We start from the raw sequence: 70,832 nt of genomic DNA, 5'->3' as shown, positions 1-70,832 counted from the left end.
TCGTTCTATGTTTGTGGGGGTGAATTATATGAAGATATTGTGAAGATATTACAGAATGCTTATTGCTGAATAATTGCGGTATATGTCATTTAAACTGTTACTATTATTTAAGTAAGAACCACAATAACTGCAATATGATCTACTCTACAGTTTGGTTTTAGATCGACCTACATCAGAATTTTATAAAAGTGACACTTAATTAACCACTTTAAATGTGACGTCCCTATTTGTAGAGGGACATTTTCAAACATTTTCAGAATATTCAAAAATGGCCAAAATGTTTGAAAATATTTAGATGAACAAGCTTCGGGATTTGAAACGTGAAGATTGGCTATTTTTGCCATACACTGAAGTATATACAGGGCTTAAGTGGTTAAAGGGAGAATGAAACCTAACATGTGTTTTTCTTGTGATGTCTGCAGGTTAAGTGGGGCGTAAAAGGACAGCAACAACCACTAGACTTTGAAGCAGGCGACAGAGGAGTGTTTCGCTATCGGAGAGCCCTGCACCGCCCTCCCTCTGAAGGAAGCACCGATGTCGCAGGAACAAGAAAACATGTCCTCCTCACCGGACCCCACCAAAGTCCCAGTCAAATATGGGGAGCTCTTTGTCCTGGGGTATGAAACATTCATTTGTTGATATTCATTGAATAGGCTCTTTGCACAGCAGCCATATTGGAAAGGAATTGGGCCTCCTCCTTACTTCCATTCCAAGTACAAATACCTCAAAATTGTACTTAAGTACAGTACTTAAGTAAATGTACTTAGTTACTTTCCACCACTGGCATAGAGCTATTGACCATGTTTCCACTGCGGTCATGCCACTCATCATTAGGTCACCTTCACTTGTGACGTATACAATAAGAGCTAAATGGCCAATGTGTGAATGTGCTCAGTGGTTTTGCTGAAACACAGATGGCTCTTTTACAGCATCGTGAAAAACTTGTAAATCGGCTATTTTCTAAAGATTTTTCATACATTTTGAACTTTTGAAACGGAACATTATGCACAATGAGTACTTTTACTTTTGTACTTAAAGTATATTTTGATACCAATACTTTTGTACTTTTACTCAAGTAAATGTTGAATTCCGGACATCCACTTGTAACAGAGTATTTCTACATTGTGGTATTGATAATGTTACTTAAGTAAAACATGTGAGTACTTTTTCCACCAGTGGTGCCCACGCATACTTGCTTGTTCCAAAGATCTGAACCGAAACTAAACGTGTCAAAAGCTTGCTTTATTAACCACAGCGCTCCCACCACGGTTTCATCTTCTCTTCACAGGTACAATGGCCTCCTGCCCAACGGGGACGACAACAAGACGAAAAGCCACTTTGCATTGTACCAGAGACCCGAGGCCAACGGTGTGGCGCCAAGCACTGTACACATGGACTGCGTTCCAGAGGTAGTTAACGTATAATCAGTGGTGGAAGAAGTACTCAGATTTGGGATTTTAGTAAAAGTAACAAAACCACAGTGTAAAAAAATACTTTCTAACTTGAGTCAAAGTTCAAAAGTATTGGCATCAAAACCATACTTATTTAGTATCAAGATGCGAAATGGCCACTTCAGAATCATACACCATGTTATATAGGACAATATTATTGGTCATTAAACACTTAAGCCCTATTTTATACTTAAGATATTCAAAAAGCTCACAACCTCATTTAAGCTAGTAGATCTTACATAATTAACACTGCCCCAGGCCTTCAATATGCTGACGAGTCTTAAGTCTTAAAGGAGTAGTTCACCCAAAAAGTTACTTATTTTCTATCAATTACACACCCCATGAAACATTGAATTCATGGAGATTTGTTCATTTTTGTCACATTCCTAAGCTAATAATTTGATGACCGGTGGTCTCTCTGGTAGGAGACTCAAAGTGTCAACTTTGAGTCTCCTACCGGATACGTTAGCATCTTTCCGCCGGTCATCAAAATATTGGCTTAGGAATGTGACAAAAACAAAAAGATCTCCATGAATGCAATGCTTCATGGTGTATGTAATTGATAGATATTAAGAAATGTTTTGGGTGAACTACTCCTTTAAGTGTTTGAGTTCAGCGCGACTGCGCGATTGCGCATAAGATGGTGGTGTTATTACTTGATTTCCACCTAAAACCTGGAAATAAGATGCACACAATATGGCCCTCAGAGTCATAAGGGTTCATTTGAAGGACTCCTGGGAAAGTGCTAAAGTCCCACGTGAGTGACATTTAAAAATACCATGTGGTTTCTCCAATGGGAGCAGTACCGAAGTACATTGACAAGAGTAGTACTGTACTTAAAGGGCAAGACCACTTTGGTAGAGGTTTGGGTTGTGTTACCTTGCCATGGTGTAACTCTAAAGGTGGACAAGAAATCAAAAAGAATTGTTCCATTGTTTAGAAATTGATAATTCAAAATATGCTCCTCATTGACTTACATTATTTATACGGTCAAACAGCTCTCAAAGTCACTCTTTTAGCATGTAAGCGAACACAAACAAAGTTGATTCAGACAATATAGAGCATCACCAAACCCAGTACTGTTTTTTTTTTTAATAACAATGTTAACTTCCTGTTGATTTTGCTATTTTTATTAAGAAGAAAACCCGGACTGGATCCACGGATCCGGATCCGAATCTTCAAATAGTAAAATCAACAGGAAGTTGACATTAAAAAAACAGTACAAATTTGACAGAACAACTTAGCCTGCCTGCGGTTGAGTAATATTTGAGGAGAATCTATGCTCTGTTTGTTTGTTCAGTAAGAACCCTGTCTCTCTAACTCTTTAGTAAATACAACATATATTTTCAACAAAACATTAGCAGACATAATTGGAACTGGAACATTTGAAGCTGATGAATGCTCTTCACTCCTGATTGGAGGATATACAGTGGGTGACCATAGACCCCTTAACAGACGACGTCATACTGGCTGCGTGCAGCCAGTATGCGCGCAACGAAACCCATTATATCAGGTCTCGTTAGGACGCGTCTCACTAGCCAACACACACAAGAGGGGGTTGGGGTGTGCTGAAACCAGTGCACCCCGAAACAGGTTGGGAATTGATTGCGTGAAACAATCACCTGTGCGTCCAGGCTCAATGTTAGTAAACAAATAATTGGTCTATAGACTTTGTCGTTTTTTTTTCATTCTTCTCATGCGTTTCATGCAGGGCATGTATGATTTCCACTCTGTGCCACTAGGGGCAGCAGCGGTCTACTGCCTACAGCTGCCTACAGCCCACAGCAGACAGCAAGAATATATTTGTTACTAGTTACTGTATATCCTCTCCAAACTGTACATACATTACTTTACACTTTTGTATTATGTTTTGACACTTGCTTTGGAAAATGTAAACGTATGTTTTATCATGCCAATAGCTCATTTGAATAGCAAAATTGTTTGTTTTGGGGTTTTTAGGCACTGTTTTTCCTAGAAAGACAGAGAAAGATCCTGTCTGTTGCTTACAGTACAAGATGTGACATTTATATTAAGCAAAATATTAAGCAAATAAAGTTATATAGCATGATGCTGCGCTTAACATTAGTTTAATTTTAACGTCTTAATTGATAAAACGAGACAGGAAAATAAACGTATTTTTTTCTCTTGCCAATAGCTCATTTGAATTGACAAATTGTATTTCTGTGGTGGTGGTTCAGTGGCACTATATATATATATATATATATATATATATATATATATATATATATATATATATATATATATAATATATACTGGGGTATACGTTCTGTGCTTTCTGTGTGTGCACTTATGCCGTGTGTCTCTTTCTTTGAGCGGGGGGGGGTCTATCAAGGCAGGCTATTTGTTCAGATGCAATTTCAGCGTGGCTATTAAATAGGCAAAAAAAAAGCTGATCTACAAGCTCACAAAGAGTCGCGATGCAACTCTATTTTCTAACATTTTAGTCTATTTTTGGCGGAGAGAGAGAGGGAGAGAGAGAGAGAGAGAGAGAGAGAGAATATAATATATACTGGGGTATACGTTCTGTGCTTTCTGTGTGTGCACTTATGCCGTGTGTCTCTTTCTTTGAGCGGGGGGGGGTCTATCAAGGCAGGCTATTTGTTCAGATGCAATTTCAGCGTGGCTATTAAATAGGCAAAAAAAAGCTGATCTACAAGCTCACAAAGAGTCGCGATGCAACTCTATTTTCTAACATTTTAGTCTATTTTTGAGAGAGAGAGAGAGAGAGAGAGAGAGAGAGAGAGAGAGAGAGAGAGAGAGAGAGATAATATAGGCCTTATATACTTTAGGTACTCGTAACAGAGTAGGCTACTTCTACATTGCAGTATTGATATTTTTACTTAAGTAAACTGCAAACCAAAAAACTCTTCAACGACATGTGCTCCTTGTCCAGTCTATTCATCGCTAAACCGGTTATGTTAATTATCCCTCTCTCTCTCTATACAAAGACAAAGTCTCTTTTTTTATCCAGATGCGCTCTCTCTCTCTCTGTACAAAGACAAGGTCTCTCAGAGAGAGAGAGAGAGATGCATCAAAGTAGGGGTTCTCAATCTTTTTCAGGCCATGACCCCCCAAAATAACCATATTGGGGACCCCCATTTTGCGTGTGCGGCTTTCATCATCAATTTAAAAATAAAGATGATCGGATCATCTGTGAAGCATTTTATGAACATTGAACCTCATAATAACATCACTCCGTTCGCGACTGCATACAGAACGTGTGTCGGCTCTGATGTTTATTAGACAGCATGGACCTCCGCTCATGGACCTCCGCTCAGGTCCTGGAATCCAGAGCATTATGTCAAGACTTGGCTGCGAGCACATCGCACGGCAGAAAGCACAAAAACCAAAGTGGCACAGCCTGTCATGTCAGATAACCCCGACCCATTTTGGCAGTTTTATAAGACAGGGGTTATTGGCGTCTTTTTGGTTTGTTTTATTTTATTTCCTCGTTTACACTTATTTCCTCCTCAATATTGTTTAAGAATTAATGTGCTATCCATGACATGCTGTCACCAACCAGTTCACTGTCTGTTATTTAATGATGGCTAAATGTTTACAATTTCTTCTGTCCAAACAATGAAAAGCACTAAGAAAAGGCAAGTGAGTCTCTCTTTAATTAAGCATGATGAGCCATGTGTTTTCCACAAAACAATTGAATATCATTGAATATAATTGCACCCTTGTCATACTACTATGTTATTATAGCTTTCAGTTGGCCACCACAGGCACAGACAGTGCGTTTATAGCGCAGCGCGGCCTGGCGCAGCGCAGCGGAGTGGTTGCGTGCGGGGGGTCGGGGGGCTTTCGTGGGAGGGGGGGACGGGTGGATCAGAGCTTAACCCTAAAACCGAAATAAAGTAACAACAAAAAAAACTCCAATCCGCTCAAGAACCGCGCTCCCCCACTTCCAAAATTAGCACTAGCCTACAACACTGGCCCAGTCTCTTGCCAAACCGGTTATGTTAATGCTATTCAGCCTATTCCAAATAAGCCAAGTGAGGAACTCTGCTATCAGGTTCCCCCTCCCCCCTACAGTACCCGGCTCTGTAGGCCTATCTCTTCTATCAAAGTATTTGTTCAGATACAAATTCAGAGCGGCCAATTTTGATATTTTTAATGCGCCTACATGACGTTAGAGGGATGGGCAGAAATGGTGGCCAGTGGTTTTCAACCTTATTCCCATCAGGACCCCCAAATTGACACATATTAGCCCAGGGACCCCCATTTGAAAAGATATGCCAGGGACTCAACCATTTAGATTTCTTGGGCGTCCCAATCTACACTGTATCATCATCAGTGTTCATTTAACTCTGAGAGTGTACAAATGGAACCAAATGGACCCTGACGGGTCCATTTGGTTCCATTTGTACATTAAGAGTTACAGACACATAAGGGTCAATTTGGTTGCTAACTATTAATTTGGCTGGGGACCCCCTGGAACCCCCTCAAGGACCACTGGTGGTCCCCGGACCACTGGTTGAAAACCTCTGGTGTAGGCAATTTTCAACTGTTAATGGGTTTTTCTTTATTCACAAATGAATTCTACTTTGTTGTAACAGTGTCCCATAGCCGATCTACAAGCTTACAAAGTGTTGCATCATGATTTGAATTCCGACTGAAAACGCCACCCTTGCGTCTCCGTGTGTACAACCAAATACGCATCTTTCCTGCACCGATGACGCTTGGGGCTTTTACAGCGCTGCTCCTACACTACCACCGTCAGCAACAAGTGGACATGGAGTAAATGTACTTAGTTACTTTCCGCTTAGTTACTTTCACGTGCATATAAATGAGCCACGCGGTCTTATAAGAATGAAAACAAACGCCTCGCTGTTGGCCATGGATCACATGATGGTCGTCTGTTACGGTCATGGATGAACTCAAAATGTTACTTGAGTTCAATCAAAGTAAAAGTACAAACGTATTGGCAAATATACTTAAAGTACTGAAATGTTTGAAAATAGCTGATCTACAAGCTCACAATGCGTCGCAATGCGTTGTGAGCTTGTAGATCGGCCATTTTCAAATAGACTATGTGAAATAGGGCAAATAATGTATGTTTTATAATGTAATGATTTATATCTGCAAAGTAACTAGTAACTAAAGCGTTCAAATAATGGTAGTGGAGTAAAAGTACAATATTTTCCTCTGAGATGTAGTGGAGTAGAAGTAAAGTAAAAATAACAGGTCAGCATGCTCATAGCGTGGGATTCGAACCCGGGTCGTAAAATCACCGGATAATAGTTTTAACCGCTACACTAACTGGACTATTTCATTTACAGAGGAAAGAGGTAGAATCCTACTATACAGAAATTGATGCGAGAAAAAAAAAACATATAAGACGTCTGTCTGTCTGTCTCTCTCCATGGACTTTTGAGACAGACAGACAGACAGACAGACAGACAGACAGACAGACAGACAGACAGAAACCAATGTGTGTCTGAACATTTCTAAAATGACAGAGATGCGTTCCTGACTGCCCGACGCTGAACAGAAAACCCAATTTAAACGCTCTAAGCACACGTAATTATTGCTAGTTATTATTATTATTATTATTAATAATAATATAAGACATCTATCTGTCTGTCTGTCTGTCTGTCTGTCTGTCTGTCTGTCTGTCTGTATGTCTGTCTGTCTGTCTGTCTCTGTCTGTCTCTCTGTCACAAAAAAAAGTGACTCCAAAGCGGCACCTTGTGGTAGTATTTGGAACTTAAATTTACTGCAAAGCGGGTGAGGCAAATGAGTGAAGTGATTCTCTTATGAAAAGCGACAAAGTCAATGGTCACCCACTGTAAGGGGGCTTAAGTGTCTTGTTAGGAATCGAACCTGGGACCTTTGTTTCCCAGGTGGCCTCTCTACCCATTCAGCTATTGCCATACTCCAATAATGATTAAAGGGATAGTTCACCATCAAAATGACTTTTTTTCCATCGATTAGTCACCCCATGGAGTCTTGAATTCATGGATATTATGTTTTGGTCGCATTCCTAAGCCAATAATTTGATGACCGGCGGCGGTTCCGGTAGGAGACACAAAGAGTCTCCTTTGTATTTCCTACCGGAACGGCCGCCTACCGGTCCGCTGGTCATCACATTATTGGCTTAGGAATGCGACCAAAACATAAAAACATCCATGAATTCAAGTCTCCATGGGGTGACTATTCGATAGAAACAAAAAAGTTATTTTTGGGTGAACTATCCCTTTAACTATAATGACATGCCCGAAATATGGACACTAGGGTGAAAGTGGTTAATGCTGAGTATGTAAAACAAGCAAATAATGTGCAAACCCTTGTATGTTTGTCTATAACAGATCGGGCGTTCCAAGGAAAGTTCCAGTGACTTTAGGGTGATGGAAACAGTGCCCGACAGCCAGTCGGTTCCGGACACCATCCGCGGCAGGCGAAGCTCGAGACCAACACGGGAACAACAAATTGCACGACCACTTTTGAGACAGCGCCGCTACATTAACTGGAGACGATATTAATTTAAATAAAAATATGTTTCCAAATGTATGGAGTGTCTTTGTCAACATATCTTCTTGTTTTCTTAATAGTTGATGTGTTTCACATTTAATTTGCCACTTTAACGAATTCCCCATAATGTTAACAAAGCAGAGGGTAGACGGCAGACAGACAAGCATTTCAATGACATCACTGTCTTTACGAGCGCCGAGCGCTACATTAATGCCATACTTCGCCATTCTATGTCACATAAAAGTAGCAAAAATAGCCGATCTACAAGCTCAAAACTTTGAGCTTGTAGATCTGCTATTTGTGCTATTTTTGAATTGGAATCCTTTTTGGACATTGGACATAAAAAAGACAATAGAATTTTAATACTAGTCAATTCAGATACTAATATAGACTGAAGTAATTAAAGCGGGTCATGTTTGCATGTTTGGAATTGTAACAGCTGATATCAATAATATATCAGTATTCCGATATTAACCTGCGGGCCACATTAAGTGAAGGTGGGGGCCGCATGTGGCCCCTGGGCCGCCAGCTGCCCATGTATGGCATAGGGTGACAGCATGACAGGGTGGCAATATGACAGGGTGACAGCATGACAGTGCTATTATTTGTGTAGCACATTTCAACAACTACAAAAATGTGCTCCTCGGAGCACAGGTCTCTGCCAGGCCAGGTAGTAGAAGTCAATCTTAGTCAATCAGGATAAAATATGAATTTCACACCGCTCGGTCCAACGGTGCCGGAGATTAGCTGTACACAGACGCACGGACACACACACACACACACACACACACACACACACACACACACACACACACACACACACACACACACACACACACACACTCAGACACGGACGGACGGACGGACGGACAGACAGACAGGGGGCAAAAGTTTCGGCCATGTGAGACAAGAATTATATGAATGTGAGGGTTAATAATGATTTGGTACTTAATATGTAGAAGTCTATAATATCAGCAAAATAAATTATTGGTATTATTAATATTTGCACAAACTCCTGAGTCAAACGTTCATACTCTCAGGCCCGCAACTATCCGAGTCACTGAACTGGTTTGAAGATGGGGACAAAAAAGTACACTGGGGTTTAAAAAAGATATTGACCTGAAGCGGCCTGGCACATACTTCTGCAGGCAATCCGACAAATAGGAAGGTGCTAGACAATTCAAGATTTTAAAAACAGGTCAAATCTACCTTACAATTGGAATCTACAGTCATGCGCGAGAACGGTTGTATGTGTGTAAGTTGCATCAGTGTTGCCAGATTGCGCGCGAGCACCAAGCAACCAGCTTCATGCAAAAGCACCGCGCTGCGCACTGCGCATGCGTGGACGCACTTTCCCTAACCAATTACACGCCACTTCACGCTTACAACTCCTGGACATGGCAACCCCGCCCCCCATCCAAATACTGTCTGTCTGACTCTTTGGGAGGGTTGAACGCAGCCCACGCCGTCTCGCTGGGCTGAGCGGGCTGCTTCATCAATCTGTGCCGCTGCTGCCGCACATTCTGGTCCTGCAAGAGCCTGTGTGAATACATAGATAGATGAACGGGTGAAATGTGTCCGTCTCTCAGTTTGCTTTCGTTTTCGGTTTGCGTCTCGAAACACTGTTGCTCTCGCTTTTGGTTTGCGTGTCGAAAACGAAAGCCTCGCGCCAGCGACTAGACGGAAGGGTCGCGTAGCGACCCGCACCTCTAGTAACTGTACAATCTATTCTGAACTTCACAGGGATCCAGCGCAAGGACGCAAGTACGAGGGTAATGTGGTCCCTTTTCCTGGTGTTGGTTAGGATTCTGGATGCTGCATTTTGAATAAGTTTCAGCCGGTCAGTAGTTTTCTTAGGAAAGCCTGTGTAAAGTGCATTACAGGTCAAATGCTCTGCCCAAAAACATCTTATCTATCCATAACAAAATGACTTTCAAAAAATATATCAAGACATATCTTGCCAAGCAACTTGTCAAGTATATAACTGTTATTTGAGTAGTTGTTTAATTTGACTGGACTGTTGGTTTTGATTTTATAATGTGAATTTGTTTTGTATTCATTTTTATTTTATTGTTTTGTTTTTCACTTTATTTTTTTGTTTTTAGTTACATGTCTCAGTGGTCTACATGTCTCTCTGCAACCTACACAGTGCAAAATGCAAACACTTAAACCCTATACAGTATATATTTAGATGACTGGTGTCCCCCAGGGCTCTCCCACTGCTATTTCCCTCTACACCAAATCACTTTTTCAAAAATAGCCGATCTACAAGCGTTGTGAGCTTGGAGATCTGCTATTTTAGCAGAATGTTCACCGCAGAATAGGGACGCTAGGGCTCATACGGTTGGAACACCATGAGTCATCAAGTGGTAAAAAAAAAGAACCATGCAGCCAAACACCAAGACGCTGCTCAAGGTGGCAAGATCAGAAGATAAGATAAAACTGCTTCACTTGGATACTGTTTTCAGCTGAAAACCACATGCAACACACAGCACAGAGATGACTGTTAACAAATCCAGCATGTGCTTTACAAGTTTATTAATACAAAATTATAATTTCTTTTACATTTTTTAACCACATGCAACACACAGCACAGATAACTGTAAAACATCATGTGGTTTATATGTTTTCTGGTAAACACTTTTTAAACTTTTAGACCAACACCAATACTTATATTATGTTATAGTGATACTAATATGACAGATAGATACTGTAGATGTTTATTGTCATGGCATTAAAAACAGGCTTTGATGTTTGCCAGCAGCAGTCCCTCAAAGCATTCCATGGTCAGCGGCGTGAAAGCAAGCGGTCGGTAATGATTCCTGTCGGTGATGGCTGAGGTTCTGGGGACGGGGATGATGCTGGTGACTTTCACACAGGTTGGTTGTTTGAGTGACAGTTTGAACATGTTGGTGCAGACTTAGTCTCGCGTGGCCGTGACTGTTGCCTCCCACAATTTTCAAATGTTTCCGGTCATACAGTCTGGGACTTTCGGTGGACTATACCCCTTATTTTACACTTTGGCTATTCAAAAATAGCAGATATACAAGCTCATAGCGTGGCACCGAGTGCCGCGCTATGAGCTTGTAGATCTGCTATTTTTGAAAAATCGTGAAAAACATTTGTAACTGTCAAATGTAAACACATTTTGTATTTTCAAAATGTTGCGTTTTTTTGGGTGGATTTTGTTAGTTTTTTTTCGTGTTTTGGTTACTTTATTTCGGTTTTAGGGTTAGGGTTAGGTTATTTAATTCTTATCTTTGCCTGATCTTACCGATTTATTATTATATACCTAATATAAATACAAATCATCTAAGTATATTTAGCTTGCTGCTTAGCAGAAATGGAAATGAAATAATAAAATGTAAAGATATTTTAAAATATATTTTCGTGAACGGAAGTGCCAGTTTCCTCTCTCGGATTTCGGGAGTTGTAGTTCCAGACTCTATATAGCATTCAGAGATTGTGGAATAGTTGTCTGGCGACGTGAGACTAGTGCAGACTGCAGCAAGCTGGGCAGCACAGTCCTTAGTGGCACTAAGGACTGCCTGGAACAGCATCACATCCAGCTGCCTTGTTGCTGTTTGGCCTGGTAAGGCTGGAGAATGAGTTGATACGTTCAACTGCTTGTTAACAATGTTATAGTAATACACATACATTATATGAGATCAATATAAAAATCATATTAACTTGGGGCTGCAAAAGAGGTATAGCCAGGTGCAGACACAGATGAGGAGACAGGAATAGAGCACAGAAGTGATAGTAACACTAGTAATAGTGTTGGTGTTGGTGTAATGTGTGTGTGTTTGGTCTCTTATCTCTCTCCATATCTTGACTGTGTAAAGGCTGCTTCACACTTCCTCTAGGTTCTATAGAACTGTGTGGCTGCAGCTGATCAGGTCACATCAACACAACAACAAAATAAAAACATTTGTATTCCTAAACTAATTTTGTATTCGTAAAAAAAAAATATTTGTATTCATAAAAAAAAAGCTCCACAGCTGAATCTGTCAGCAACTCCCATTAGCACCACCGGAAGAGGAGGGCTGAAGGAGAGTAAACGGACAGACAATCGGAATTCTTCTTTTGTCAATGGGTTCCCAGACAATTTCTCAGACTAAAGACACATTAAACATACACAAACAAGAACATAGACTTAGATATGGTCACAAGATCCAGATAATGATATAAGTATAATAAGTGTCCCCAGCAGCAAGGCAACAACCACCACCCTCCCAACTCCATAATCCTAGACAGTAGACCACCACCATATGCACCATAGGAAAGGAAAGGAAAACATGAGCTCATTATTACCATCCATGATCCTCCCAACATGGTGATGGGCCTGTCCCCTACAACTGAACAACAGCTACCTCCTCCTGCTCCCATCATTGATGGCATGAATGGATAGGTATACATGAGAATTTGTACCCATGTTGTTTCTAGTTGCAGGGGCCTTTAACCGTTGGCTGGAAGGCAAGAGCCTGGATTCAGGATTCAGGGGATGAGAGCGTCCGCTCTAGCCTCTAATACATGCTAATACATTTCTTAAGCACCTGCTTGTCATAATACTATATGACTCAGACAGCTGATTTGTTCCCCCACAATCTTGCTAGCCCCCCTACAACCCCGTAAGGTTATTTCTTTCTGTCTGACGACAACGTTTCCATACCAACAAATGACAGCAAATTGAATAACATACTCTATGAAAGCTCTGTAGAACAAAATCATCAATGACTTATCCACCTGAAATTTGTCTAGCTTCCTTAAACAGAAGAGGCACTTCTAACCTTTCTTACACACCATTTCAGTATTTTCAGTATATCTGTGGAGGAAGAGGCACACACACACACACACACACACACACACACACACACACACACACACACACACACACACACACACACACACACACACACACACACACACACACACACACACACACACACAAATAAGAATATTTCATCCCAAAGAAGAGCTGCTTTAGTCATTGGCAGAGAGAATATACACAGGACTTGAAATGAAAAGACTTTAGTGGAAGTGGCAGCGCGCTGCGCCCTCATCACATGATGCTGAGGTAAAGACAAGACTTTGTAACAATGTTGTGAAGAGCCGAAAAACACCTACTGTATGTCCTATTGATGACTTATGAGTTATGTTGGACTGCTTTCTGACACTGGTAAAACCATTGATGACTTATGAGTTATGTTAGACTGCTTTCTGACACTGGTTAACCATCCTATTGATGACATACAGTTATGTTGGAATGCTTTCTGACACTGGTAAAAACACTGAGATCCTATTGATGATGTATCACCTCACACCTAGCCTGGCTCCAGCCCGTGAATCGCTAGCCACGGCCATTAAAAAAATATGTTCAGGCGATTCTGGTCTGGTGACGCTCTCATAGGAGGTCTCAGCCTCGGTTGAAAATCGGGATCGGGATAATCCAGTATGAACCAATTGCCAAAGAGTCTTTGAAAAAAAAAACTTTGGCCACGCCCCCATCTCAGCAATCGGCTGCATTGAGAGGGCTTTCAGACTGAATAATGGAGTGAAACGAAATGAAAATTCAGGCTGAGTGTCAGGCTACCTCACACCCTCTATACTTAGTAAACTGGACATGAGTTGCCTCTGTACTTGGTCTGCTCTATTGTCCCTCTACACTAAATCTCACAATGCATCACAACACGAACCATTGTAAGCTTGTAACTCCCCCAGAATAGGGATGCTAGGGATCAAGTGGTTAAGAATTATATGGAGCAGCATTCTGTCACTTCTGCTAAAGTATGGTAAGGAATTGATGTCACATACTGAGCTTCTTTTAAGGATTACTATACACTGGCTCTTCATATTCACTCTTATGATGTATGCACCATTGGAACATTTACACACAGAACTCTCCCTTGGTTTTACAACTGCTGTTTTTCCCCTTTAAGACGACAGTTAACAATTCTGAAACAGTGCCTCTAGGATTGGATGTTTATGCTCAATGCTCCCCTTCAAGATCCCACCAACCAAAGTGATTCTTTTTTATTATATTTTCTTTTCTTTTTTAGCGGTGCCAGCCGCTCTACATTTGACCGTGTGTGTTTGCGTGTCCGTCCGTCCGTCTGAGCACGGCATAAGCAGCTGCAGCACAAACAGGACACAGTGTAACACATGCGCCACTTAAAGACATGCACACACACACACAGGCTGGTGCGCACGTGAACACACACACACACACACACACACACACACACACACACACACACACGCACACACACACACACACATACAAACACACACACACACGCACACGCACACGCACACACACACACACACACACACACACACACACACACACACACACATAATAAATAAATTACTCAAGTTAATTGTAGGACATTGTTATTTTTGCATACTGCTATCTGCTAGAGTGGACAGCAACGACAGCAACGAATATCTATAGATATATAATTTATATATATATATATATATATATATACACACACTCTGCAATGTGCCTTTGAGGCTGTTGATGGGAGGAGGGCGGGTGTGAATTCCACTTCTCACAATCTCACAGTCTCAATTCTTCTTTTTCTCCACGATAATTTGTGTTCCAGAGGAGGCCGGTTGGGCGAGCTCTGACTGGAGTTTGACATATATCCCTTTAAGTTCTGAATACATCTGACTTTTGAGTTTGAAAACTTCAAACTTTTGCACTTCATGTTTTTTGAGTATTACTAACTTATTCGGGTTTACAGTGTACCCGACATTATCATTAATAAAAAAAAGAAAATGGGACCATAATTTACTAAACACATCAAGATAATAAAAAAACAGACTTTAAACTAGCGATTGCAAACATTAAGTGTTTATGAAAATGTATATTAAGGCAGTGTTTTTCAACCGGTGTGCCGCGGCACAGTGGTGCCGTGTACACTGCTATCATCTCCAATATCTCAACATAAGACGGGAAAATGGACCGCTACTTTGGTTTTGACATGTTCTTTTGAGCCTAGTTGAGCACCGTTCTACACTCACTAGCACAATGGCTACCACGTACAAACAGATGTTTCCTGATAGCCTACATCACTAGCACAAACCGTTCTTAAAGAGAAAGGTACCTGTTCACCAGACGACAGCCATTTGCGGTAAAACATTAATAATAATACAACTTTTCAAAAATCACGCGACAAGCAATTCATTTTGACGGAAAGCCGTCTGAAATCCGTTTGTAAACTCATGGTTTAGTGGTATAGACGTTTTACTTTGGGAAGGTGAATCAGACTCTTCCATTCATTGAACTGACCCAGGATTATGTATTTGTAGGCCAAATATAAAAGGTAGTAAGAGAAAACACACGCACGCACGCACGCACGCACGCACGCACGCACGCACGCACGCACACACACACACACACACATAATGAATACATTACTCAAGTTAATTGTAGGAAATTGTTATTTCTGCATACTGCTATCGGTCTATATCAGTTTTACCAACAGCCAGGTTTAATCAACTGAAAACCCTTTGATCAGGCTGCATTGTCAAAGGACTGTTAATCAGACCTTTGTACTGAAAGAGAGGGTATTGTTGTCAAGTCACAGCTCTACCTCTTTCCATTTTTTGTGTTGTGTAAAACTATTCTGTGCCAAAACATTCTCCATCATCATCTTGCATGCTGGAAGGATGATGTTTCTCTAGGAATCCTTATTAAATCAAATGGTCTCATCATGTCTTGTTTTCTCTTGCGATCTTATTTGAAGTTTTGTCATAACATCATAGTATACACAGTAGATACCATTAAAAAGCATTAGCCTTATTTTATTTACATTTTCAAAATAGCCTTTTCATTTAATAGTGTCCATTATTTAGCGAGGCATTTAAAAAAAAATGTTAAATCAAATTACCTTTTATGTATTACTTTAATTCTGTCATAGAATGAGCAGACCTGAAGATTAAATATATATATATATATATATATATATATATATATATATATATATATATATATATATATATATATATATATATATATATATATTAATTTCTGTGTCAAAAAATGTTTTCATTATCTGAAGATTAAAAAGCATTTCTCTTATTTCATTTTAATTTTCAAAATTGCATTTTCATTGTAATATTATCCACTATTTAGCGGGGCATTTTTTTGAAAATTGAAAAACAAATAATCTTTTATTTATCGTTTTAATTCCGTCATAAAATGAGCACACCTGTAGATTAAATATAAACACTATTGCATTTTACATTTATTTTTGTCTAAAAAAATATATGTCAATTTCCTGAAGATTAAAAAACATTTCTCTTATTTCAATTGAATTTTCAAATTTGCCATTTCATTTGAATTATGGCATCGATTAGCTTCCATAGACCTGTGAGTGCAGTTTGGATATTGCGGTCTAGGTAGAAAGAGTCCAGATTTATATATAGCCAGATATTGTTTTGCATGTGTGTGTGTGTGTGTGTGTGTGTGTGTGTGTGTGTGTGTGTGTGTCAATGAAGCCCCTTTGAATTGAATTGATTTGAATTGAGAGACAGAGATAACCCTTTGATCAAGCTCATTGTCAGAGAACTGCAACTGATTGAATCAGAGAGAAAGAGAGAGCAGTAGCTTAAATAGCATGTCATGAACCTCAGTTCATACATTGAGGCTTGAGGAACGGATTAGCTGTTATAATTACTACAAAACGTACTTTTGAGAAGCTGTTAGTTTCTTCTACCCAGCCGCTGTTGGATATCCTACTCAAGATAAGTCAAGTAAGTATAATTGTCTTGGGTTTTTTATTTTGTCATTTAAGTGATTATTTTCTTAGAGTAAATGTGGAGCATCACTTTGATTTTTTTGTCTGAAATACAAACTAAACATTGTTGCTAGTGTGTCTATAGGATATAATAACTCACACAATCATCATGTCTCTTGTGTCATGCAGGCTTGGCAATATTGTACTTTTTACTCATTTATTTGAAAACTTTATTTAAAAGTGACTTTGTAGATTCAGATTTATTATTACAGATCTTCAAGCTCACTACAACTGATGTGACGCATTGTGGGCTTGTAGATCTGCTACTTTTGAAAGATTGTACTTAGTACAATTTTGACAGTAGGACTTTTACTTGTAACAGTATTTCTACATTGTGGTTTTGCTACTTAAACAATCAGAGTACTTCCACTGAAACCGACAGATAAGTATCGGTCCGCATCTGCTACATTGCTTAGCTTGTTTAGTCTGCCTCAAATTTTCGGTTTATATACTTCATTCCAATCGTTCTATGTTTGTGGGGGTGAATTATATGAAGATATTGTGAAGATATTACAGAATGCTTATTGCTGAATAATTGCGGTATATGTCATTTAAACTGTTACTATTATTTAAGTATGAACCACAATAACTGCAATATGATCTACAGTTTGGTTTTAGATCGACCTACATCAGAATTTTATAAAAGTGACACTTAATTAACCACTTTAAATGTGACGTCCCTATTTGTAGAGGGACATTTTCAAACATTTTCAGAATATTCAAAAATGGCCAAAATGTTTGAAAATATTTAGATGAACAAGCTTCGGGATTTGAAACGTGAAGATTGGCTATTTTTGCCATACACTGAAGTATATACAGGGCTTAAGTGGTTAAAGGGAGAATGAAACCTAACATGTGTTTTTCTTGTGATGTCTGCAGGTTAAGTGGGGCGTAAAAGGACAGCAACAACCACTAGACTTTGAAGCAGGCGACAGAGGAGTGTTTCGCTATCGGAGAGCCCTGCACCGCCCTCCCTCTGAAGGAAGCACCGATGTCGCAGGAACAAGAAAACATGTCCTCCTCACCGGACCCCACCAAAGTCCCAGTCAAATATGGGGAGCTCTTTGTCCTGGGGTATGAAACATTCATTTGTTGATATTCATTGAATAGGCTCTTTGCACAGCAGCCATATTGGAAAGGAATTGGGCCTCCTCCTTACTTCCATTCCAAGTACAAATACCTCAAAATTGTACTTAAGTACAGTACTTAGTTACTTTCCACCACTGGCATAGAGCTATTGACCATGTTTCCACTGCGGTCATGCCACTCATCATTAGGTCACCTTCACTTGTGACGTATACAATAAGAGCTAAATGGCCAATGTGTGAATGTGCTCAGTGGTTTTGCTGAAACACAGATGGCTCTTTTACAGCATCGTGAAAAACTTGTAAATCGGCTATTTTCTAAAGATTTTTCATACATTTTGAACTTTTGAAACGGAACATTATGCACAATGAGTACTTTTACTTTTGTACTTAAAGTATATTTTGATACCAATACTTTTGTACTTTTACTCAAGTAAATGTTGAATTCCGGACATCCACTTGTAAGGGCGCGCTCTCACCAAAAGTTGGCTGGCCGCTGTTAAACGCAGGTTGTGCGCGGCCACAGTTTTTTGCAGCCAGCGGATTACAGAAAAACGCTGTGACGCACCTGTCACTCACATTCAAGACCGTCCCCGTAGCCCACACCGCCACTAGTCAAAAAAATGTCTTTGCACTTTCACACGTGGGGTTCGTACATCTACATACACATTCAGATTTAAAATATAAAGTACTTACCCCATGGCCACGGATGTTACAATCATGTACGGACCCTCATAAGTATCCGTATCTTCCGTATTGTTCAATAAAAAGCATTTTAATCCAATCAGTGGTCATTTTCTCCGTATGCTTTCAACTGCGCGATCCTAGCGGTTAAGAGGTGTATTGCACTGTTGGTACATTATAACTATGGGGAAATGGCCACCAATCGGACTAAAATGCTTTTTATTGAACAACACAGAAGATACAGGTACTTCTGAGTGCCCGTACATGATTGTAAAATCCGTGGCCATGGGTTAAGCACTTTATATTTGAAATCTGAATGTGTATGTAGATGTACGAACCCCAAGTGCACAAATCATAAAGTACTGGGTGAGATGCAACAGCTACAACCAGTTGGTCCACTGAGAGCACCATGTTGCTTCCTGAGTCTTGGGACAGTCCGCCTTCGACTCACCCGATTGGACAGAGGGGGGAAATCAGCTCCTGCCTCCAGCAGTTTTCTGCTTCTTCGTGTAGAGCGGATAAACGCAAGGTCTGCGCGACAAGCGGAAAAATCTGCTCTTGCGTGAATCCACGCATTTGCATTGACAAAGCATTGGCAGATTCTGCCCCAGAGGTAAAATAAAAGTGCGGTGGGAGCGCGCCCTAACAGAGTATTTCTACATTGTGGTATTGATAATTTTACTTAAGTAAAACATGTGAGTACTTTTTCCACCAGTGGTGCCCACGCATACTTGCTTGTTCCAAAGATCTGAACCGAAACTAAACGTGTCAAAAGCTTGCTTTATTAACCACAGCGCTCCCACCACGGTTTCATCTTCTCTTCACAGGTACAATGGCCTCCTGCCCAACGGGGACGACAACAAGATGAAAAGCCACTTTGCATTGTACCAGAGACCCGAGGCCAACGGTGTGGCGCCAAGCACTGTACACATGGACTGCGTTCAAGAGGTGGTTAACGTATAATCAGTGGTGGAAGAAGTACTCAGATTTGGGATTTTAGTAAAAGTAACAAAACCACAGTGTAAAAAAATACTTTCTAACTTGAGTCAAAGTTCAAAAGTATTGGCATCAAAACCATACTTATTTAGTATCAAGATGCGAAATGGCCACTTCAGAATCATACACCATGTTATAGGACAATACTTATTGGTCATTAAACACGTAAGCCCTATTTTATACTTAAGATATTCAAAAAGCTCACAACCTCATTTAAGCTAGTAGATCTTACATAATTGACACTGCCCCAGGCCTTCAATATGCTGACGAGTCTTAAGTCTTAAAGGAGTAGTTCACCCAAAAACTTACTTATTTTCTATCAATTACACACCCCATGAAACATTGAATTCATGGAGATTTGTTCATTTTTGTCACATTCCTAAGCTAATAATTTGATGACCGGTCGTCTCTCTGGTAGGAGACTCAAAGTGTCAACTTTGAGTCTCCTACCGGATACGTTAGCATCTTTCCGCCGGTCATCAAAATATTGGCTTAGGAATGTGACAAAAACAAAAAGATCTCCATGAATGCAATGCTTCATGGTGTATGTAATTGATAGATATTAAGAAATGTTTTGGGTGAACTACTCCTTTAAGTGTTTGAGTTCAGCGCGACTGCGCGATTGCGCATAAGATGGTGGTGTTATTACTTGATTTCCACCTAAAACCTGGAAATAAGACGCACACAATATGGCCCTCAGAGTCATAAGGGTTCATTTGAAGGACTCCTGGGAAAGTGCTAAAGTCCCACGTGAGTGACATTTAAAAATACCATGTGGTTTCTCCAATGGGAGCAGTACCGAAGTGCATTGACAAGAGTAGTACTGTACTTAAAGGGCAAGACCACTTTGGTAGAGGTTTGGGTTGTGTTACCTTGCCATGGTGTAACTCTAAAGGTGGACAAGAAATCAAAAAGAATTGTTCCATTGTTTAGAAATTGATAATTCAAAATATGCTCCTCATTGACTTACATTATACGGTCAAACAGCTCTCAAAGTCACTCTTTTAGCATGTAAGCAAACACAAACAAAGTTGATTCAGACAATATAGAGCATCACCAAACCCAGTACTGTTTGTTTTTTTAATAACAATGTTAACTTCCTGTTGATTTTGCTATTTTTATTAAGAAGAAAACCCGGACTGGATCCGGATCCGGATCTTCAAATAGTAAAATCAACAGGAAGTTGACATAAAAAAATTAAAAAAAGTACAAATTTGACAGAACAACTTAGCCTGCCTGTATTTGAGTAATATTTGAGGAGAATCTATGCTCTGACTCAAGCACTGAGGTTGAGTCCTTTGTCCAGAAGTGGATGTTTCTAACAGTGAACTTCTCTGTGTTCCATAGGCTTCCTTCAACACCGTATACCAGCACAGTATACACTTCACTCGCTCCTTGACCTCCGTGGCCGTGGTGGAGTACGCTCCTGACAGCGATACGGACATGTTTCAGGTCTGTAGGATCCATGATGCATACATTATGTTTTGCACTATATAAACCAGCGATTCACAACCTTTTGTGGCCATGAGGATGTTGCGAGTGGGCCCCCAAATAATTGGCAAAACACTAAGATTGTATCGATAATATAACCAATAAACAGCCTACTGTATATCAATAAATACATCCACTGATCCAAGGTGGAACACAATCGATTGATTGATCATTCAAATAAACATGCTCTGCTGTGGAAATGCATGCTCTATTCTGATAGTTATAGAGTGTTTGTTCAGTAAGAACCCTGTCTCTCTAACTCTTTAGTAAATACAACATATATTTTCAACAAAACATTAGCAGACATAATTGGAACTGGAACATTTGAAGCTGATGAATGCTCTTCACTCCTGATTGGAGGATATAAGGGGGCTTAAGTGTCTTGTTAGGAATCGAACCTGGGACCTTTGTTTCCCAGGTGGCCTCTCTACCCATTCAGCTATTGCCATACTCCAATAATGATTAAAGGGATAGTTCACCATCAAAATTACTTTTTTCCATCGATTAGTCACCCCATGGAGTCTTGAATTCATGGATATTATGTTTTGGTCGCATTCCTAAGCCAATAATTTGATGACCGGCGGCGGTTCCGGTAGGAGACACAAAGAGTCTCCTTTGTATTTCCTACCGGAACGGCCACCTACCGGTCCGCTGGTCATCAAATTATTGGCTTAGGAATGTGACCAAAACATAAAAACATCCATGAATTAAAGTCTCCATGGGGTGACTATTCGATAGAAACAAAAAAGTTATTTTTGGGTGAACTATCCCTTTAACTATAATGACATGCCCGAAATATGGACACTAGGGTGAAAGTGGTTAATGCTGAGTATGTAAAACAAGCAAATAATGTGCAAACCCTTGTATGTTTGTCTATAACAGATCGGGCGTTCCAAGGAAAGTTCCATTGACTTTAGGGTGATGGAAACAGTGCCCGACAGCCAGAACCGGGTCACCATCTCGCTCTTCGCCTGCCGCATCATCTGCCAGAGGAGCCCGCCCTATGCCGCGCGCATCTACGCCGCCGGCTTCGACTCCAAGAAGAACAACATCTGCCTGGGTGTAGGTTATGAAATGTCAGATGAAATGTCTCATACACAATTGTGTCGGGGATTCATAACTTGTTTGATTAATTGATGAATCCATTATGAACAAATGCATTCAAAATGAACACCTGGGAAATGGGCAATCACGGCGGGTTGCAATGCGATGTGTTGTGAGCTTTTAGATTTGTACTTTTGAAAAAGTTTTAAATACAGGACTTTTACTTGTAACATAGTATGTTGTGGTATTGCTGCTTTTACTTAAGTAAAACATTGTTGGGTTCTTTCACCACCTTCCTCCCCCCGCAGGAGAAGGCAGTTAAATGGGAGACGCCCGACGGACGGATGGACGGACTGACCACCAACGGCGTGCTGGTGATGCAACCGCTCCATGGCTTCACTCAGAACACCATGAAGCCCGGCCTGTGGAGGGAGATCTCAGTGTGCGGCAACGTCTTCACCCACCGGGAGACCGCCTGGGATCAGCAACAGGGGGAGATGGTGAGGATTATAATACAGTATATAGTTTATATACAACAAAATTAATGTAGACAATAGTAGGCAGTGCACATCATTGTGCAAAATCAAAATGTGAAATATGCTACGGGATCAAGTCTGCTTTGGAGCATGACCCAGTGTGCAGACTTTATTCTCCTACATAAATACACACATGATCCTGGTAGAATCACATAATGATAAAAGTGTTGCTCTGCATCGCTGATTTGCGTAACATGCAAATTTAGATTAATCGCGTGACTTGTACGCCCGTGCTGAACATGAAATGAAAAGAAGCAAGTGCGTTGCTTGGTGGGTGCCGTGTGCCTGAATTACTGTTCCATTGAAAAGAAGAAGAAGAAGAAGAAGAAGAAGAAGAAGAACAGCTGAATGGACCTCCATGCTCACAATGAGGTTGGAGGTCAAAAGGGTGTGGAGTCAGCAAAACCAGCTAACAACACCGAAAGAGGGTGGAGTTAGCTGGTTTAGCAGACAGTTTGAGAATCCAATGGAGTTAGCTGGTTTTGTCAGAAGTGCTTTTTAATCCTTTACATTGGTTCAATATTTTTTTAACCAACACACAGACGTGAAGGGTGTTCAATAGCACTGATTTATGAAAACAAATATATATATATATATTAATTATTAAAAAGCTGAAAAATGGAGCGACGATGCATTCTCGTCTTCAAAAACATCAACCAAATCTTATGTTCTCCGTCCAGGTGAGTGAGGAGAGTGAGTCTCAGGAACTGGTGGACGGCTCGCTGATCGACCTGTGTGGTGTGACCCTCCTGTGGCGCACGGCCAAGGGAGGAGCTTTACGCCGGGCGGACCTGTTTTGTTTACAAAGCCGCTGGCATCTTGCCGGATCCACAAAGAGGTGAGCTTTTATTGTCCTTGTGCAGTTCAATGCTTGAGGAGGTATTATTATTATTAGGGGGCCAAGCACATAATGCTGTGGTCACCGTTTTTCACATATTTCGCAGTATTAGCCTAACCATGCAGTTACTTTTTACGAAACTCTGCAATATTCACCATATTCACTCAGCAGCCATTTTGCTATTAAGTTAATGAAATAATGCCACCCGCATTGTGGGTCTTCCCCACCTGCAAATATGACATGAGGGCGAAATGGCCGCTGTGTGATTATAGTCAATAGTATGGGCTATGTCAAATGGCGAAGACACAAAACCCACTACCATTGGCTCAAGGGTGCCGCTTTAGCACTCAATTGAGAATACAAACAGAACAGGTATAACGCATTCCCTGTTTGAGCTATTGCCATGAAACTTGTTTCCTCATGCCAAACAACTTTGCCACTTTGACTTTTGACCTCTGACCTTTAGATCTCCCACCATTTTGAATGATATGAAAAACAGTTCAATTCTAACTTGTCTTGGGGGGTTTGATCAATCTGCACAAAACCTTCTACACATGGACTTTGGAACAATATCTACAAAAACAGTTTATGAAAGATATTGTAACTGTCACGATTTGTGTGGGATAAGCCTAAGCCACCCCCTATTTTTTGTGGTTATTGAGCTATATTTTGTTGATTTCATTGTAATTCATGTTATTCAAGTTCATAGTATATTTCATGGGATTACAAGTTAAATAGTTAAAAAGAGAGAGTTCATGCTTAAGTGTATTTCATTTCTGTAATATTGTTTTCTGTAATGTTAGTCTTCACTAAAATAGTCACTGTGTTCCAATCCTGCCAAAGATAACACATACAGAGCAATAGCTCCGCCACGCCACAAGGGGGCATTACACTCCAGTGAGCGCTACAGGTGTCTGTCAGTCAAAGAGAAGGATTCAGTACATCCTGTCATTGTAATGAAGCAGACTGGACAGACACGTTGTCTAATTCATGTTATGTGTTGTAAATTGTCTTGTTGCAGGTGAGATATGAGAAAGTGGGTTAACTGAGACACATGAAGTAGAATATAACCAGGGGGTATTTTGATGGTGGAAAGGTTGGCCGTTTTGACTCCACAATGTTTGTTTAGTAGTAATTGTCCTCCATGCTGGCAGGTTAGCTTAGCAGCTTAGCTTAGCCTACTAGCTTAGCAGCTAAGGCTAACTCCAGGTAGTGACTACAGAGGCCCCAAGCTGCTACTGTGTGACTCTAGCTGTGGATAATTAATTCATTCTACCCACAATAATAGTAATACTATGTTGGAACAGAACTATTTGGTGCCATTTATGTTATTTTGTGTCAAGCTGATTTGTCTATGAATGTAATGTTATTTATGTGTATGTATGATCCAGTCCATGTCCAGTTACAGTATAACTGTCAGTCAAAGAGAAGGATTCAGTACATCCTGTCATTGTAATGAAGCAGACTGGACAGACACGTTGTCTAATTCATGTTATGTGTTGTAAATTGTCTTGTTGCAGTAAAAGGGATGAACAACTCAAATCACACTGCTATGGAGTCATTCCTTCATTGAAGTGTGTAACATTTGCAAAACTGGCAGACCCAAATGCAGACACGACACTTAAAGATAGTCCAAGGGTTTTTATTCAACAAAAAGGAACGGGGGGGGGGGGGGGGGGGGGTAGGTGTAGTCCTCTGGAGTGTAGGTTGTAGGCAGGCTGAGCTGAAGGCAAACAGGAGGGCAGGTAGGCAGGCAAGCAGGCAGGCAACTGAAGAAGAGGAAAACAGGCGTGAGTCAAAAAACAAAAACACAGGGAGCAAAAACACTAACTCAATAAGCTAGAATGCACTCTGAATACTAGGAGTAACAGGCTAGAAGCGTTACCGCACGGAGACTGTGAAAACGATCTGGCAGCGCGTCGGCAGAAGACCAGGGCTCTTATAGAGTGGAGGTTGATGAGCAGATGGCAGGCAGGTGAGTGAGATGAGATGACCAGAGCCAGGTGTGTCAATCTGGGAAGCCAGGAAGCCTACGCCCACACATGCCCAAACACAGACAGACAGACAAATACATAGACACACACAGGACACTGGCAGGGACCATGACAGTAACACATAAATGAAGAGTCACATTCTTTTTTTATGAGATGTTGTAGTGTGGTAGAGGGTCATTCCAAATATCACTAAAACCAATCTTACCCCAATTGACCAAATGGGGGTGCATCACTGTCTGTAGGTCACAAGGTCCCCGGTTTGAACCTTACCTCATGCAGGCTTCATTTAAATTCCCACGCACAACTCATCACCGTACTAATTAATGCATGCACACTTTTTAAAGATAACATGAAATGCTACTTTGAATGTATTTATTTTCAATGTATGACATATTTCCTTGTGAAAATACTAGCCAATTTACAAGCTCACAACTTTTTCAATAGCAACACATTGTGAGCTTGTAGATCGGCTATTTTCACTATTTTCGGTTCCGAGGAGACATCTCAACACACACACGCACGCGTGCGTGCGTGCGTGCGTGCGTGTGTGTGTGTGTGTGCGCGTGTGTGTGTGTGTGCGTGTGTGAGTCACTCAGTGAATGATATTCAGTGAATGATGTTTTTAATGTTTTACTGTCTTGTTCTTTCATCAGATGTGTGTGAACTCACACTGGATGAAGACACAGCACACAGAGAGCTCTCTCTGTCTGAGAACAACCGAAAGGTGACACATGTGACAGAGGATCAGAAGTATCCTGATAACAATGACAGATTTAAAGACTTTATACAGGTGATGTGTAAAGAGAGTCTGACTACATGCTGTTACTGGGAGGTAGAGTGGAGTGGACAGGTTGAGATAGCAGTCACATACAAAGGAATCAACAGACAGGGTGATGACAGTGAGATGGGATACAATGACAAGTCTTGGTCTCTGCAATGTAATGGTGATAACCCGCACAATGTGTGGCACAATATGGAGTTAATTGAGCTCCCTGTCAGTCCCTCCTCTTGTTCCGGTAGAGTAGCAGTGTATGTTGACTGGTCTGCTGGCACTGTGTCCTTCTACACAGTATCCTCTGACACACTGACTCACCTGCACACCTTCCGGTCCACATTCACTGAACCTCTCTATGCTGGGTTCAGTGTGTGGGGGTCTGACTCCTCAGTGAGTGTGTGTCAGAGAGAGGAGGCACAGTAGCATCCTGGAGGAACACCCACACTCACAAAACATGCAGTAATCCTGGTCTCTATACTGGCTCCCCCTGGTCAGCCGGGGTGCCTGATGGAGGGGAAGGAACTGGTTGGAATAACCTGTTCCTTCCACACGTTAAATATTGTTTTGATGTAATCACTCACTATGCTCATATTTGTATTACTATGTCAAGTTGAGTTGGACAAGAATGTCATGACTGCTAATGATGTACATTGTTATGACAATAAACTTCAACTTGTTTCATTCTCTTTGAAAAGCTCATCTGTTCATTATATATATTTTTTATACATAACAAAGAATTGTGATTAATCACCTCATGATTGTGTAAGATGTATGCAGATTATGACTTCAATACCTCAAGGTTAAACATTACTTTATTTGTCCCTTATTGCAGTGGTTTTAAAACGTTTTCATGTCAAGGACCCCCAATGAATATTTATTTGGTCGCAGACCCTGATAAAAATCTTTAGTCTGAAATACTCAGTTAAAGTTACCGTGACACACAGGAGTGGAGCCTGCGGCTTAATTTGACTCAACACGGGGAAGCTCACCCGGCCCGGATACGGAAAGGATTGACTGATTGATAGCTTCAATATATATTAACCAAATATGAGAAGAGAATACGGAATTCAATAAATTCAATAGAATGCATTCTGAGACATACAGAGTAAAGCAAGAGTTTACATACAGTCAGTAAGTCACTTCCCTCAGGGGATATAAGCTACTTTTACTTTTACTCCACTACATCTCAGAGGCAAATGTTATACTTTTACTCCACTACAATGATTTGAAAACTTTAGTTACTACTTTGTAGATATACATTATTATTACAAAACTACATTAATCACTTCAGCCCAATACATTTCGGCCATTCGAAAATAGCAGATCTATAACCTCACAGATCTTGTAGATATTTTTGTACTTTTACTCAAGTACATGAGTACATTTCCAACCACGAGGTTAGGGTAACGTGGCACTGGTTCGACCTCCCATTAGTTCGACCTCCCATTAGTTCGACCTCCCATTGGTTCGATGTCTCTATAGTCAGACCGGGTCGTACTATAGAGACGTCCTACAAGTCACAATAATCCGACATCTCATTTAGTTCGACCCATCAGACTTTCAGACTAAAGGGAGGTCCTGCTGGTTCAACCTCCCGTTATTTCAACCACTGTCTGTATTCTGAATAAGGGGGAAAATGAATTAACTTATTATTATCATTATTATTATTAGTATTATTATTATAATTAGTGTTTCTTTACAAAAAAAAATCCATCAATAAAACTGAGCAATGTGGGTGTGGAATGTCAATGGGCCATGTTGAAGCCTAGTTCTTATTAAGCTATATGATTATTTCAGCCTGGCATCGCAGATGGAACACCAGGGTCGGGCACCGCCCCTCCATCTGGCTCATCATTCGTCGCCTGAAGGATGAGCAGAGACTGGTTTGTTAAGACACCTTTATGAACAAGAAGAAAGAAAATGGCGACAGCACGAGGAGAGGTTTGACACCTTTATACTAAGAATTATTAAAAAAGAACAGGCTGTAGGTCCAGGGAGCAGGTGGAGGCTTTGACCTAAGCTTAGCACAGGTCATTTGAGGAGCATCCACATGGGAGAATTAAGGAGAAGGGTATCTTGGGGCTGCAATTCAGTGTCATGTTATTGAAGTTATTGTGAAATGCAAACCTAAAAACAGTAATATCACTATATTAATTTGTCAAATTACTAATATTAATTGACTAATGATTTTCTCAAACAGGATTGCGGCCATCCGCCGTCAATACCACAACGGGGACAGGACCCTCGCTGAGTACTGGGATGCAGTCACGCACACCATCCAGAATTTCCTGTGATGCCCAGAGCAGGTTGTCCCATTCCTTCTGTCCATATCACTTACCATCCACACACCTGCAATACACCATGTCTCACACATGCAACATTCACACACACACCACTGTATACTGACTCCACACCTCATAGGATGTCCCATGAGTGCAATATTAAATTACCCTGTACTGTACACTTCAGAACGGCTTGCCACTAATTCCACTCCCCGGGGAGTTTTCTCCCCGAGTTCTGTCTCCCCTTCACAGATGGATCGCTATCACTACGGACCCTCAGACGCAGATGTACAGTGTGACTGCAGACCAGGCATCCATGGAGCACACCTGTGGATTGCTACCTCTCTCTGTCTCTCCGTTTGTCTCTCTCCCTTTCTCTTCTCCCTCTTCCCCCCACCCCCTCTTTCCCCCCGACCGGTCATGGCTGATGGCCGCCCACCCTACAGCCTGGGGATGCCTAACGTTTCTTCCTATTAAAGTTAAAGTTAAAGTTAGAGAGGGAGTTTTTCGTTACCACTGTTGTTAGTAGCTTAGGATGGGATTTCCAATCTTGGGATTGTCGGGTTTTCCCTATGTCTAGTATAATAAAATTCAACTACAACATGTTTGGCTGCTATTGTCTGGTCACTGTTAATGCAAAAAGAATGTTGAAAGAGTACCGTTGGCATCTGGTCAAGTGGAGATATATGTCTCATATGTTTGTGCTACTCCCACTTTATTACAGCCTGCATCATGGCATCCCTATTTTTGCTGTGTGGTTACAGGCAAAGATTTTCCAAAATGTTCAGAAAATAGCAGAAGTATGAAGAAATAGCAGAAATATGCAACACATTGTGACCTTGTAGACCAGCTATTTGACACTTTTAAATAGGGCTTGAAAGCAGTCAATGCATTTCTTTTGGTTTAAATGAGTATAGGGAAGGGGTGTGTTGGGGCAATATTTGTTTGAAACCAATTTGGGAAAAGTAACCATGTTCAGAAAAGGATTTTGAACATTGAATAAGGAAAGTTGGTGGTGTTTTTTGGAGATGCAGTACTATTATTTGAACACCAGGTGCCACCTGTGAAGTTGTGGGCAGATCGCACTGAAGCATTGGTTTGTATTGGACTATGCAACGAATAATAATATAATAATAATAATCCTACACTTTGCAGATATAAATAATTATATTATAAACTATACATTAACCACTACAGCCATATTTTATAGGCTATAAGAAAAAATGCCGATCTACAAGCTCACAACTTGTGAGCTGTCTGTCTGTGTAGGTTTTGGGGGGAAATTGTTTAGGTTACATTTAGAAGATGTAAATATAGCCTTTATTTATACGCAAATATAACCACTCAATGTCACCCAAAATCAGTTTACACAGCTGCGGCTCAAATAAATAATAGATTTGCTATTTTCAAAGGATTTTTATATACATTTGAAAACTTGCCAAATGGGACCTTCTGCATAACGAGTTCTTTTAATTTTGGTATTTTAAGTACATTTTGATAACAATACTTGGGCTATATACTTTACTTTTACTAAAATTTGAATTCTGGACTTCTACATGTTACAGAGTAGGCCTGTTTCTACATTGCAGTATTACTTTTACTTAAGTAAAAAATTTGAGTACTTTTTCCACCACTGATGCGTACATTACTTCATGTGAGATGTGACGAGATGTGGGTTAATTAACGAGAAAACATCTGAGGAACCTGAGCATGTGAGCGTCTCTGAGAGTAGGCCTACGTGATTACTGACCCGTCAATCAATGTGCGCGCAACAGTGAGCTGTGACAGAACATCAACATTAATGTAATAATAATAGCGTAATAGTAGTAGTAGTAATAATACTAATAATAATAACAACAATAGTTGTTGTAGTAATATTAATAATATTATTAATAATAATATATATATTTTTTTAAATTCTGAATACAATATTATAATGGACTGGACCTGAATGGTAATAACAAGACCTTGTGGTCTTGGTCTGATTGACTATAGGAGAGAGATGCTTTCAAAAACAGCAGATCTACAAGCTCATAGCATGGGATTCTACTGACTTGTTAGTCTCATTTGTAGAGGAAAGATGTCTGTCTGTCTGTCTGTGCGCACACGCACAGACAGACAGACAGACAGACAGACAGACAGACAATGTTACGTGCGTAATTACGCACAAGAGAGCGAGATGCTTTCAAAAACGATGACTGCTAACAAATGAAAATATAAACTTTACACCTCATATAAACATTAAAATGATAAGAATTCTAGTAAAATTGACAAAGATCTGGCTTAATGAAATCTCAACCGCTGTGTCAAAGTGCAATATATAAAATTATTATGAGTGACACCTTGGGCCTGGGGGGGGGGGGGGGTACGGTCATGGTCAAAAACAAGACAATGCACTACGCAGCATAAGACAATTGCATAAACAGCAAGATGGAGAGACATACCTGCGCGAATGCGCGATGAGAACACAGGCGGGCCCAACAGGCCAGCCTGGACTGATAATAGACCAGTGTGGAGACAGACAGACAGCTAACTGTGTTTGGAGGTGCGTTGCTTTAATACTGTTGCCAATCAGCCCACTGATGAGTGAGCGGCAGCTAGGGGGTCCTTGGGCTGAAAAGCCTTGTGACAGATGATTGATAGATAGATAGATAGATAGATAGATAGATAGACAGACAGACAGACAGACAAAGAAGGGCAGAGCAGATCACTCACTTCAGACCGTTCTTTGCGATCCGGGGCGACCGTGTTTAGGGGCGAGGCAGAACGGCACTGATCGCTCACCCCAGACCGTTGCGATCAGGGGCGACCGTGTTTAGGGGCGAGAGATAGTGAGTTGTGGCTCGTAGAGATTTTCGGAGCCTCAACACGTATGTTCGTCTGTTAAGAGGTGTAAAGTAACTAAGTACATTTACTCCAATACTGTACAATGATTGTGAGCTTCGCCTCCGAGGCACCCAAACCAGTAGAGACGCGAAAGGAGTTGGGGAGAGCCTGGCTGTGTTGTTGACTGACAACAGATGCACGCTTTTATGCGAAACAACAACAATACAACCTGGCGCAACAGTTGCGTGCATTAGCGCAAGATGAGGACAAAGGAAACGTATGAAAAGGCTACTACAGTCAAGTTGGACTGAATGACTATGCCCGTGCCGTGGGTTTCAATCACCGTCACACAGAGTACTCACACACGCGCATACTGTCTGAAATACTCTGAAAACAGCTACAGATTAATATGTATTTGTCAACAGCCCCCCCCCCCCCATCTATTTTGAGCCAGGGAACCCCCTTCCCTGCGGGGACGGGCGATGTGAAGTCGGCGAAAAATAAATGATCTGTCTGTCTGCCTACAACACAGAGGTATAAAGTAACTAAGTACATTTACTCAAGTACTGTATAAGCGTGCATCCGTTGTTTGGCCACTATTAGACCTTTGCAGTCAGAGGTAAGGGGGGTTGGGGGGACAACTGCCTGCCGTGCCTGCGCCGCGGTGCTGCGAGGGGAGGCGGGTGCTGCAAAGGACGGCCGTCCATTGGCTTTAAAGTAGTGTCTCCCCATTGGCTTTAAAGTAGTGAAGGACAACCAGGACAGCCAATAGACAAATACATGTCGCATACATGTCGGGGATGATGATGTCTGAGCCTGTTTGTAGAGCCGCGCTTTCAGCAAGCGGCTAAAAACTAAGAAACTAACACAAATGTTAACATTTAAAAGTAGGAGGGGGATTTTAATTAAGGAATTAAGGAATGCAAGTCTGAAGAGTTGGATTATGAGGGTTGTTTAAAACGTGGCGCAAGGATGGAGGCATCTCTAAAGTGAGCTGGGAGCGAGTTCGATAGGGAGGAGTGGCAACTGGGAAAGCCCTGTCACTCCAGGTTTTTTTTTCTTTGTCTTGGGGGACGTCCATGAGGTTGGCATCACCAGACCTGAGGGAGCAGGAGAGGCCGTGGCGGTAGAGGAGATAGGTTGCGGGGAGCTTTGTTGTTGAGGGCCTTGCTATTGCATATCTCTGTTGTCGGGCAGAAACCAGCTATGTCCAAAAAATATAACTTTTCAGGAAATGAATTAAAACATTTTTAGAACAACACAATACTGCATCATCAAAGTTGGTATGGTGACTTTGTACATTGTCAGACACTTGAATGTGTCCTTAAATTATCATCACTTTACCCAAATACAGCTCAGGTGGAGTTAGGAGGTTTTTGACCATTAGCCCATTAAGACCTTAGGATTAGAAGACATTTGTAGAATCGGCCTAACAGTTTTCTGAGACACTTTATGTTGTTATAATATCAGTGGTTCTCAAAAATGTTCATGTCAACCCCCACATTATATGTATTTGGCCGAGGACCCCCATCTCAAAATATTTAGTTCCAGCCAGGGCCCCCAGAAGCAAAGATTTGAGTTACTAATGTTTGCTTTATAAACATAAAAGCTTGAGCTTGTAGATCTGTTATTTTCGAATAGCCAAAGTATAAAATAATGGTTAAAGTGGTTCAAATCTAAAATGACTAAGATGTTTTTTGAAAAAAACATGATTTTTTGTTTTTGTTGCATTCCGACGCCAATCATGACCGGCAGAGTCTGAGTCTATTGACTGATGACCCGGTCATCAAATTATTGGCTCAGGAATGTGACAAAAACAAAACAATCTCCCATGAATTCAAGGCTTCATGGGGTGTGTAATTCATATAAATAAGTATTTTGTTGGGGTGAACTACTCCTTTAAGCGCTTTAATGCTTTTCATTGTTCAATATTTGTAAAATCCACACAGACAAAGGGTGTTCAATAGCACTGATTTATTTAAAAAAAAAACATGGGCATATTATATACACCAGAGTTATTCAAAGTAAAATAAATGTACAACAAAAAAAGAAAAAGAAATAGCATTTCATGTGGGTGTTATAAACCAACAACCTCAAAAGCTTTGCCCACGTTTCATTACTTCTAGGCTCATCCATTAGAGGGTACATTTTGAACTCTGAAAGACAATCAGACACCCTGTCTGCTTTAATAACCTTTTATGTTATATTTTTTTAATGACCGTTTATGGATTTTTGTCTTATCTTGTGTATGGATCTTGTGCATTTTTTACCCAAGATAATGAGAATGAAGAGCAAAACTAATAGTGCTTAATTTCTTCAGTCATGTTATTACTGTCAGACGATTTTCTGGGCTTTAATATCTATGACTCATTGTCTGCTTGGATTACAATGAAGGACAGCCGACCCCCCCCCCCCCTGTTCTTGTACATATCTTTCCCCCCTTTTTTTTTATTTCTTTTGTTGTACATAGTGTTTTCTTTTTTTTGCTGTTTTATTTTTATTTTCTTTGTGTAATGATATTTCGAACTGTGGTGCCACAATATATGTCTATGAATTGAATACCAAGGCCCTCATTGGAAACAAGTCCGCAAGGACTTTTATGAACGGACCTGTTAGACAAAGTATTTTAAATGTAAATGTGTTGTTTTACTTTTTTTTTGCCTAATAAAATATTCAATCAATCAATCAAACGAAGGATCATACATCTGTCTGTGTTGTCAAGTGTAAAATCCCATGACTTGTTTAAATATAAAGTAAACTAGAAAAAGTGCTCCTCGGAGCACAACTCTCCGCTGTTGGGAATGTTGGGAATGTTCTATCTGTATAAGTGTCCTATCCGTCCTGTCTGTATAAGTGTCCTATCCCTCCTGTCTGTATAAGTGTCCTATCCGTCCTGTCTATGTAAGTGTCCTATCCGTCCTGTCTGTGTAAGTGTCCTATCCGTCCTGTCTGTGTAAGTGTCCTATCCAATTGTTACAGTATCCGCCATTTCTCAACCATTTCGTGATTGTTCCTGTCTTACCTCACTCTTACCAGACTTGTGTTGGGAATGTTGGGAATGTTCTAATTCTTATGTTCTAACTGTCCTATCCATCATGTCTGTATAAGTGTCCGATCCGTCCTGTCTGTATAAGTGTCCTATCCGTCTTGTCTGTGTAAGTGTCCTATCCCTCCTGTCTGTATAAGTGTCCTATCCGTCCTGTCTGTGTAAGTGTCCTATCCGTCCTGTCTGTATACTGTAAGTGTCCTATCCGTCCTGTCTGTATACTGTAAGTGTCCTATCCGTCCTGTCTGTATACTGTAAGTGTCCTATCCGTCCTGTCTGTGTAAGTGTCATATCCCTCCTGTCTATGTAAGTGTCCTATCCGTCCTGTCTGTGTAAGTGTTCTATCCGTCCTGTCTGTATAAGTGTCCTATCCGTCCTGTCTGTATAAGTGTCCTATCCGTCCTGTCTGTATAAGTGTCCTATCCGTCCTGTCTGTGTAAGTGTCATATCCCTCCTGTCTATATAAGTGTCCTATCTGTCCTATTTGCTAATTATGTATCAGCCATGCAGCCATTTCGTGATGGTTCCTGTCTTACCTCACTTTGGCAGTGGCAAAGACACTGCCAAAGTGACGCCATGTATTTATACAATATTTCACCGTATTGTCACGTGTCACGTGAGGCTTGACCAATCGGTGTGTCATATTTAGAAAGTGAAAACAAAACTCTCCTGCGGAGAGTAATAAAAAAACATTGTTAATGTTCATCTAACATCTCCCCTGTATGAATCCTCATCATGTTCACGTGAATTTTGCCCAAAGCATTTGACACTAACTTCAATTAAAGGGTTCCCCCCCTGTATGAGTCCTCCTCATGTGTTTTTTTTAGGGTATTATGATTTCAACATGAGTCCTCATGTGCATTTTTAGACTACTACCACGACTGAAACGTTGTTCACAATCTGTGCAACCAAAGGGCTTTTCGCCTGTATGAGTCCTCATGTGTAATTTTAGATTACTACTACGACTGAAACGTTGTTCACAATATGTGCAACCAAAGGGCTTTTCGCCTGTATGAGTCCTCATGTGTAATTTTAGACTACTACCATTACTGAAATGTTGTTCACAATCAGTGCAACCAAAGGGCTTTTCGCCTGTATGAGTCCTCATGTGCATTTTTAGACTAGTATCATGACTGAAACGTTCTCCACAATCTGTGCAAGCAAAGGGCTTTTCGCCTGTGTGTGTCCTCATGTGTCTTTTTACATCACCTGATTGACGAAATCTTTGTTCACAAACCGTACAAGCAAAGGGCTTTTCGCCCGTATGAATCCGCATGTGTGCTTTTAGATTACCCGATTCAGCAAATCCTTTACCACAAACTGTACAAGGAAAGGGGATTTCCCTTGTATGAGTCACTGTTGTATGAGTCCGCATGTGAAATTGTAAACTACAATTACGGCTGAATTTCTTTTCACAAACTGTACAAGTAAAGGGCTTTTCCCCTGTATGAGTCATCATGTGTCTTTTTAGAGGATACATCGCAGCAAAACCTTTACCACAACATATACAAGCAAATGGCTGTCCCCCCGTATGGCTCTGTATGTGTCTCTTCAGATTGTCCTTTCCATTAAACACTTTGCCACACTCAGTAGAACTAAAGCTTTCCTTCCCTTGGTCATCACCAGTCGGTTGTGATTGTACCCAGTACTCTACACTAGCTTGTGTTTCCATGTGTTTAGTTGAGGTGCTGGCTACAGGCTCTGTCTCTCTGTTGTTTTCTTCATCATAATCATAATCATCCTCACGTTTCATTGCTAGTAATGTCAGTGTTGACTTATCAGCCTCCTCTGGTCTTTGAAGTAGCTCCCCCTGTTCCTCTTTAATCTGTGGAGGTTCTGGTTCCTCCTGGACCAGACCGGAGCTCCTCTCCTGCTGTTCAGTGGAAACCTCCTCCTTACACACACAGGGGAGCAGGGAGTCTAGGGAAAAGATACAATGAGAACAAGTTTGAACTTTATGTCCTGAATGTCCCAGCGGGATCAATGAAGGTCTTATCTTATCATGCAGTGTTTCCTCTAGAACAGCAAAAAGCAACATCAAACAAACAGCAAACATTCATCAACAGATGCTTAATGACATATCCTGGTAATGTACTGGCCTAATACCATCACAAACGAAGAGTTCTGGCAAACCACCCAACAAGAACCAATCGAAACCCAAAATAAATGCAGGAAATGGGTCTGGATTGGGCACACCCTGAGGAAACCACCCTCCAACACAACCAGGCAGGCCTTCACCTGGAACACTCAGGGGGAAAAGAAAACCAGGAAGACCCAGAAACAGCTGGAAAAGGTCTGTCAAGGCAGAACTCAGGGGAAAAGGAACATCTTGGAAGGAAGCAGAGAAGATGGATCGACACCGAACCAGCTGGAAGAAATCCATGAATGACCCATGCTCCCCAAAGAGCTAAAGGGTTTAAGTCAAGTAAGTCAGTGTTTCCTCCGTTTCATGAACAGCTAGTGCACTACCTCCACTTCAGTGGCCAGATGCACGACAACAGTTCAACAAAGTGAAATATAGTGTGCACACTGGTTAACAAAGCTCCGCTGCTTTTACTGAGCTCTCAACAATTTCATCAGTCAGATCTTTATCAAGAATTTCCTCATCGAAACAATGAGGGAGGCGATTCATCATTTTATAACTGAAACATTGTCCGATTCATGGTACATTTAGATTATCACCGCTCGGGTGAAGCATTGGCAAATAAAAGTAGCTGCCCACCGTGGAGTCCGGGGGATCGAATCCCCCACGGTTCATCCGGCTTTGTCGAGTGTCTCTACAAAACACAATTGGCCCGTGTTCGGGGAGGGTGATATTTGTCACGGCACATATCCCTACAGGCTGGGGCTGGCACCTGTCAAGCAGGAAGTGTTGGGCTGGAGGGGTAGGACGAAGGCTCTATGTTCACCCGGTGGGGGCTCCTTACTGGGAGGTGAGCCAGTAGCATACAACATGACAACACACAGAAATGTGTGGGGAGGACAACGACAAAATTGAGGGGAAGCGGCAGGCCCCGATGACATACCAGGTGGTGTCCTTAAAGTCTGTGCACACCAGCTGGCTGGTGTGTTATCAGATATCTTTAAAGTAATACTAGGTAGAGCCCGACCGATATATCGGTGAGCCCGATGTATCGGTCATTTTGGACCCCGATGTCAATATCGGTCTTTTTTCCCCCCGATGTTCCGATGTTTTTGTCAATAATATTTTCACTGATTGTGCAATTGCTGCGCAGCTGCGGTAAAGGTGTTTATATTTATTTATGAAAAATCCACAAAGATTGCTTGTTTTTCTCAACAATCTCTCAATAATACTGAGTGAGATTAAAGTTATCTACCACTACAATGCCTTCCAGAGAGACCAATGAGCTCAATTAATTAATAAATGATATGAATGACTCGACGCGAGGCTCGTTCATTTATGGATCATGATGCAACGGTTAGGTATATATTTGTATGGGCAATTGGGCATAGGCTACTACAATCTTCTAAGCTACTTGTATGTCGCTAAAGAAATATATTAACGTCTATCTGGGACGATAATTTAACATGTCAACGCTGTTTCTGCGCGGAAGACTGCTGCTTGGCAGTCGTACGTTGAATACCAAAACTCTCGCCCCAAAACACAGTCGCCCTGGCGCAAATCCGGCGGTATTCACAAACGTAACTTCAGTAAACTAAGCCTAAACCTACCTAACCTTATTTCTAAATGTAACCCCATTAAAACTATGTTCTAACCTTATCATCAAACAAATGCAAGAACCGTGGGTCGGCGAAAAAGAATGGGGGTGAGCGTGATTTGGGGCGAGTTTCATTTACTTTCACTTTTCATCAGACGCGGACAAGATGGTCAGTCAGATGAAGGGATTCCTCTTACAACTTTGTAAAGCATTACCCTTACCTTGGGCTGTTCATTTTGCTCTCAGCAAGACTTTGTTCATAACTAAAATACAAGGACACAGTTTTGTTGTGCTCAAAGCCTCAAGTCTGAGTGACTCGACGCTCAAGTTTTAGAATCCCATAGTTTAGAATAGATCCTATAGTCCGAAGGGACAGTTGTGGGTTTTATTGGTTGTTGTTGGTTGTCAGGGCGATTTCACAACCAATCGATGGACGGGTTCTGCGTGGGCACGCCTGTTGCAGGATGCGGTGACAGCGTCATGTCAATGTAATATGAAAACAAACTAAATCAATTGACCAAAATCCAAATCCTACATTTAGAAGTGCACTACACCCCTTATCATTAAGTATGAAAATGTTTTGAACTTAGCAGATCTACAAGCTCACAAAGCACTGCATAGCAACATGTTGTGAGCTTGTAGATCTGCTATTTTCAAATAGCCAGTGGTGGAAAAAGTACTAAAATGTTTTACTTAAGTAAAAGTATCAATACTGCAATATAGAAATACTCTGTTACGAGTAAAAGTCTGGAATTCAAAATGTACTTGAGTAAAAGTACAAAAGTATTGGCATCACATTTCAATCAATTTCAAGTTCTCAAATGTATAAAAATATTTTGAAAATAGCAGATCTACAAGCTTGTAGATCGGCTATTTTCAAATGGCCCTATACAGGGCTGAAGTGATTAATGTATGTTTTGTAATAATAATCAAAATATTCAAAGTAACTAGTAACTAATATTTTCAAATAATTGCATAGGAGTAAAAGTATAATATTTGCCTCTGAGATGTAGTGGAGTAGAAGTAAAAGTATTGGAAATTGGAAATACTCAAGTGAAGTACAAATACCTAGTACAACATTTTATTAAGTACAGTAATTTAGTAAATGTACTATAGTTACTTTCCACCACTGCAAATAGCCAAAGTTTAAAAAGGGCTGAAGACTTGTGGTTAAAGGTAGGGTAAGTGATATTTTTTCGTTAAAACAAAAAGTATTTTGTTAAAACGTTAAAACACTATATTCTGATAGTAATCATTGCTATAGTGTGTTTTTTCAGTAACAGATGTCTCCCTGTCTCTCCAGCTCTTTAATAAACAGAAAATACATTTTCCGGTAGGTGTCAAAATCTCAGCCAATCAGGAGAAAGTACCCATTTTTAAGCTTAATTTGTATAGTGTTCCAGTTCCAATTTTGTCTGCTCATTTCTTAGTGTCATCACTTCCAATTTCACTTGTTTAATCTGTATTCTGATTGAGTTCTCTGTCCTGGTTGGATACAATTGGAAATGAAACTGAAACTGAAACGAAAATGCATTTTCTGTTTAATAAAGAGGTGGATAGACAAGGAGACTCCTGTTACTGAACAAACACTCTATAGCAATGAGTACTATCAGACTATAGAGCTATTTAACACTTATTTTAACCAAAGCAAATCACTTACCCTACCTTTAACTTTAACACATTTATATATTTTCTATTGAACGTCGTCGGGGTTGACTGTCCCGCGAAAATGACGTCATCTGGCCGGAAAATGGAAGCGGAAATGCTGTTTGGCCAGGAACTACCGCGCCGGTTTCCTGTTTGGCCAGGAACTACCGCGCTATTAACAAAAAGGAAACTCACGCTGATTTTAAGATATTTTATGACTTGAAGAACGAAAAACAACAGCAAAAGAAAACACAGCTCACGGTAACTAAAGCTCCACTGGCTAAGAGAAACGATCAACAGCTCGTATAAAACAATTAAAAGAACGCTTTTTGAAACGCTTCCGTCTTCCGGTGAAAACGAATGGAATTCTGGGTAACGCAGTAATAGACGAACGGCCTGCAGTGACGGTAATGACCAGCAGAGGCTGCTAAAAAATGTTTTTTTGAAATTTGCACTGTACAACTTTAACCTCTCCCTCTCCTAAGCTGAGTTTTCTGCAGGCTTCAAAATGTCCACCATAGTACCAGTCCCGAAGCGTGCTAACTAGTGATGCGCGGGTCGGGTTTTTTCATAACATATATAAATCAACGACCCGACCCACTCCGCAACCCGCGGTGATGAGTGAGTGTGAGTGAACTGCTGCGCGACATCGTATATCGCACAGTATAAACAAATTAATATATGTTTTGGCCTTTACATCTCATTCAACCTTAATATGCAAAAGCTACAGCTTGTGTTTAGTTTTGTTAATGTTATACATGAATGATGGCGCAAGGGAGGTTGATTACTTGCCTTAGTTGCCTGCACATGTGTGTCACCAACTTTCGCCACTAACACTTTATCCATTGCAAACAGACAGTCACTTTACTTGCTTGTATAATATCCACGACCCATACGAGTTCTGGTTTTGACGGGTTTTATTATCATCAATTTGGTTCAGATTCTATCACTTCGGGACCCCGGTTCTGTTTATCATTACACCCGAGCAAACCACCCGTACGCAGCGCTGATTAGGTGGTGACGCAGGTGTGTAAAACTTCATTTGTGCTTCGCCGTATGGCGGTGTTGTTGTGTATCGAAAATAGCCGACATACAAGCTCACAACGTGGTGCATTGCGACGTGTTGTGAGCTTGTAGGTCTGATATTTTCAACGCGCAACACCATGGTACGAAGAATAGGCTGATCTAACAGATAACTGCAGCGCTGTGAGGCACAGCAGCAGCATCAGGCTGTCGGGAATGAACCCACACTGACATGGTTAGATCATGATAAAAACTTGAAATAATTATGATGGTTTTAATGGTTGTACTACTTTATCCAGTTGTACTACTTTATCCAAATAATATTAAAGGTAGGGTAAGTGATTTTCTTTGAAAAAATAATAAGTGTTAAATAGCTCTATATTCTGATAGTACTCATTGAAGTGTTTGAAGTGTTTGTTCAGTAAAAGGAGTCTCCTTGTCTCTCCAGCTCTTTATAAAACAGAAAATGCATTTTCGTTTCAGTTTCAATTCCAATTTTACTCAATCAGGATATAGATTAAACAAATGAAATTGGAAGTGATGACACTAAGAAATGAGCAGGCAAAATTGGAACTGGAACACTATAAAAAATAGAAAATGTGCTCCTCGGAGCACAAGTCTCCGCCAGCAAATATTGGAATTTATTCCAAGATTGGAACTTTGATGATAGTGTGTACGTCAGATGGCACATTGACTGCATTACCGTGGATTGCCTTGAACTTGTTGGCACCTTGTTGGCAAGCCAACAAGTTTCATGAAGGCAATACGTTGACTTACCAACCTTTCCTCTAACGGGTGCAAATCCTGCAGTTCTCGGGGTATGGCATCCAGTAATAAGTTGTTAGCCCAAGCCTGTGGAGGGAGTTTCCCCATTTTAAAGGAGCGATGACATGTGTGACAGATCCAAGTGTTGTTTTGCTTGATTGCAGTTGGGTCTTTGTCCAGGAGACTTACAGTATCTATTGTTGCTGTGTACTTTGCAGGTTTTAACTTTACCACCGTTTCTCTGTAGAGCATTCGTTCACAGGAGAAACAGACATAGTTGGGTCCACTTTCTGACATCTTCTTTAAGAATGCGGCACCATCTTCATCAGCTTGAACGTCTTCTTGTTCTTTAGGTGATCTGTAGCATCTCTTCTTATTGGTGTAATCTGCTCGTTGATGTTGTCTTTCATCTATTGAATACTGTGACCAGTGCCTTCTTTTCCTTTCGATGTTCTTTACAGACTCTTGTACTTTTTCTTCCAGAGAATGTAGCAATCTTTGCTGTGTCATGTTGTCAGCATTTGTGGCTCGTCTTTGTTTTTTGTCATTTAGGGATTCAAGTGGTCTTTGTCTCTGTTTCTTAGCTTTGGCTTTCTGCTGTCGGCATTGCGCCTTTGCTTCTTCATGAGGTTTCAGACGATAATTTCCTGCTTCTTCAGTTAGCGTAATGAGAGTTAGTTGCATTGTGTGATCTCAGCTGTAATCTCAGTTTGTACTGGAAAGTGCTGTTCCTGACTGTTCCTGAGCACAAGTCTCCGCCAGCAGCAGGATTTTTGGTAAGGAATTTATTCCAAGATTGGAACTTTTTCTGCTAATATCTCCTGACTAAATGTTAGCTTGGCTGATGGCACTGATGTCACTTCGGAACATGCACCGCAATGTTCCGACGTGACTCACCTATTTATAGGTATGTATTGCGTCATGCGTCTCGCTAGCCAATCAAAGCACACCCTTTCAACATATTGTCACGTGTCACGTGAAGCTTGACCAATGTTAGCTTGGTGGAACCAACGATAATCAAACGAAAACATACTCTCCACCATGCCTTCGGCCTGGCGGAGACAACTAGAAAATGTGCTCCTCGGAGCACAAGTCTCCGCCAGCAAATATTGGAATTTATTCCAAGATTGGAACTTTTTCTGCTAATATCTCCTGACTAAATGTTAGCTTGGCTGATGGCACTGATGTCACTTGCAATGTTTTGAAGTAACTCACCTATTTATAGGTATGTATTTCGTCATGCGTCTCGCTAGCCAATCCAAGCACACCCTTTCAACATATTGTCACGTGTCACGTGAAGCTTGACCAATGTTAGCTTGGTGGAACCAAAGGAAACCAAACGAAAACATAAGCCAAATTCCAACACCGAAAATCTAAGCCACTCGCTCACTCCCACTTGGTCACTCCGACTTCGAACCGGAAGTAGTCGCGGTCCAATTGTTCATGTGCTTCTTGGAGGAGGCGAGTGGAGTCGAGTGGAGGAGGCGAGGAGGCTCTCCACTTCCGCATTGAGCGAGTGTACATCAAGTGTATGCTCGACCACTCTCAACAGCTCCTCCGCGGCAGACTTCCGCATCACGTGTACACTTTTCTTTTTAATGTAATATATATTGAGCACATTTATTGTGTCTCAAAAGCTGAGTTTATCTTCGTGCATGCCTCAATGCAGTGCACGGACTACTATAAATGACTGTGACAAAGATTATGTTAACATTGTTAACTTCTGGGACGAAGAAAAAGAAAAGACAACGGGTGGAAAACGGAACGCTCGTCCTAAAACACACTGCCCCATTTTTTTCGCGGGCCGAGGCCGCCGGATTAGACCTGGGGCGAAGGTGTTTTAGGACGAGAGGTGCGCGAGCAGCGCAATGGAGAAGAAGGACCCGCCAATATTTCCTTTTTGCTTGTTATTGTTTGATGGCGAAACAATCATGACTGATACACATGGAAGAAGACCCTTCACAGCTAATAGAGAATTTTACATTTTAAGAATCTGTTCAGATTTGAATGAGTATGGCTATAGTTAAATGTGAAGCTGTTTCTGCTATAAATATGCATCCACCGTTCTGCGCGCCCCTCGGCTGCGACGTTTCCTTTTTGACACACATCTACACTTCATGGAGTACATTTTTGTACTGGGGTTCTGGGGACTGTACGAGCAAAAAGAGGGACAGGTCAGGATTAAATTCATAAATGTAAGTTTGCTCATCCTGGCGCTACATTCACTATTTCAGGAATAAATGGCCTTGCACAACAATGTTAACTATAAAGATAACGATGTGGCCATCCACATTGAGGAATTGTCTATTTTTATATTCTCTATAATTCTATACCTGCATATTATTCTATGCATTTATATTTTCATCCACGGCTCTGGTCCAGCTGTGTGAGATGTCATAAGTGATCGCCTGGCGGAGACAATGAAGCTTAAAAATTGGTACTTTCTCCTGATTGGCTGAGATTTTGACACCTACCGGAAAATATATTTTCTGTTTATGAAAGAGCTGGAGAGACATGGAGACTCCTGTTACTGAACAAATACTCTATAGCAATGAGTACTATCAGAATATAGTGCTTTAACCTTTTAACAAAATACTTTTTGTTTTAACCCAAAAATATCACTTACCCTACCTTTAATAATGGGCGTTAAATGTGATTTTTTTTGCGTGCGATAGTGGTGTGACCCGCTACACCCGCAGCCCGCATAATTGCCGACCCGTTACCTGCAGGTAACGGGTCGACCCGCGCATCACATCACTCCATAATGACCGGAGACCTGTTGCCCTACCACCAATCGTCAGCAAGTGTTTTGAGAGGTTGATAAGAGTTAACATCTGCTTCGGTGCTGCCCCCTACGCTGGATCCATGGCAGATTGCATACCGGGAAAAATAGATAAACCGGTGATGCAGTGGCCATGGCTCTCCACACCGCCCTCACTCACTTGGCTGAGAGAGGGTGTAACGACAGACTTCAGCTCATCCTTCAACAAAATTGTCCCTGCAAGACTCGACATGAAGCTCAGAGGCCTGCACCCGACCATGTGTAAGTGGATAATGAACTTTCTTTCAAGCCGTCGTCAGGTCGTGCGGATGGGGAATATAACATCTGATCCAATGACCCTCAATACCGGTGCACCGGTACACATGTGTCCTCGGGTAAATGACGGTGTGTAACTGAGTAAAGCAGCCGATAATCACAACTTCATATCTGGCTCGAAATCAAATCTAGCACTGATTATATGTGCAGTGTTTAACACATTGTGTGCCAAACACGGTCCGGACCGTTTTTGAGAATCCAAACGAGGAGTGCCGAAAACGGTCCGGACCGTTTTTGACCCAATTTTATTTTTATACGTGGGGCCCACGTGGGGCGCTCTCACGAAAATTTGGGATCATCCAAGGAGTCTCTGAGAAGGAGAGGCCGGATGTGGATCCATGTCAAAAATCCTTCCGGTCGGCCTTTCCAATGTTATCTACTTGACTAAAAGCTTCATATCTCCATTTCTTTTTAATGTGGTGGAAGCGAGCCGTTTTCGATCGGCGATCACTCTCAGTGATGTTGCTAGGTTTTCAATGTAATGGGTCCCGGGACCCACAGGTTGTCATTCAAATGGGTCCCAGAAACATTTTATGGGTCCCCAATTACACGTCCCCCCCCCCATCGTTTTCTTTGATCTCCAATCTCCATATCTTCTATGTGTGTGTGACTGTGTACATTATATCCTGATGCAGCGGATCTCAACCTTTTTCAGGCAGCGACCCCCCAAAATAATCATATTTTAACTGGGGACCCCCCGCCCTGAGGAATTAGGAGTTGAGGCACTTAATTTAGTTTGATTCAGTTCCACAGATACATATTGTGAAAATAGCAGATCTAGATCAGTGCGACCCGTTTTTTCAAGACATAATACCGATATATATATATATATATATATATATATATATATATATATATATATATATATATATATATATATATTAAAAAATCATAAATATATTTTTTCAAATCTATATGAATCTTTAGTATTAGCACACCTTATGGTAAGAAATACTAGTAGTGGGCAACAGGTGGATTTAACATACCTTTGACCAATAGAATACATTCAATCATAGAACCTTTTAATCATTATTATTATTTTATTTTGTATTATTTATGAATGTAGAATTTATTTTTACTATTTATTGTGTAGCAATAAAAGACTGAAAACACTGGCTTACAGTGGAATTATTGGCAAATAAAGAAATAGGAATTCAAGAAATAATGAAGACAAATACTGACAATGCCTATGAACATTGGCTTGCAGTTATTGCACATAGCCAACATGCAATAATAATATTAGGCTTGGCATTGAGAAAGGAAAATAAAGTTGTCTTTGAGGAGAAGTGGAACCTTATAAGTCACTTTAAGTTTAGCATGAGGGAGAGGGTCTACCCTCTTCATATCAGGGAATTAATTGATATGATATCTCTAGGCTACACAGACGATAGACAACCGGTTACTTACAGCTGCCATTAATTAGTGCTTTTGATTGCCTTTGTGGTCAAATCAGGGTCAAATGCATAGGCTCAACGAGCCATCGTTGACAACAGTAACAAAGATTAGTAGTAGACCTGTATGTATGATGATCAGTTATTATTCCAGACAGTGGTCTATCCAAGACGTTTTAACACGTTTAAGACCAGGTCTCAACCAGCTCCTCATGCCGTCTCTCTCTCTCTCTCTCTCTCTCTCTGTGTGTAGCGTAGTCTAACAGCGAGGGGCTGTGCTGCTGCTGCTAAAACGTATGCGAGTCTCCACACAACGCTGTTTAACCGAGTTATACTTCTCCAGTACAACGTGTCTAACCGAGTTATACTTCTCCATCAACGGTGTCTAACCGAGAGAGTCCATGCAGATCACAGCTGACACATATTATATATTATCGGAGCTATTATTAACACATCCACTGCCAGGCCCGTAGTCCTACGGGCCGTTAAATCCAACCGTTAACTGCCGTTCCCGTAGTCCCGTAGTCCTACGGGGCGGGTGTTTTCCCATGTTAAATCGTGCAGGTGCAGATTCCGGATTTTTTTTGCACTTCCGGTCTCGAAATGGGCGGACCGGAAACGAAATAATACTGTTTCCGGTTTTTTTCTCCGTTTCCTGTCTAGCGGTCAACTTTGGACGCCATTATCTCTGGCTTGTTGTTTTTCTCACCGCATCCACCATTTTAGCGTTTTCCTCTCGTTCTCCAGAATGCAGTGTCGGATCGCCGCACGGTTTTCAGCGTTTTGTTCGGTCGGGTCCCGTGTTTGTGTCGAACCAAATGAACGCGGATTTTAAACGGATTTAGCGGGGCCTATGACGGAATCAAAAAAACAAAAAAGGTAAGATTGCTTGGCACTACGATGGACGTTCTGAGATTAGCCGATGGCAGTCAATGTGTTAATGTTATCGGTTTTATCGGGATGACGTCATAATTCCTGATATCAGACCAATAATTATCGGGCCGATACTTATCGCGCACTACTAATTTTACCGCAAATTATTGTTATATTTTTCTCTGTTGTTGGTGACAACTCTAGTGCGTCCCATGGACGCAACGACGGTGTCATGAATGCGTCCTTTCGCAATATGGTGCGTCAGCGACGCAGGACGCAGGCCTACGAGCATCTCTGCACTCTGCAATGGAGGATCGCGTTAGAAATATTATTGTTCCAGGCGTTAGTCGGGACCCTCCGCCGTCTCGCACGCACACTTTGTTTACATGCACTTCCGCGTCGGGGCTTCTACAGGACGAAACGTATCAACGTAAGCGGATGGAAGAATAGCAGGCACTGAACGTATAATATTTTAATAAACCTCTGGCACCTGATGTGTTAAAATTGGTGTTGAAAATTAGGCTTTATGAAACACGCAGGAATAGCCTAACAAGTAGGAGCACAAGCTCGAGTTTACAGTTAAGTCGTATACACATCATCATGCAAAGGAAAAAGGGAGTGTCCACAAACAAAAGCAAGTGCCTTCATGTTTATAATATTATTGTATCTAGTGCACTGATGATGAAGATGATTAACCGTTACATGTCTAACTCTGTGACTGGCTAGTCCATTGCTAGGCCAACCAGGCGACCAAAACGGTAACACATTTAAAATATTCTCTCAGTTCATGTTGTCGCCCCCCCCCCCCCCCCCCCCCCTCGTTGTATTAATAAAGTATAACAAAATACCTGCCACCAACAAATCATATTTATTTGATAATAACTATGAACATATGAGTCTGCCTGTTAGCAGAGAGCTCTCTCTGCAGTAGTCACCAGTAAATCAAACAGTACATACTAGGGGTGTTGAAAATAATCGATTTGAATCGATAATCGATTTTAACATTAACGATGCGACTACATCGTATCGAATCGTATCGAATCGTTTTGTATTTAATATTTATTCATCTCTGAATCGAAGCCCATGTATCGGATACGCATCGTATCGCCTTGGAGTGGACAGATGCACACCCCTAATAAACACAATGGTGTGATACATTTACTTGCCATCCATCTTTTTCCAGTATTTGAAGGTCAGCCAAGCCATGCAACTTTAACTTTATAGATTAAGTTGGGAAATTTCATTAAACCTGTAGCGGATAACTACCAGATCGCACTGCATCGTATGGAATCGTATTGAATCGTATCAAATCGTATCAAATTCCAAACAAATCGAAATCGCATCGAATCGTTTTGTATTTAATATTTAATTATCTCTGAATCGAAGCCCATGTATCGGATACGCATCGTATCGCCTTGGAGTGGACAGTTGCACACCGCTAGTACATACCCATCCTGTGCAGCTTTAGTACAGGTTGCATTCTTGCATCAGACAGTCCACGAGCCTGGTCCATCTCTCGCTGTTCCTCTGACAACGTTGAATATCTTTTGGAGGCCATCTCTCTAGATACTGCAGACCTCTCCCAGTGATGCTCTGTGGAAAATCACCAGTAGAAATAACTTTTAGTTATCATTCAGCAAACCTCAGTTACATACATCTAATATAATTAACACGTGCCAGCCACCAATAGAAGTTAAGTCTTGCAGAGCCATGTGGTCAATACTCAATAGGATCTATGCACAGCAGCCATGTTATTAGTGGTGCACAATAACTATCGGCCCGATAATTATCGGTCCAATATTAGGAATTATGACGCCGATAAAATGATTTATCCCGATAATTTATCCCGATAATATACAATATATTTTTGGGTAAAAAAAAAGAAAAAAAATACTGCGGTGTGGGTGGATTGGGATGAGGGGCGCTTGTTTTTCACTCGGCTCCTCCCGTTTCGCCAGTACTGTGGTATTAGTGGTTTAGGAAGAGGGGAGTTTTTTACAAATCCAGCGCTCCCTAACTCATGCCTGGCTGTGACGTAAATGGTGCGCGGCCGACAAGTGAAGTCAGGATAGTAAACAAACATGGCGTCGGTAGTATGGGACTATTTCAAAGTTTCAGAGTTAGATAGTTTGCTTGCTATTTGTAACAAATGCAATGCAAAAGTTCCACGAGGAGGGAAAAAGGCAACGAGCTATAATACTTCCAACCTGATTAGTCACATGAAACATCGCCATCGCTACGATGGTGTGTTAAAAGCGTACGATGACGCCTGCGCTGCTAAACTAGCGGCGAATCCAAAGCCAGCTGCAAAGGAACCGGGGCTTTTACCTATCGACGAGGCTTTTGAAAAAGGCAACAAGTTTGCCAGAGACGACCCCAGGGCTAAAACAATCTCTAACTTCATCATAGAAATGTTGGCGCTTGACGACCAGCCCTTCTCCCTCGTCGAAGATAAAGGATTCAGTCGGCTAGTTCATCATTTGGAGCCCAGGTTTATCATTCCAAGCCGCCGCTACTTTTCAGACGAGTGTTTACCAGCCAAGTATAATGAGATCGCCACACTCCTTCATACTCTGATCGATAACGATATACGGGACATAAGTTTCACCACGGACATATGGACGAGTGATGTTAGCCCCGTTAGCATGCTAGGTCTGACTGCGCAGTGGCTGGACAAAGACTACAAACTGTACAGAGCGGTGTTGCATTATCAGGAGCTACCAGGTTCACACACTGCCGATATGATCCGTGAGGCTTTTGATGCCATGCTTCAGCAATGGAACATTAGTAAAGAGATGGTCCATGTTGTCCTAAGAGACAACGCACGTAATTCGGCGAAGGCTTTTGGTGACTATGGAGTCGATAGCCTGGGCTGCATGGCCCCCACTTTACAGTTGGCCGTGAATGAGGCTGTGCTTAGCCAAAGAGCTGTGTCTGACTGTGTTGCCATCGGGCGGAAGATTGTTGGACATTTTAAACACTCTCAAGTAGCGTCCACTGCCCTGGAAAAGTTACAGGCAAACCTGCGAAAGCCCACTACTACCACCACCACCAGTACACGACTCCAACAGGACGTGGCCACACGTTGGAACAGTACATTTTACATGCTTAAGAGTCTGGTGGCACAGAAGCAAGCTATTGCAGCTTATGCAGTAGAATACAAGTTACCAGCAACACTCAACTCCCACCAATGGGCCCTAGTTGAAAACATGTTGACCATCCTCGATCCGTGTGAACAGCTACCTAGAAATATTAGCAAAGCTACAGCCACAACGGCAGACGTAATCCCCTCCATCCAAGCCTTAACGCGCCTGCTAAAACAAACTGTTCCAACAGACCACGGAGTTAAAACTTCAGAGGAGACCCTGTTAAAAGCAGTCCAAACGCGTTTTGGTGACATCGAGGAAAAGCCCTTGTATTATCTCTCAACTATATTGGACCCGAGGTACAAGGACCGCTACTTCACCCTTGCATCAAAACGGCAAGCTATAGAAATGCTGCGGGAACAGCTGCACAGCGTCGTCGACAGAGACCGCCGTGCCACAGACACCCCCGGCCCCCAGCCAGACGAGCCACCGGCAAAGAGAAGCAGGGGAGACGAGAACAACAACTCCTTCATGGGCATGTTTGAGGCAATCCTCGAAGAAAATACAGATGCTGCAACTGAACACCAGAAATACAGCAGAGTGGATGCGAACGTAAGTGTATATATTGTATTTGAATTGTTTTATGAACACAATGTAACTTATGTTAAAAATGGAACCGGATATTCAGAACATCATCATAATTAGATTTTGTTCTTCTGTGTTTTGTTTTTTTACTGAAAGCTCCAGTCATATCTGTCGGAGGCCACGCTTCCCATGAACCGTTGCCCGCTGGAATACTGGAGAAGCAACCAGTCCCGTTACGAGTGCCTGGCCCAACTTGCTTGTAAATATCTGTCGGCTCCTTGCACTAGCGTTGACAGCGAGTGTTTGTTTTCTGCTGCTGGACACGTGATGACCGAGCAAAGAAACCGACTCGCATGCGACAAGGCAGAGATGCTGCTCTTCGTCAAGAATCTCCCTCTGATCAAGCCAGAATTTTAAAAAAAGTAGAACGGGAATACCTGCTCTAAAGGACTGTTTGTTACTGTGTGGAATGCACTTTTTCAGTTTGTGTTTACATATACATGTCTAACTTGTTTCAGTACCTTATTTTTTTGTTGTTACTGTGAGGAACGCACATTTTCAGTTTGTTTACAGACACTGATTTTACTTGTCAGTATTTCATTTAAATCCTTATGCAAAGTTTTGCACTTTTGCAGCATCCCTTCTAAAGGAGAAGAGGCCTTTATTTTTATATCACTGAGTGATGCACCTTACTATGGCAAATGTTTACATTTTACAATCTATTTGACAGGTTGTCACATGTTTTTGTTTGATTTCTTTTGGCAAATGTTTGATATGCTTGCTGTCCTATAAATGCCAGGTAATAGTTGTTTCCATTTGTTAATATGGACCACTCATTGTTCAGGGAAACACATTGTCATTGACATTGACTGATTGACTCAATTACATTTATTTGGGAAAATAAATATGGTCTTTAATTGAAGAGTCAAAACGGTTCTTGGCTTTGTTTTGTTCATAGTAGTAATGCTCATGTCATTTGCTCACTACTAGTCTTTTTTACCACCAGGTGTGCAAAAACTACAGTTACATTTAATATATATATATATAATATTATTATCGGTTATCGGTAACGGTCTTGAGAAGCAGGAAGTTATCGGTATCGGTTTCAAAAAAACAATATCGTGCATCCCTACATGTTATCACTTCTTTCACAGGTGTTACCAATGATACTAATGAAGGCTCTGTTCCATTTAGGCCTTGGCTACACGTACATGGATCTTTTACTAAACGGATATTTTAGTCCTCCGTTTTTTTTTTTAGTCCTGAGTTTTACTTCATCGATTCATTCCATGGGCGGTTGTCCCAAAACTCCCCGCCCCACGCACCTTTTGAGCGGGCCACCCGCGGCCGCTCCATGGTCGCTGGATTTTGACCCGGGGCGATTGTGTTTTAGGACGTCAGACCCCACATTCAATCTGTGTGCGCGCCGTGTGTTCTACATGGCGCAGAGAAAGACGGTTTTCGTCACACAGTGAATGAGCTACTTTTCCCACCACTGTCTTATTATTAATTATGACATTATTTTGCCATAAATGAGCGTGCCTTGTTTCATAGACTGTAAGTGTTGCTCTCTCTCTCTCTTCATTTATTATTATAATGACCATGCGGTCCGGTGTTTATGTATTATTATGTTATTTATTAATATAATGACCATGTGCGAATGCGCGATGACGTCATTGTTTCTCAAAATCTCCGGATTACATGTCCACACAGATCCACTGAAACGCATGTTTTGGAAAACCTTCACTTATTTATCCGTTTACAAAAATATCCGTTTTAGCGGCCAAAAACACCGTTTGCGTGTGGCTGAAAGGCCCAAACGCACACAAAAATGTCCGTTCCATGTACGTGTAGCCAAGGCCTTAGTGTAGCACAGTGGTTTCCACGACCCCCACAACTCTGGGGCAATGGCTGCTGTGAATAGAGCCTATAGGGAAGGAGCCTATCTCCAGTTTCTGTAGTAGATCCCCCAGCCATGATGCACAAGTAGACCAACCAGGAAGGCATTGGGTCACATTTTTATAGTCTTTGATATGCCCCGGCCGGGGATCAAATTCCGACCGCCGAATCTCAGGGCGGACACTCCAACCACAAAGCAACTGAGCTGGACAAACACCAGTTGCGTGTAGATTTTATTTTTATTTGGCTGGGAAATTAGGTAGACTAACCAGCATATCTGCCATGTGAAATAATTAGGAGCAAACTCCTGTTTTAACTCAGTGTGGATGTGTGTGTATGTGTGTGTGTATGTGTGTGTGTGTGTGTGTGTGTGTGTGTGTGTGTGTGTGTGTGTGTGTGTGTGTGTGTGTGTGTGTGTGTGTGTGTGTGTGCGCGCGCGCGTGTAATGCACATTCCACTCACGACCAATCGACCAAGTACATTCAAACGATCTCATCGGGAGAGAGTCATTAAATGGGTGCATCCAGAAACAATCATGGAAAAGAAGCAGCCAATTCAGTGGAAATAGCTGTTGTGGTACCGCTGTGCACTGAGAGGGAGTCGCGGGCCAAAAACAGATCTGCAGATTAACACCTCACAATGGGAAATAGTGTTAGCTTGTAGATCAGCTATTGAAGTACCGTGACAGAGAGCAGCTCTCACTAATAACGCCGTTTACAGAGCCCCCCCCCCCCACCCCATAGAGTTCTCTACTGGGGCCCAAAATCTATGCTAATTAGTCGGGCCGGGCCGACTCTCGGGTTCTGTGATGAAAAAATAAAATAAAATCTATTACCCCCCAAAAAAATATTTCAACTGCCCTTAGCAGCCTAATGGTAAGGCCGACGGAATTGGCAGTTGACGTGTTGGATGCAGCTCAAAGTGAACTTTACTCGGGTATCTAGTTTGTCACCGTCTGACCTTCCTAGCCCGTGTTATTAAAGGAAAACAGGCGACATTGGACACAACTTAATTGAAAATCTGCGAATGTGTCCGTTTTCAAGATGTTTTGGTCACTATCTCTGGAACGGAAGGTCTAATCTGCTCAGTTCAAAGCTTGTTGGAATGCGTGACTTTGAGGACATTAAGCTCATAATGACACCTTTTCTGGGTTTTCGGGCCTAAAAGTATGGTAATTGTTCGGGCCAGGCTGAGCCTCGGGCCGGCCCTGCAGGCCCAGTTAGGGCCGGTTCTTAATTTTCAGGCCCGTTGAGAACTCTAACCCCCAACAGGGGTTTGATTTCACAACTTAGCCTTATCTACTAGTTACCACTGGTAAGCCAAAATGTTAAGTTTGTTCCCTGCTCTAAAAGCAAAAGGAAAGGCTGCACACTCATAGCCACAATGAAGGATTTATTCACCCATTAAGACCTGAGAACGATTCTTGGCAAATGTCTTCCAAATCCCAACGGTTTTCTGAAAAACCTATGTTTCTATATCAGTGGTTCTCAAACGTTTTCATGTCAAGGACCCCCAAAATGATATGTACTTGGCCGCAGACCCCATCTCAAAATATATTGTTCCAGGGACCCCCAAAAACAATTTGAGTTAAACATTTTCGCTTTAAAAATATGTATATTCAAAGATTTGCACACATTTTCACGATTTTTCAAAAATTGCAGATCTACAAGCTCATAGTGCGGCACTCGGTGCCGCGCTATGAGCTTGTATAATCTGCTATTTTTTAATAGCCAAAGTGTAAAATAATGCTTTTTAGCCCAAATGAAAAAGTGACACAGATGCGTTCCAGGTCTTAATGGGTTAAAGGGAAACTCCCTGAAGAATACCTTACCAGGTTGAAACATTGGTTTCCCTTTAATAAATCCCATCCTCTGTTTGTTTGCAAGTTTGTTCCCTGCTAACATACCAACCATGTAATCAAATCAAACTATCGCAGAGTGCCTTTATCATTATCCAAAAATCGATATTGCCCATCCCTAATTGAGACATAAAGCTGCAGCCTGCAGAATTAATGTACAACAAGTATCATTCGTTGTTTTGTCTTGTTCTATAAAACAACTTGCCTCAAATGTTTTTTCTTTACCTGCTAGAGTGTCACATCTCATCTTCCTATGTAGTAATGTCAATGTTGATGTACGAGCCTCTTCGTCCTGTTCCACTTTAATCTGTGGAGGTTGTGGTTCCTCCTGGACCAGACTGGGGCTCCTCTCCTCATGTTGTGGTTCCTCTTGGACCAGACTGGGGCTCCTCTCCTCATGCTGTGGAGGTTGTGTTTCCTCTTGGACCAGACTGGGGCTTCTCTCCTCATGTTCAGGGAAAACCTCTTTACACACAGACAGAAGGAGGAGAAGAGAGGAGACAGCATCAACACAACAACTCAAAGTGCTTTTCTCATTGGATGAGACTTATTCTCCTATCTATCGTTTTGTTTTGTCACAATCACCAGTGTGTGTATATTGTGTCTTTTGTATGACAGGGCTCCTGGAAGGGCCAAGCCGTCGTCTAGAAGAGGTTGTGTGTGTGCATGCGCGAGGGGCTAATCTCACAAATCAGTGTGCGTGTGCTCTCCGTAAAGGTTTTCACATGCATCAGGGGTGAGGACGGCCGTACGCACCTTATTACACAGCATAGTCCAATACGTTTATAAGAGAACGTATAGGCCTATACACCTATTCATCCATTAGATGGCAGTTGCGAGAGTATATAGCACGGGACAGTGTTGCCATGTCCGCTGATTATAAGCGGCTTGTTTTTCTGTAAAGTTGCTTGTAAATATTGGTAGTTGCGGGTTGCGTTTTTTTGGGGGGGGCTCGTTTCTAAAGTGTAATTGCTTATTTGGGCTAATTATTATTTAAACCAGTGGTTCTCAAATATGTTCATGTCATGGGCCTCCACATTAATAGGTATTTGTCCCTAACCCCTCCATCTGAAAATGTTTTGTGCCAGATTTGTGTTCTTCGAATGTTACTTCCAAATATATGCCACATTTTATTTCAAGATTTTTGGAAAATAAAAGTGTTAGAGAGAACTCGCTAACACTCTAGACCAGAGTTCCATTTAGTCTAGCACAGTGGTTTCCACGACCCCCATAACTCTGAGAGTGTACAAATGGAACCAAATGGACCCTTACGGGTCCATTTGGTTCCATCCTATTTGAAAATAGCCAATCTACAACCTCACAATGTGGAGTGTTGTGAGATCTGCCATTGTCACAAAAAAAATACCTTTAAAACATTTTACCAACACAAATTGTATGGGGGCCCTGGCCCCTGACAAAATATATATATTTAGATGGGGGTCCGTGGCCGAATATGCATCAGTTTGGGGGTCCTTGACATGAATAAGTTTGAGAACCACTGCTTTAGGAGACCAGGAGTAGGTTGTGAGGTCTATTAATAGGCTCTAGAGCCTATTAATAGACCTCACAAAACAGGCAACAGACAAAACAGGAGAAAATCTACTTTGTTATCGACCTGTCTCTGTCCCAACAACACACTCTCACGACATCTAGCATCAGTAATCATAGGACATTCTCCAGATTAGAGGCGGAGACCATATTAAAACATAGCCCTGGTTCAGAGCGTTAGTGAGTTCCCTCTAACGCCCTGGAAGACGCCTCGCTCTGCGCTTGTACAAGGAATTCCACTGCCCTGCGAGCTTGCGCTCAAGAGTAGTGAAAATGGGGTCATGCCTATGTTCCCTCAGCCCTATGTTCCCTCATCCCAAATTACATTACATTACATTTAGAGGTGGGCATAGATTATTTTTTTTAATCTAGATTAATCTATCTGCAATCCTGGAGTTAATCTAGATTAATCTAGATTAAAATGGCTCATTTGAAGTCTGCTCTAGGGATGCACCGATGGGATTTTGGCCGATATCGATATCCGATATGATATATTGCTGTTATGACCGATAACCGATATAACCGATGTCGATATGATCGATAAAAAAAACAGTTTTATCCAGTCTGAAAAACATGTGTAAACACTGCATTTGAAAAAGCAATCCCTGTTTATTCCAAATTATTTTATATTATCATCTGGATAATCCCCAGAGCAAAAAACATATGTGTCAACTGCAAAAAGTACCAGTGACAGCAGCTTAGAAACTTGGCAAATATCATTGATATTGAATAATTGAATAAAAGGTTTGGGCCCCAATACTGACCCCTGGGAGACGCCCAAATGATTTGAGCTGTATTTGCCCAGCTTCACAAACTGTTGACGTCTGTCCAAATAACTTTGTTTTAATCCAGTCTACTGCAATGCCTCTAATACCAATTTTCTCCAGTTTGTTTATTAATATGGTGTGATAGATAGTGTCAAAAGCTTTTTTGGGGTAAATTAATATTCCAATTGCAACTGTGATTCTTTCAATGGATTCCATCAATGCCTGAGATGTTGATCTGTTAGTTCTAAAACCATATTGACTCTCTGAGAGTAGGCTACATTAAATTTTTCCAAAAAAGAATCTAGTCTGCTATTGAAAAGTTTCTCCAGTAGGCCTATTGAAAATTGTGAACAATTGGTTCCATTTGGACACTGAATTTACAGACCCATAAGGGTCCATTTGGTTTGTACACTCCGAGTTACAGACCCATATAAGGACCCACTTTTAGAACCACTGTCCTACACTGTGTGTGTGTGTGTGTGTGTGTGTGTGTGTGTGTGTGTGTGTGTGTGTGTGTGTGTGTGTGTGTGTGTGTGTGTGTGTGTGTGTGTGTGTGTGCGTGCGCACCCGCACGCTTAGCATACATTTGTTTGTTGTTGTTAGCATGTAGCACTCAGTAGCATGCTCTATAGCAACAAGTATTACCAAACATCGCCCAACTACTGCTATGTTTGTTCATCAACACGGTAGCGGAGGCTCTGCTTTTGTCCAATGACCACTTTAATAAGCTTTGCTGGGCTTACAGACCTGAAGCAAATGAATTAACGAGTGGAGCAACACGCTCGCACCACCGACACATACTCAGCCTCTCTCTGTCTGAGTGAAATGAATGAGAGGCAGTGCGCAGCGCACGTCTGTACACCATGTGAAACCCGACACCTATCCCCCCCCCCCCACACACACACACACACACACACACACACACACACACACACACACACACACACACACACACACACACACACACACACACACACACACACACACACACACACACACACACGCATTGCAGTCACACACAGACACAGAGTAATTCGCCCAGCTACATCAGCTAATGTTTTGGCTCCCAGACCCAACTTTGAGAATAGATTAACGGCGGTATTTTTTTTAATCGCACGATAAGAGTCCGCGTTAACTTAGCCCGGTAACGGCGTTAACGGCCCGGCCTTAATTACATTACATTACAGTCATTTAGCAGACGCTTTTATCCAAAGCGACTTACAATAAGTGCAATCAACAAAGGTAGGGAACGAAAGCTACTAATCACCAGAGGTTATAAGTGCATTTTCTGCAATAACAAGCAACCAAGAGTATACCTAGCGCTAAGGTAAAAGTGCAATATATCAGCTACCTATTTCCTTAAACAGATGAGACAAAATAGCTAAATCAAATGAGCAGGAGCTAAAACAAATAATTGTATTGACTAAACAAGATCCAATAAACAATTCAACAATAAAACAAGCATTTGTACAACTAGTTAACAACAAGTAGGCCAGGCAAAGAGGAAGGGTAGTGTTTCCTGAAGAGGTGGGTTTTCAGCCTGCGGCGAAAGATGGGCAGTGACTCTGCTGTCCTGACATCAGTGGGAAGTTCATTCCACCACTGTGGGGCCAGAACAGAAAAAAGTCGTGACCGTGTCGATCGACCAGAAGGACCGTTGAGTGGCGGGGGAGTCAGTCGCACCGAGGTGGCAGACCGGAGTGGTCGGGCAGGGTTGTGGGCATTGACCAATCCCCGGAGGTAAGAGGGAGCTGTTCCTTTCACTGCCCTATAGGCTAGCACCAGGGTTTTAAACTGAATGCGAGCCGCTACGGGGAGCCAGTGCAGGGAACGGAGAAGGATAGTTGTGTGAGAGAACTTGGGGCGGTTGAACACCAGACGAGCCGCAGCTTTCTGGACAAGCTCCAGAGGTCTGATGGCAGATGCCGGAGCACCAGCCAGGAGGGAGATGACAAGGGCCTGGATGAGCACCTGATGAGCAAATTAGACCCTATGTTCCCTCAGCCCTATGTTCTCTCATCCCAAATTAGACCCTATGTTCCCTCATCCCAAATTAGACCCTATCTTCCCTCAGCCCTATGTTCCTTCAGCGTCACATATGGCCCTTCCATAATGTGGTGCTGGGGTCACCTGTTGGGTTTCCCCGGGCTCCCCAAGGTATCCCCCAAAGGTATAAGACTATATATAGATATATTATTAGTAAGTTATAAGTTATAAGACTTCATAAACTTTTCTTTACACAGATGATGATGGTGACCACAACAATTAAATTGTGGCTACGTGGTGCAGCTCCGAAAGCCCACCAATCCGACAGCCGCCCCTGGGCGCGGAAGTGGACCGGGGACCCCCGGGGATCACTGGCTCCGGAGGCTTAATCCGACCGGTGTGTCGGTCGGGTCAGGCCTCTCCAGCCAGGGACCCCCTGGGACCCCCGTGGAGGCCTCGACCCGGCCCAGGGAGCCCCGAACCTGGGTACTCGCTCCAGTCCGGGGGGACCCCGGCCTCCGGGGGACACCCGGCTCTCCAGGTGGTCCCGTGGACCCACTCTTAAGCACCCCTCAGCGGGCGTTAAGTGAAGTGACAGACCACGGCCCAAGCACTGCGGGGACCTGGTGGTACAAACCAGAATAGTCACCCCTGGGACTATTCTGAACTTAGCGCGGAGAGGGGAGAGCCAGGGAGCTCAGGGCGACCTGAGGCTGCAACACTTCAGGCTGCAACCTCCAGGATCCATGGCCCTGCATGGCACGGGGACGCCCCCGAATATGGTGCACCACGTCCGGCCATGGTCCCTAGCTACCCTATGGCACAAGTGGCCACTTTCCCCCCATGCGAAATTTCACGCATGGGAGCGGCCGCGAGCCCTAAAGCTCCTGAGCCTTCCGGAGCTTTTTTCAGGTTTTTCGGCCGCCGTTTGCCCGGGCAGCCACCCAGGGGCACCGGCGCGTGCGCACCCCCGGCCCGGATCCAACGAGCCCTCCGCCTGCCCCGGGCGACCCACGGACCGGGAGGTACCGGCCGTTTTAGCCCGAAAAAGCGCAGATCGACAAGCCAAAAGAAGTTGGAATTTTAGGCCGGGGATCCTCCAGGGGGTCCCCGGGGACCTCTGGAGCCCATGCGGACACTTAAAAAAAAAACATTTTTTTTCAAAGAACCATGATTTTGGGGGTCTTCACCGCCCCGTCGCTAAGGTGCCTCTTCCTGGGCATGATCCCTAGCTATCCTATGGCACGAGTCGGCCCTTCTCCCTGGCTTCCCCCTTTAGTGGGATAGCTTAACAAGATAATCGAAACGAAGCGGATAAAAGTGCTAATTTTTTTATGAGGCTTCTTTAGGACCTACTGATGGATTCTAGCCTTGGGTACCAAACTTTATTTTGAAAAGTATCCATACAATTATCCATATCAATAAAAAAAAAAAGGCCGATTCACTTTTTGGCCTATAACTCTTGAACCGTAGGTCATAGCATCAAAAGTCTTTTTTTCCTGGACTCCTTGGATCATGACGCAACTTCCCATATAGGTCCCGCCCCTTTTCCGATTTCAAGATTTTACGCCATTTCGCGTTATCTTCAAAACACATATTTTGCCATTACTCTTATAATTTAAATCCAAAATTCACACAAATCGGCACACACTGTGTCTTTGGTCATGTGATGTAAATGTATCAGTCCGATTTCTCATATTCCCCTCAGATTGGCTACGATTGGCTTCTAAAATTTGTGGGAGGGTCCGTTAGGCAAAAGGTTGCACAAATCATGAACACACCGTCCTATCTGCCTATCTCATCATTGATGAATAAACTAATAAACACAGAGCCAATGCTATTTCACTTCCACCCATAGGGGGGCGCAACACATTCTACAAATATCACTGTTTTTGCACCAAATTAAGTACAAATTGTCTTGTCAAACATTTGCAATTGCAAAGTGGTGAACAGTCCAAATTTGATTTGCCACATTTGCAGGTGGAACAGTCCCCTTTACAAGAGCATTTGATCAGCTCTCTGCATGCTCTGGAGACTTCTGGAATTATCATCCAAACTGGCACCCATGCCTCCGATTCCTTGGTCCATCCATATTGGTGTGGGGAAGGAATACCTTGTTCTGTTTGTAGGCTGGTCGCCCAGATGCCTGCTTGATAAACTGCCCGCTTAACATGCTGACGTATAGTGCATCTTGGGTGGGTGGCAGTTTCTCCATCGACCTTTTCCCATGACAGAAGAGATCTTTTCTAGTCTGGTTGATGGAGATCAAAGGACTGGATTTGTCAGTCTCTCAAGCTTCTGGAACTGCTGACTGTCAACATTCAGCAGCTGGAATGGATGTTTGGCCAGACTGACAAGTATCTCTGTGACATCATCATAGGCTTGCCAGGCATGCTAAGCTGACTTGTTGCCCTTACTGTGGAAAGCAGATGTTGTGTCACAACCTGACAATGCATGGAACATAGGCAGAGCACGAGATTTTGGCTCCCCCAGAGATTTACACATGATGTTGATGTGGTAAAATCTGTATTTTTTTGCCCATACCAAAAGCTACCCAGATGTCAGCCAAAGATTGAATCGAAACTAAATCATGGAACAAGCCTGCAAGGATCACTACGACATCAGTGTCCACAGTACGCACTAGGATCGTTTTTGCTCCTTGCTCCAGTGCATGCGCGCCGTACATGAACTAGAATCCTGGAGTCTGCCTATTCATGATTGCAACAGGCCATGGTACTACTGGAACCAAAAGACGACACGGCTTGCCCTGATGTGACATACACAGCTTTGGATGGTGGCCAGTTGAACTTTTCAGTTCTGGAAGTCAAAAAGGCAAACAGCTCCCTCTTATTTGCTGGGTCACGAAGAAAATCCATCCAATTGACTGGTAGCTTTGTCTGCCCTGACACTTTCCTGCGAACACCTTGTCCTCTCTTTTCGTTGGTGGACTCCTTCAAACTATCTGGGATATATGTATCCCATACAACATCCAACCGCTTGGTTTCCTGCAGCTGCTTCAGCAGATATAAGGGATGAAAACGTCATCTGCATACTCATCAAATGCTTTTTCTTTGAAGCCAATTACAGGAAAAAGGTACCCGGTCAGGTGGGCACAAAAACCAACTAGGCACACCGGACAACTGGGCAGTATGGAATATCAAAAGCCTGTTGCACGGTCATTGTCACATGACTCACAAGACCATTTGTACTTAAGTTGGTGCAAAAACAGTGACATTTTTAGATTTTTTTGCGCCCCCTATGGGTGGAAGTGAAATCGCATTGGCTCTGTGTTTATTAGTGGCCCCTCAATGATCAACATTTGGGACAGATAAGATGCTGTGTTCATGATTTGTGCCATTTTTGCCAAACGGACCCTTCCACAAATTGCAGAAGCCAATCGTAGCCAATCCGAAGGGAATATGAAAAATCTGACTGATAAATCTTGATCACATGACCAAAGACAAAGAGTGTGTGCCGATTTGTGTGAGTTTTGGACCAAATTTGTAGGAGTAATAGCAAAATATGATAAAATAAGATAACGCAAAATGGCGTAAAATCTTGAAATCGGAAAATGGGCGGGACCTATATGGGAAGTTGCATCATGATCCAAGGAGTCCAGGAAAAAAAAACTCTTGATGCTATGACCTACGGTTCAAGAGTTATAGGCCAAAAAGTGAATCGGCCTGTTTTTTTTTATGGATATTGATATGGATAATTGTATGGATACTTTTCAAAATAAAGTTTGGTACCCAAGGCTAGAATCCATCAGTAGGTCCTAAAGAAGCCTCATAAAAACAATTGCGCTTTTATCCGCTTCGTTTCAATAATGTAAAAAAATGGGGTTAAGCTTCTACACTACTTCCAGCAGGGGAGAGGCCAGGAGCCCTGGGCCTCCCGGCACACTGCCGGGTTCACACTCCGTTGCTCTACCCGCCCCGGGAGCCACCGTCCCTGGGCGCGGAGGTGGGCCGGGGACCCCTGGGGGGGACCATGGACCGGGGAGGGCGCCGCCTTGTGGACACGGCCGGTATTGCGCCCCGCGGCCACCACAGGCCTATCCAGGCTTGTGGATCTGCTCTCTTTCCACGGCAGGACTTTGTCCCCTTTCCAGACCCACGACCGGGGACCCCCCGGGGCCCTCCGCCGGCCGCCCTTACCCGCCTCGAGAGCCACCGTCCCTGGGCATGGAGTAGGACCGGGGACCCCTAGGGGTCCCTTGCTCCATGTGGACACTTAGCCCCATCGCTTCCCCCAGGAAGGTGCCTCTTCCTGGGCATGGTCCCTACCTATCCGATGGCACCAGTCGTTCCTTCTCCCTGGCTTCCCCCTTCACACAGGGGAAGGACCAGGGAGCCCAGTGCCCCCCGGCACAGTGCCGGGTTCACACTCGCCCGCTCTTCCCGCCCCGGGAGACACCGTCCCGGGCACTGAGGTGGTCCATGGACCCCTGGGGGACCATGGACGGCGCCATCTGTGGCCACCGGTGGTATTGCGCCCCACGACAACAGGCTTTTACAAGCTTGTGGATTTGCTCTTTTTCCACCCTTTTTTTTTTTATCCCACGATTTTGTAACCCTATTTTTAAAACCCAGTGCCAATTTTCTAAGTGATCCTGGGCACTACCTTCCCTCTGCCAACCTAGGGAGGCCAGGGCCGAGCTCATGCCTCCTTCAATGCATGAGAGCCAACTGACCTTCTTGTCACCTGACAGGGGAGAGTTTCCCTGGTTGGACGTAGCGCGTGGAAAGAACACGTTATTCCAACCAGTTCCCTTCCCCTCCATCAGGCGCCCCGGCTGGCCAGGGGAGGCAGTATAGTGACCAGGATTACTGCATGTTTTTGTGAGGGTACCTACCCTAGGAGACACGGGGAGAACATGCAAACTCCACACAGACAGGCCCTTTCGCCAACCCAACCTAGGGTATGGGCGCTGATGACGCGGAGGAGAGAACACGCCCCCAGCGCCCACAGCGTCCCCTGTGGGAATCGAACCCAGGACCTTCTAGCTGTGAGGCGACAGCGCTACCGACTGCGCCACCGTGCCCCCTTTTCCACCCTTTTTGAGCCCGGATTTCGGCTTTCGGACCCACGGGGCGTCAGAGCCGCGCCACGTAACCATGAATTGTACGGGTTGAAAGCATATGTTCTGGGGGTATGTAAATGGTAAATGGTGCATTTATATAGCGCTTCTATCCGAAGCGCTTTACATTGATTGTGCCATTAACCCATTCACACACACATTCATACACCGATGGGGGAGGAAACCATGCAAGGCACCAACCTGCTCATCGGGAGCAATTAGGGGTTCAGCGTCTTGCTCAAGGACACTTCAACACTAACTCAAGGGGAGCGCCCCAGCCCGGGATCGAACTGGGAACCTTGCGGTTTTCCAGTTCACTCTACCCGGCCACTCTACCCCTGAGCCACTGCCGCCCCTGTGTATGTATACGTGTACATTATGTCACAAGGAAAACTTGACCATGATGACCATGACCATGACTGACCATGATACTGACCATGCTACTGACCATGATGCTGACCATGATGTTGACATTGATGCTTGGGCAACATGATTGGCCAAACTTAATTGCTTTGACCTGGTCAGCTAAGACACATTAAACTATATGTATAGTTTCTCTCATCAATTCAAATTCAGACAGCTGTGAAACTGACTGATGTTAAATTATATTGATAATTTCTCATCAATTCAAATAGCTGTGAAACCTATAACAGCTGCAAAGAATTACTGATCATTGCAGTGAACTATTGAACTATTGAACTTTTATCACAGCTAATAAAGTGAAATATTAATAATAATAATAATAATACATGTCTATACTAATATAGAGTCATCACAACATGACTCACTTTAAAAAAAGGATAAATGAGTCACAACATGACTCACTTTAAAAAAAGGATGAATTACTTGTTTTAAAGTCCATACTGCTATTCATAGGGCTGCACATGTGTCATGTGTTTCGCTAGCCAATCACAGTCCTGAATTTGCCAAGTCAGCCAATCACATTACAGTTAGTGTTGATGACACTAGCTGTAATGTGATTGGCTGACTTTGCAAAAGTATCGATTTGCATTAACAATGGAAGGGTTAGGGGGTATACAAATCTTTTGGTCGGTGTCCAAAACTCACTTATAGGGGGCGGCTACACCGCCCCAAAAAACAAAAAATGAGTACAAACAAAGTTCTGATATATAGACATGAACATTATACAGTCAAATGAATACGGGTTGGACATATATGGCGGGGGGTCCTCCCCCAGAAACTTTTTAACACAGTAGATACTGTATTAAAAAGAGAGTTTAATACTTTTATGGGTAAATTATTAAATTATTTTATTTTATCCATTACAAACCTAAACTTATAGAAATTGTTTTGATGACTGAAGCAAATAACCACTCCTGATATTGACATAATACTGACATGATACTGACCATGATACTGACCATGATACTGACATAATACTGACATAATACTGACATAATACTGACTAGGGATGTCCCGATCACATTTTTTTGCTCCCGATCTTTTGATTTTGAGTATTTGCCGATCCCGATCTTTCCCGATCCGATCTTTTCATTTTATTAAATATATATTATAATTTATGCATGTAGAATTTATTTGTATCATTTATTTTGTAGCAATAAAAGACAATATGTCTCAAAACACTGGCTGACAGTTGAATTATTGCCAACAAAATAAATGTTAATTAAAGAAATGAAGACAAATACTGAATCTCTGAACATTGGCTTGCAGTTATCGCACATAGCCAAAATACAATAATAATATTAGACTTGTCATTCAGGATGGAAAATAAAGTTGTCCTTTTGGGGAGAAGTGGAACTTAGAAGTCATTTAAGTTTAGCGTGAGGGAGAGGGTCTACTCTGATTACTACAGCAGGGGTCCCCAAGGTTTTTTAGGTCAAGGACCCCTTAGCTAAGGGAGAGATGAAGCAGGGACCCCCACTACATATTGTATAACATTTGTGTTGCAGATTAAACAGCACTGTCATCAGTGTATTTATCAGACATGTCAAACTCTCAGTACTTAGTAAAGTTGAGCCTAGGCTCTGTACTTGGTCTGCTCTTTTCCCCTCTACCTCTTCTAAAGTTCCCCTCAGAATATAGGGATATTAGGGTTCATGTGGTTAATGTAAATAAAATAAAAAGGTCCTATCACGCAAAGATTTGGAGACCCCCCTGTAGTAACTCTGAAAACCCCCTAGGGGTCCCCGACCCCCTGTTGAAGACCCCTACTCTACAGGGAATTACTTGATATCTACACAAGGGGTCTTCAACAGGGGGTCCGGGGGGGTCCTCAGAGTTACTACAGGGGGTCCCCCAAATCTTTGTGTGATATGATTATTTGTTTTTACATTAACCACTTGAACCCTAGCATCGCTTTTCTGAGGAGAACTTTAGCCAAAAATAGCAGATCTACAAGCTCACGACGCCTAGCGCTGCGAGGCATTGTGAGCTTGTAGATCGGCTATTTTTGGCAAAGAGTTATACAGTAGGTGTGTAGAGGGAAAAAAGAGCAGCAAAAGTTTATCTGAAACACAATGATATACAATATAGAGTAGGGGGTCCCTGCTTCATCTCTCTCTCAGCTAGGGGGTCCTTGGCCTGAAAACGTTAAAGACCCCTGTCCCCTGATCTACACTACAGAAAACATCCAGTTGGACATTAAACACGCACACACACACACACACACACACACACACACACACACACACACACACACACACACACACACACACACACACAGGTGACATTAATTAGTGATGTTGATTGCTATGTGGTCAAATGCGCATACAGGCTCAACGAGCCATCATTAACCAGCTAGTGTTACATAGCTGACTGGCAATAATATGCGCATTTGTGTTGAAAATGCATCGCATCTGATCACTCTTATCTAATCCAAGGAAGTTGGAGCAACTCTCTAAAATGGTGGATTTTAGTTTGGCTGGTCAATTTGAGATGACAACAGCAACAAAGGTTAGTAGTAGTCTATTTGAGATGTAAGATGATCAGTTATTATTCCAGTGGTCTATCCAAGATGTTTTAAAACGTTGACGACCAGCGCTACTCCTCCTGCGTGCGTCTCCCTATATGAACGCCACGGGGCCACGTGTGTGTGTGTGTGTGTGTGTGTGTGTGTGTGTGTGTGTGTGTGTGTGTGTGGAGAGGGGAGGGCTGGAGAGCTCAGCCTGCAGATACAACACGTTACAGACAGAGACGAGAGAGACTTCTCATTAGGAGGTGTTTTACCGAGGGAGAACACTTCTCCATATGACGCTGTTAATGATGACTTTAAGAACGTTAAATACAATAATAAAAATATTTTATTAATACAATATTTAAAAAAATATTAATATTTTTTATTTATTTTTTATTCCCGATCCTTGATCTTTTTTTGCCGATTCCGATCTTTTGAAAATGACGTGATCGGCCCACATGATCACATGATCGGATCGGGACATCCCTAATACTGACTATGATACTGGCCATGATACTGGCCATGATACTGACCATGATACTGACCATGATACTGACATGATACTGACATGGTACTGACCATGATACTGACCATGACACTGACATGATACTGACATGATACTGACCATGATACTGATAGACAGACAGACAGACAGACAGACAGACAGACAGACAGGTAGACAAGACAAAACATTAGAATATTACATGGGCTGATGGAACATAAGGCTGAAGGAACATAGGGCTGAGGGAACATAGGGTCTGTTTTCGGATGAGGGAACATAGGGTCTGTTTTCGGATGAGGGAAGATAGGGTTGAGGGAACATAGGGTCTAATTTGGGATGAGGGAACATAGGGCTGAGGGAACATAGGGGGAACTTGAGTACGCTCCCGTGAAAATAAACAAAACCATTTCGCTATATACACTTTTTGGGCAGAAAATAAAATATGTCAGAGAGACGGAAATTATTTTTATTTACTCCACAGTGCCCTCTACAGATTTTGGTTAATGGTAAGTTCAAATCCTCCAGATTTCCGTTTCGCTGACATATTTTATTTTCTGCCCAAAAAGCGTATTTTACAGAGTAGGTGGGGTGCTGAGAGGCTTCCCACCTCCGAGAATAGACTTTCAACAACACAAAACAGCCTTTGCTTCGGTGAGTAGCGAAATGGTTTTGTTTATTTTCACTACTCTTGAGCGCTTGCAGGGCAGTGGAATTCCTCGTACAAGCGCAGAGCGAGGGGTCTTCCAGGGCGTTAGAGGGAACTCACTAACGCTCTGAACCAGGGCTAATTAAAACACAGTGAATCTACACACAAGCTACAGGGAAATGGAGTTCGGTTCAGCTAGCAGCTTAGCTACTTGTAGCTAAGAAGCTACGTGTAGCTCGTGTTCAACACAACGTAACCATGTGTTTACCAACCTGTAGTAGTGGGTAGAAGGACGTCCTTATCAAAGTCAATGTCCAGCAGAGTTTCCAGTGTCTCCATCTCTCTCTGGAAGAGGTTGCACATGAACTCTGCAGCCGCACTCAGGCGCTCCAACACAAACACTCTGACGTCAAGCTTCACACAACAAACATCAGCACCACGCTGCTGTTTGTCCAAAACACACACTATCTCCTCTCCCACCGACGTCATGTGTTCATTTATCCACCGCTTAACAGACTCTATTTGACTCATTTGACCTCCTTTAGGAGACATTTTCAACAGAACGCTTTGTTCCACAACACCCTGAAAAACGACACGCTCTTACTTCCGGGTTTCAGTGTTTGACGCATGCGCAATGAACGGTCCAGGCACTGTTGCTGTTGGCTTAATGCCTTTCGCCACCTGGTGGAGGAGACGTGTAACTGTCACTGAATGATAGATAGATAGATAGATAGATAGATAGATAGATAGATAGATAGATAGATAGATAGATAGATAGATAGATAGATAGATAGATAGATAGATAGATAGATAGATAGATAGATAGATAGATAAATACATAGATACATAGATACATATACATAGATACATAGATAGATACATACATATATTTAGTTAGATAGATAGATAGATAGATAGATAGATAGATAGATAGATAGATAGATTGATAGAAATACTCGGTTGCACGTAAAAGTTTGGTATTAAGAATTTACTTTAGTAAAATAACAAAAGTATTTGCATCAAAATATACTTAAAGTACCAAAAGTAAAAGTACTCATTATGCAGAATTTCAAGTTTTCAAAATGTATACAAATCTTTTGATAATAGCCAATCTACAGACAGACAGACAGACAGACAGACAGAATTGACGGCTAATAGTTGAGTTGTGTTCCTGTGGAACAAAGCCTTTGCTCTGTAACTCACAGCCGTGTGTGTGCACGGAAAGGAAATATATGAACATATATATGCCAATATATGGCAGGTATATGAAGATTATATGCCGCATATATGTCATATTCAGTTCATCTATGTGCATACGTTGATATATAGGAAATATATGTCTCATAATAGCTTATATATGTCCACATATATGCCACAGTCAGGTTCATATATGTGCATATATGTTGATATATAGGAAATATATGTCTCATAATAGATTATATATAGATTTTGGCTCCATGTGTACACCCTCAGAGTTACAGACCTGTAAGGGTCCATTTGGTTCCATTTGTACTCTCTCAGAGTTACAGACCTGTAAGGGTCCATTTGGTTCCATTTGTAACACTCTCAGAGTTACAGACCTGTAAGGGTCCATTTGGTTCCTTGTGTACACTCTCAGAGTTACATACCTGTAAGGGTGCATTTGGTTCCACGTGTACACTCTCAGAGTTACAGACCTGTAAGGGTCCATTTGGTTCTATGTGTACACTCTCAGAGTTACAGACCTGTAAGGGTCCATTTGGTTCCATTTGTAACACTCTCAGAGTTACAGACCTGTAAGGGTCCATTTGGTTCTATGTGTACACTCTCAGAGTTACAGACCTGTAAGGGTCCATGTGGTTCCATGTGTACACTCTCAGAGTTACAGACCTGTAAGGGTCCATTTGGTTCCATGTGTACACTCTCAGAGTTACAGACCTGTAAGGGTCCATTTGGTTCCATGTGTACACTCTAAGAGTTACAGACCTGTAAGGGTCCATTTGGTTCTATGTGTACACTCTCAGAGTTACAGACCTGTGAGGGTCCATTTGGTTCCATTTAAACACTCTCAGAGTTACAGACCTGTAAGGGTCCATTTGGTTCCATTTAAACACTCAGAGTTACAGACATGTAAGGGTCCATTTGGAACCTCCTCAAGGACCCCTGGTGGTCCCTGGACCACACTTTGAGAACCACTACTCTATGTGATCAGCACAGTGGGCAGAATACATGAGTCTCTGACATAATTGGTGTTTTGCTGCTCCCTGGTGGTCACTGTTGCTCACTTCAGGACACGTGTTGCCAATGTTGCTGTGAAGAATTGGTAATCTTTACGTTTTATACATGTTTGCAGTGGTGGAAAGTAACTAAGTACATTTACTTAAGTACTGTACTTAAGTACAGTTTTGAGGTATTTATACTTTACTTGAGTATTTCCAATTTCCAATACCTTTACTTCTTCTCCACTACATCTCAGAGGCAAATATTGTACTTGAAAACTTCAGTGTAGTTACTTTGCAGATATAAATTATTACATTATAAAACATACATTAACCACCTTAGCCCTATTTTATACCAAGGCTGTTTGAAAATAGCAGATCTACAAGCTCACAATTTGTCACATTGCGACACGTTGTGAGCTTGTAGATCTGCTATTTTCAAACATTTTAGTACTTTTACTTTTGGTGCTTTAAGTACATTTTGATACCAATACTTTTGTACTTTAGTAAATTTTGAATTCCGGACTTTCACTTGTAACAGAGTACTTCTACATTGCAGTATTGATACTTTTACTTAAAGAGCACGTAAAGTGAATTAAGCTATTTGTTTAAAGACATATTATACATGTAATATAGTCATTGCTGAAACCCTGGGAAAAAAATTGGAACTTTATTTTACAGCGTTATGGAATAAGACCACTTTATGTTTTTTGAATAAAATCTGGGGTAGTATATTGTGGGCGGGACTAAAATATCAACTGTGTACGCACCACGGTGATACTGTAATATGTAATGAGCCTACTGTACTATCATACTGTACATCAGTTATCCGTTGCAGAAGCTCCGCCCCTCAGCCCCAGACTGCAGTCAGCTGCTGTGTTGTTGCTACTGCTCCTCCCCTCCCCCACACTCT

At 42.1% G+C, this 70,832-nt stretch overlaps 1 protein-coding gene across 2 annotated transcripts; it reads right to left on the bottom strand.

Annotated features, from left to right (window-relative positions):
* Positions 1 to 34,927: 34,927 nt before the first annotated feature.
* Positions 34,928 to 68,270, bottom strand: LOC311050460 (uncharacterized protein). 2 transcript variants are annotated; one of them, XM_084064545.1, is made up of 4 exons: positions 67,994 to 68,270; positions 54,483 to 54,722; positions 48,279 to 48,422; positions 34,928 to 36,273 (listed from the first exon to the last, which is right to left on the bottom strand). In XM_084064545.1, the coding sequence occupies exons 1-4, from the start codon at positions 68,250 to 68,252 to the stop codon at positions 35,177 to 35,179; spliced, it is 1,740 nt and encodes a 579-aa protein (XP_083920671.1). In that variant the 5' UTR covers positions 68,253 to 68,270; the 3' UTR covers positions 34,928 to 35,176. The 2 variants fall into 2 exon arrangements, with proteins under 2 accessions (XP_083920671.1, XP_083920672.1); XM_084064546.1 differs by lacking the exon at positions 34,928 to 36,273 and having other exon boundaries at positions 48,213 to 48,422.
* Positions 68,271 to 70,832: the final 2,562 nt, after the last annotated feature.

This window comes from Gymnoscopelus microlampas (assembly GCF_963454915.1).
Source record: "Gymnoscopelus microlampas genome assembly, chromosome: 8".
Classification (NCBI taxonomy): domain Eukaryota; kingdom Metazoa; phylum Chordata; class Actinopteri; order Myctophiformes; family Myctophidae; genus Gymnoscopelus; species Gymnoscopelus microlampas.
This window is presented reverse-complemented; position numbering and strand designations above follow the sequence as displayed.

Excerpts from the sequence above, each read along its gene's own strand:
- LOC311050460 (XM_084064545.1), bottom strand. The coding sequence starts at position 68,252 with ATGAGTCAAATAGAGTCTGTTAAGCGGTGGATAAATGAACACATGACG. Across the intron at positions 54,723-67,993 it reads CCTTCTACCCACTACTACAG|AGGTTTTCCCTGAACATGAG; the intron begins GTTGGTAAACAC and ends CTGTGTGTAAAG. Across the intron at positions 48,423-54,482 it reads GAGATGTGACACTCTAGCAG|AGCATCACTGGGAGAGGTCT; the intron begins GTAAAGAAAAAA and ends GATTTTCCACAG.